General features: G+C 40.3%; 3 protein-coding genes and 1 long non-coding RNA gene across 4 annotated transcripts; 2 read left to right on the forward strand and 2 right to left on the reverse strand.

The window, feature by feature from the left end:
- Positions 1-21,924: 21,924 nt before the first annotated feature.
- Positions 21,925-25,110, reverse strand: LOC124280321. The gene is made up of 3 exons (XR_006899650.1): positions 24,958-25,110; positions 22,747-22,891; positions 21,925-22,098 (listed from the first exon to the last, which is right to left on the reverse strand). It is a non-coding gene; the product is annotated as an uncharacterized LOC124280321 (long non-coding RNA).
- Positions 25,111-25,800: 690 nt separating this feature from the next.
- Positions 25,801-35,399, reverse strand: LOC124280355. Its single transcript, XM_046716262.1, has 2 exons — positions 35,090-35,399; positions 25,801-26,126 (listed from the first exon to the last, which is right to left on the reverse strand). The coding sequence occupies exons 1-2, from the start codon at positions 35,397-35,399 to the stop codon at positions 25,801-25,803; spliced, it is 636 nt and encodes a 211-aa protein (XP_046572218.1).
- A 6,225-nt stretch (positions 35,400-41,624) lies between these two features.
- On the forward strand, positions 41,625-55,103 carry LOC124280317 (perlucin-like protein). Its single transcript, XM_046716216.1, has 6 exons — positions 41,625-41,725; positions 43,599-43,657; positions 49,416-49,700; positions 50,846-51,001; positions 52,534-52,590; positions 54,930-55,103. The coding sequence occupies exons 2-6, from the start codon at positions 43,609-43,611 to the stop codon at positions 55,034-55,036; spliced, it is 654 nt and encodes a 217-aa protein (XP_046572172.1). The 5' UTR covers positions 41,625-41,725; positions 43,599-43,608; the 3' UTR covers positions 55,037-55,103.
- A 2,796-nt stretch (positions 55,104-57,899) lies between these two features.
- LOC124280311 lies at positions 57,900-60,359 on the forward strand. Its single transcript, XM_046716211.1, has 2 exons — positions 57,900-58,423; positions 59,441-60,359. Exons 1-2 carry the CDS (start codon positions 57,900-57,902, stop codon positions 60,357-60,359), a joined length of 1,443 nt encoding a protein of 480 aa, XP_046572167.1.
- The last annotated feature ends 589 nt before the right edge of the window (positions 60,360-60,948 follow it).

Consider the following 60,948-nt stretch of genomic DNA (forward strand, 5'->3'; position numbering starts at 1 on the left):
TCGCGATATCTGTCAAGAAAAAAAGATATCTTTTGTTTTATGATTAAAATATATGCTTACTCATTTTATCTTCATAAGTATACGTTTTCTCGGAAATTCTTGCGTCAAGAACTGTGTCAGACATAGCGCTCGCATGTTATTAGCATTCACAAAGTCCGTGTATAAACCTAATTATCTCGTTTCCGAATGAACATTGAACAATGCTGGCGGAATTTGACGAAATACTTTAAAACTGGTTTTGTTTTGATCTTAAGGTGTTTTATAGTTGGTGTTACAATTAAAGATTTTAGTATCGTGATACGTATCGTATCGCCACTTTATATCGGGATTCGTATCGTATCGTATCGTAGCTCCAGTGCACAATATTTTGGCAATATATCGTCGTAATTAAAATTTTAGTATCGTGATATATCGTATCGCAGGTTGTATGCCAATACCAGCACTAGTAAAAAGTGGACTTCCATCGTTTGTTGTTAGCAGTAAAATCCGATAGGGTTGTTTGTGTATATTTTATTTTTTAAAATCTATCCACTTTAGCAAGAAAAACGGTAACACTTTTTTTCAGGGCATTATCATTTGCAGAAGCCCTCGGTCTATTTAACTGCCTTCCTTCGTCGTGCAGTTAATGAAAGACCCCGGGCTTCTGCAAATGACAATGCCCTGAAATATAGCGTTACCCTTATATTATTACCTACGAGGGCGAAAATATTGGGTTCACCTTTTTCATACGATGCCCTAGAAGGCAAAATATCACTTTGTCATGGTGACGTCATGAACAATGCTATGACGTCACATTTCTATTACGTTGCATTCTACATGCGACGACGGCAGGTAGCCAGCCTACGTTTGAAAGTACATCTGGATTTTCCTCAATTGGACGACTTCGATAATAAAATAGAATTTTATGTTCGCGCCCATATCATACTATGTTTACGACACTCGTGCCTAAATATCGGTATATCCCTCGCTCTCGCTCGGGAAATACCAACATTTAGGTACTCGTGAACATAGTATTATATGGGGACTCCTATAATATCCTCTATGCACGACCTACAGTCCATGATGTAACTAATTTACCCAACTCACCTTATTCTTTCGTGATTTGACTCGTGAAGATCCGGGGTAGAATAGGTCTTCAGCGACCCATGCTTGCCACAAAATGCGACTATGCTTGTCGTAAGAGGCGACTAACGGAATCGGGTGGTCAGGCTCGCTGACTTGGTTGACACATGTCATCAGTTCCCAATTGCGCAGATCGATGCCCATGCTGTTGATCACTGGATTGTCTGGTCCAGACTCGATTATTTACAGACCGCCGCCATATAGCTGGAATATTGCTGAGTGCGGCATAAAACTAAACTCACTCACTTTCGTGATTTATCATGACAGCAGTGTTCTATATCATATTGTGCTGGATAATGTCCTTCTACATAATATCATATGTGCTGATGATTACTTATAGTTACTTTGATCTCTATTTCAAGGCTGTAAAGAGTATGGAAATCAATTTACGGGATACAAAGGATTTAAAACGTCGGAAGTTTCTGGTGTGATGATGGGTGTCTCCGTGTCGGAGTGTTCTCAAGAATGCTTTCAAATGACAGAATTTACCTGCCTAAGTTTCGTACACTGGTCCTTTCTGGACATGTGTCAGACATACAGGAGGGGCTGGCTGGAACTACCACCATACTCACGTGAAACGGCCAACAGGCAATGGACCTTTGCAACTAGAAACTGTGCTTGAAGACTGGTGTCAAAGGTACAGGTACAACTCCACCCTCCCTTCATACATAGCAAATCATTTTGAATCAGATTCCCGTGTGTTTGCTTGAGTACGTGTCAACCTGTGTGTGCCTTCATAAAAATATTCTAAATCTTGTGACATGCAAAATAATGCCTTGATGGATACCCTGATCCTAACTGTAGTGATCAGAATCGGACTTTAAATTGCCCTTATATGTGGTTACTTGATCGAGAAAGATGGATACTACAGTTTTGTTTATTAATAAGGCATTTTGGGCAACTGATTCTAAACGCACTAAATGACCAGTGGCACTTCTGTATTTGCACCCGTAGCCGAGGTCGCTTAGTGATATCGGACCCGTGAAGGTCCAGGTTAGAATGAACCTTCAGTTACCCATGCTTGTCGTAAGAGGCGACTAACGGGATCGGGTGGTCAGGCTTGCTGGCTTGGTTGACACGTCATCGGTTCCCAATTGCGCAGATCGATGCTCATGCTGCTGATCACTGGATTGTCTGGTCCAGATTCGATTATTTACAGACCGCCGCCATATAGCTGGAATATTGCTGAGTGCGGCGTAAAACTAAACTCACTCACTCACTAGTGATATTGGGCCTGGGCCATTGGGCACAAGACCAAAACAATGTCGATGGTTTGATGAATTTATTAATGATGAGTATGGGGTTGTTGCTGAGGTATCTGAAGAGTGAGTGAGTTCACATTTAACGTCACATCGGCAATGTTTCAGCCATACCGCGACGTGAAAGAACAACTAGCTTAACGGAACATGACAGCATCATACACAACTGCTGTGTTTGAAGGTAACCTCACAACGAGACATAAGGCACACACACAGGAAAGACTGATCGGCTACATTTTCATCCCAGAATCGGATAAGAGTGAGTGAGTTTAGTTTTACGCCGCACTCAGCAATATTCCAGCTACACAAAGAAAAACACCTGTTCTCAGCTCAGATATCAAATACAAAGGCATAAGTTCTAATTCACCAAACAAAACGTGCGAGATATGGGCGGATTAGTACAGTGATCTCTTTACCCCACTGGTCAAACCGGAATTCGATGATATATTATTTAATAAAACTAACGCGTATGTCAGTAACATTGCGAACAGGCCATCCAATATAAATCAAGATCCAATTCTAGCAGACGATCACGACATCCACCCATGTGAAATATAGGCCGTAGTAAAGGATTTGAACATCAAAAATCCCCAGGATCAGACTAAGTGACAAATAAACACATAAAAGATGGTGGTACTATCTTGTGTAAACACATGTCGCACTTATTCAACTAGATTGTAAGAAAGTACTACATACCAGAGTGTATGACAACTGGGGCAATTGTTCCATTATACAAAGGAGGACAGATCTGATCCGTCAAGCTACAGAGGTATTAATCTTACGTCATCCAGTGGGAACATCTTTGAGAAAATATACTCATCAGCAAAAACATTAGATAGGCACTGTAATCAAATCATTACAGAAATTGACATAATAAGCGGATCAAAAACATTTTTTGTGTACAATATCCTGACACATAAATGAATAACTCCAAGCACAATTCCAAGACGTTACGTGAACGTTTGCAGTCCATTCAGACTCTTGACTTCAGTATCAAGTGTGACCACCACGAGCGGCAATAACTGCAGCACAGCGTCTATGCTTGGGGTGCACCAATCGATAGATGAAGGCCAGTGGCACCTAGAACCACACTCTGAGAAAGGCCTGGCGCAATAAATCGGCTGTGTTCGGCCTTGGTATGACGTTATTCTGTCTTCTCTGAATTTCAGCCCAAAGATGTTCAATTGGTTTTAAATCAGAACTAAGAGCTGGCCACTGCATAATGTTGACACCGTTCTGCTGTAGGAAGTCCCGTGAAGCTCTGGCAGCATGGGCCCGGGCGTTATCATGCTGGAAAATGTTGTTCCGGTGACGTGCAAAATGTGGTGTGTGACGTGGGGTCTGAGAGCTTGGTCGATGTAGCGCTTCGCTGTAATGCCGCCTTCTCTCCCTGGACCAAGGTTTTGGAACACCCTAGGACCCACTCTCTGGTTCAGGCCTATTCCACACCATACCATGATACTTGCACCTCCCCACTCACTCTTTAAATTCTCATTGGTCTGAGTAACGCTGGCCACGTCGTCGCCATATTCATGTTCTGCCACCTGCAGTTGATGCACAGTACCGACTCTCATCTGTGAACAGAACAGTTCTCCGTTGCCTGCATCGCCAGTTTTGGTGTTGTAGGGAAACTGTAGACGTTCACGCCGATGACGAGGTTTAGTTGTTAAGTTGGGCTTTACGTCACATCGGCATTATTCCAGCCATATAGTGACGAGAACAAGTTTGCATTAATAAGCATTATAAGTGCAGAGTCAAAATGAATTTTATTTCAAAAACATATATTCATTACATTGTCATTTAAAAACAGAAAAAGGCATAGCACTAAATGTAAAGGCAGGCAATTTGTTAGTCACATTACACAGTTACAATTTATGATACAGATCAACTTCCCTCAGGTAGTTCACTATCAGATGAGTGCTCACGCGTGAGAACAGATCTTTCAGATTTGTTGCATCATAATGTGAGTCCCTTGCAGACGATAAGTCCACACAGTCAAGCAGAATATGCTTGATGGTGAAAACCTCATCGCAAGAGACACACATGGGGGGTCCATCCCCATCCGTTTTCAGCAGATAGAGATGAGTAAACCGACTGTGGCCAATACGACCTCATCGTAAAATTACCTCATCACGTCTTAACTGACAACCCAAGTAGGTATAACCAATTGTTGGCTTCAGTTTATACAGTTTATTTCTTCCTACTTGAGTGTCCCACCTTTTTTGCATGAGGTCCCGAGTATAGCTTTTGATAGTGGGTTTGAAATCACTGTACGGGATCAGCAGTGGAGATAAGTGCTTTTCAAGAGCTGCTTTTGCTGCAGCATCGGCTTTTGTGTTACTTGCTATGCCGACGTGACCCGGCAAGAGGGCGATGTCACATTGGCCAGTAGAAAGGTCGTTGTAAAGTTCTAAAATGTCCAGAATGATTGGGATACTTGAAGTAACATTTTGAAGTGCTTGAAGGCAAGATAATGTATCAGTGAAAACGATGAAGTTTTTGGAATGATTCTGCTGTTTAATATAGGTCAAAACTGAAAAGATAGCTTTGGCCTCGGCAGTGAAAATGGATCTGTTGTCGGGAATCCTAGAGGAGACAGTCTTGGATCCAATGACTGTAGCACTGGCAACTTGGCCCTCATCCTTGGATCCGTCTGTGAAAATGGATCTATGGGTGTCATACTTGGAACGTAACTGGTTGTATTCCTGCTGGAACACCAAAGGATTTGTTTCGGACTTTTTGAGTTTAGTGAGGGTAAGATCGACCTGTGGTTTCACCATCTGCCAGGGTGGTGAAGACAGGAGTCGGTAAGGTGCTATGATATTGAGATCAATTTTAGCTGCAGATATGTGTGGTTGAATTCTGATTCCAAGTGGTGGAACCAGGCTTGGCAGTTTAGGAAACAGGTTTTCATAGGGAGGGTTGAAAACACAATTGTATGCTGGATTGGACTGATTTGAACGTAATTTAGTGATATATTGCAGTGAAAGTTTAATGCAGCGTTGTTCTAGGGAAGGTTCGTTAGCATCTGCATATAGACTGTCTACCGGAGAGGTTCTAAAAGCTCCCTGGCAGAGCCTCAGGCCTTGGTGGTGGATAGAATCTAATTTTTCTAAATTGCTTTTGCAGGCTCCACCATAAACAATGAAGCCGTAGTCTAGTTTAGAGCGAACCAAAGATCTGTACAAGGAGGTAGTCTGATCCCCTCCCACTCTGTACTTGAAACGACTTTTAGTAAGTCCAGAGCCTTAAAGCACTTGGTTTTCAAATATTTTATGTGTGGTAAGAATGTCAGGTGACGGTCGAATATGAGTCCCAGGAATTTGGCCTCTTCTACAACCTTGATGGTAGTACCATCTAAAGATAGGTCTGGATCCTTGTGTGGTTTGTATTTACGACAAAATTGAATACAATTTGTTTTGGATTTTGAAAACTTAAAGCCATTTTCATTGGCCCAGTTTTTGGATTTTGTTAAGGCAGAGTTGTAGTTGTCTTTCTATTGCGTGCATGTTCTTACCACGACATGAAATATTGAAATCGTCCACGAAAACAGACAATTTCAAGTACAGGTAGGTTCCCCATTGTCTGATTATTTCCACCAAGATCAGGGCGTCCCTCCAGGCAGCATCCTGTCTGTCACCCTTTTTAGCATAAAAATAACAGCCTCGCTAACGTCTTGAACAGTTGTGTTAAGATCTGGCGACGAGTGATCACCCCCAACATACTGTATGGCTGTGAACTATACTACCTATCAAAAGTTTAGACTCACTAGTATTTATGTAACCGCTTACTTCAGTCAACTGTTCTAAACTACATTGTGCAAAATATTCCATACTGTTTATAGGTACTGTTTACACATGAACTGATGCATTGTAAACTAAATTCATAACGTTGAAAAGATTATTATCATGAGTTCAATAAATGATAAAACTCGGTGAAAATTGGCAAATTCTTAACAAAACTTTACACCAAAACGCAGCTGTTCACATGTACTATATTTGCACATGCTTTTCAGCAATTTGATGCATGGTCCTCGTGCAATTCATCTGTATAAGGTCTGCAGTTGGTTCCCCCAAGTTAGTGGAGAAATTCAACTTCGACTGTTTATACATAACATATAGTGACTGCTTTAAGCGAGTCTGAACTTTTGATAGGTAGCATATATAGTGACTTGAAACCATCGGAAATAAATGAACTGAAAAAAATACAACGATACTTTGCAAGAAGTATTCAGAACTTCCACATCAGAGCTCCAACTGCAGCAACGACGCAGACGCTAGGCCTATGGAGCATGCAAGCTACTATTGACAAGGCTAAGTTACTGTACCTTGGACGACTACGCAGGACCCCATCATCACATGTCGTGAAAAAAATGTTTTACGTGCGAGTTGGACAATATCAGTGCAATAACGTCTCAAGTGAGTGAGTGTGAACCATGACCTTTTGGACACAATGAAGAAGTAGGACCTCTTCGACTATATACAAGCGTATGTAAATGATGGACAGTTCCCCAAGAAAACATCATGGAGACAACTATATAGTTAAAGACATCTAAGTGGTCCAACAGTTAGCTACCACGACCAGACTTATCACGGTTTAATGTCATTCATGGAAATCCTTTACCTCATAGACTATGGAACTTGTGTAACTGGTTTAATATAAGCAAGAGGTCGATATATGCTGTTGTCAAGCTAGGCATTTAACCGATAACATCGGGTTGGCGTCTGCTCAGTGGGGATGACATTGTGCATCATCAGCTGCTTGACTATCGTAAGTTACAGTATGCGAGAAATACGCTCTCTTAGAAACTATTTGATAATCTGCCACTACATTAATATTTACTTCTAGAAGATTGTGCAGATACTTGGTGGCATTACACACATGCATGGACCTTACGACATGGACGACGTTCATTAACATCGTCTCCAGACAACTCATTTCCTGGAACCTACAATCCATACTGTATCTGCAGTATGTACATTCAGTGTGTAAATAATATCCGGGGAAACTCTGGGGTGGCTGTATCTCACCCAGCTAATCTTATGATGTATTATGTTTTTTCAATAACCTCTGAATTGATGTAATGTATACATAGTATTTTTAATGATTGCACTCTTCATAACCAGTGGAGGAATTAAAGATCATTCATTCATAATAAACTTGTTGCAGGAGCAGTCTATAAACGTATTGAAATCACATCGTCAATACAATGTATATATCTTATTACTAATATTTGATTTCAATTAAGTACCTGATTATAGAAGTTAAGATGAAATTAAGGGAGATGGAAAAGGATTTGAAAATGGCCATACCTGAAGAAAGAAAGGACGTGTCCTCCTCAGCAACAGCAATTGGAGTGAGGTGGAAGATAGGTAGGCTAAAGGAAGTAGACAGAAGGACACAATAGCCAATAAGAAGCCTTTGGTGTGACTTATAACTCGAATAGGGCAGGCCCAGAGGATGGGTACTTAGTCTAAAGATAGAACGGAAGTGAAGGGAAATCCTTGTTGACAAGGATCCAGTGATAATTAAGATAGGCAGCGTTCATCGGCAAACACAGACAACATAGAACAAATGGACATTTAACATATACTAGCACTATAAAACCAGCTTTAGTCTGGGCTAGTACAAGCAGCCGCACATACACATACACACGCATGCACGTCGTCATATGAGCGAAATATTTTCAAGCACGACGTTAAACCCAATTTCACCTCACCTCTACGTAATGGGGAGCACGTGAGAGGAGTTCTCTTCACCGATGAGTCGCGTTTTCTTCTTCGCTGACCTGATAGCATGACACATGTCTACATGCACACTGGTAAACGTTACATCAGGAAATGTGCTCTGGAAGGAGGTTGTTTGGATGGGACGTTACAGCCATAGCAGGGACGCCATTGATGTTGTTAACTGGCTTCCCCTAGCCATTGCAGACCTTATCTCCATTGTACTGGACAAACACTTCTTCACACAGTTGTTCATCTATACATCGTTATCCTTCTTTCTTCTCCAGCTTCTAAATGTCTCTCAAAGAAGTTAATGTAAATGCATACCCTGGCCTGCAAGAGCAACTTTGTCTGGGATATAATGGGGCGACGTTCTCAACGTCATCCGAATCCTTCAGGAACGCTGCAAGAACTCCGCCAACCCCTTACTCGGATGCAGAATGATCTTCCCCGTTCATTGACGTTTTATAGCCTCAGTGAGACTAAGGGTTATTGCCCTAAAGCAATGCATAAGGTGGACGCACTCGCTACTGACTGTGTGAACTTCTTGAGTTTTGGTTCATTTGCAAACGACAGATGCACTGTTCATCGTTTCCCTAACATTTGTTGTTTCATTCGCGGAAGTAAACGTTTAACACTGAATCTGTTTGTTGTTTGTGTCTCACAATAACTTTACATTTTAGTAGATGTAAATGATATTAATTGTGTGAGTTACGGATGTCACTAGCATAACAGGACACGCTCACCCTTTTTATGAATACCTGCTTTCATGAATGATTTTCAGTAACCCTTCCATATGATTTTCATCACTATTTTCTGTTTATACACTGTGTAATTGCATTAGTAGTCAAAAATAGTTCATTAACCTATATCAACATATACTCTTAAAACAAAGTAGGGGAACTTCATTTTTAGTATAGGATTGAAAGCATTGGGAGTTTTATCGGAGTTAATCAATGATTTATTTAAGAATTGAATGTCAGTTTGTGTGTTTGCACTGAAAAATGAACGATGTCAAAGCGGTGTTCAAACTCGTGTGAACGAGCGAGTTTACGAGCGAGTTCACGCGAGAGTTTGAACAACGCTTTTTTCAACGTTCATTTTTCAGTGCAAACACACAAACTGACATTCAATTCTTATAATTTCGCACTTTGAAGTTTACACATACGTTTTCCACCCATTTTTAGATGATCATTGTTTAGTGTGTTTTAATACCTGTAAAATGTTGTAATGCCATTCGGTTCATGAACGTACGTATTGCAGCGATGTTTGTATACACAGCGATTTTCTTTACACATGTATCCCAACCCTTGAAGAAATAGTTCTCAAAGTATCCGATCTTTAAAATATAACAACAAATTCGTTATGAGGTTTGAAACTGCTTTAATAAGTATAACATCAATAACAGCACCAAACAGAAACAAATATCAGAAGCAATAACAATAGCATTTTAACCAGCTGGCATGGTCTACTCCCATTTGTACCTTTTTACTTGTAAATACCTAGTTTGACCGCGTAATAATACACTGACCGACTTCGAAGTTGTGCGGCGTGGCGAATAGGAAGCTGATCTTGTTGTATTCTATTTATTTGTGATTGTTTATTGTGAAATTTATTGAGCAGTTGTTAAACAGACCTCGGGCAGAAAACCGCCAGATGAACCCGCAAACTGCGAAACATTAAACTCCTGTGAAAAGGAACAATGTTCGGCAATCCGTTTGGTAGTGACATTGCCAAACTTGGGGTGACTTGAAACAGGTTCGTTCGCGAAATTGGCAATAACCAATTATTTGGGGTCCTTGAAACCGAAGCAAAAACGTTCACACACGTATGAACGGTGTTTACACAAGTATGAACGATTAGAGGGGTTCAAGAGTAATGAACCTTGAAATTTAGATCACATGACCGCTCTCTCAACCAACCAACGTTCGGGAATCTGTGTAAACTTGAAAGCACGAAATTATATGACAATAATGACACTTGCACTTTCTTATGATGATAGTTGTTTGTACAGTAATCACTCTTGAAAGATGACTGGTGTATGACGTCAAAATTGCATGTGCACGATTTTCAGTCGGTAGTATGTGATTCTAAAACGAAGGACCAGACAATCATTCAGACGGCGTGTCATACTGCATGTGAGTCTCGCCTTTGACGTTGACGTACACGTGTCCCTATCATGTCTCAGACGTGTTCAATTGGGGGCAGATCAGGACTCATTGCTGGACACGAGCGTTGTCATCCTGACAGACGAAGTGACGACCGAAATGCTAAGCACATGGGACAACAAAGGGTGTCAGTATGTTGCCCCGGTAGAACTGCCCTGTGACCCTTCCTTGCACAACAAGAAGAGGGTTCGGTCAGTCACAGTGATAACATCCCATACCATAAGTGACCCACCTCCAAATCGATCGTGCGGTCTCACGTGGATGTTAGCGTGACGTTCATCTCTTCGTCGCCAGACCCGACCACGCATGTCAAGGAAGTCCAAAGTGAATCTAGACTCATTCGAAAACGTGATACGTGACCAACGACGATTCTTCCAGTATCAACGTTTCCTTCACCATTCTTGTATTACAGCCATGTGACGACCAGTCAAGGGTGGCAAAACCGGGGCCGTTGAACATGCTGCATGGAGGCATTTCTAATCAGCTGACCCGTAACTCGAACACCAGTAGTCTGATACAGATTTGCTGCCATTTGATTGGCCGTTACAGCTTGATTTGTCAAATCCTGGTTCCAAATGAAACCATCATGTACTCTTCTTGTTGACCTTGGACGACCTGATCGTCAACATTTGTGGTTTGCCTATATCTATTCCAAAGTCTGCTAATGACTGACTTCGAAACATTGAAGATATTGGCCATTTCACGCTGGGTGATGACTGTTTGCAACAATTGTACGTAAACGTTCATAGGCGGATCCAGAAGGGGGGTGCAGGGGTGCGAATTCCCCCCTTTTGTTCTGAAAGTTTATGAAATGACCATTGGAACTCGGGTGAAAATGAAATGTGCACCCTCCCTTTTCTCAATAGTATCCCCCCCACACACACACACCTTTCTAAAAAAGCTGTATCCGCCCCTGACGTTCATCACGTTGCGTATCGTATGCAGCATTACAAATTCAAATAAAGAAGGACGACCAGAAACAAACATGTTGCTAACATTGCTCCCTACCTGTGTCAGGTAGGTTGCTTGGATTGATTAACGCAACAGCGGGAAAACCTTCTACATCACAATACCGTCGACACGACTTATATTCGCAGATTTTAGTCACTTTGGAAATCCATTTGACACAGCGAGTGAGTGAGATAATGAGTTACAATTTAAAGTCAAATCGAAAGTATTTCAGGACCACCAGACCATATACTCTTAAAACAAAGTAGGGGAACTTCATTTTTAGTATAGGATTGAAAGCATTGGGAGTTTTATCGGAGTTAATCAATGATTTATTTAAGAATTGAATGTCAGTTTGTGTGTTTGCACTGAAAAATGAACGATGTCAAAGCGGTGTTCAAACTCGTGTGAACGAGCGAGTTTACGAGCGAGTTCACGCGAGAGTTTGAACAACGCTTTTTCAACGTTCATTTTTCAGTGCAAAACAAACTGACATTCAATTCTTATAATTTCGCACTTTGAAGTTTACACATACGTTTTCCACCCATTTTAGATGATCATTGTTTAGTGTGTTTTAATACCTGTAAAATGTTGTAATGCCATTCGGTTCATGAACGTACGTATTGCAGCGATGTTTGTATACACAGCGATTTTCTTTACACATGTATCCCAACCCTTGAAGAAATAGTTCTCAAAGTATCCGATCTTTAAAATATAACAACAAATTCGTTATGAGGTTTGAAACTGCTTTAATAAGTATAACATCAATAACAGCACCAAACAGAAACAAATATCAGAAGCAATAACAATAGCATTTTAACCAGCTGGCATGGTCTACTCCCATTTGTACCTTTTTACTTGTAAATACCTAGTTTGACCGCGTAATAATACACTGACCGACTTCGAAGTTGTGCGGCGTGGCGAATAGGAAGCTGATCTTGTTGTATTCTATTTATTTGTGATTGTTTATTGTGAAATTTATTGAGCAGTTGTTAAACAGACCTCGGGCAGAAAACCGCCAGATGAACCCGCAAACTGCGAAACATTAAACTCCTGTGAAAAGGAACAATGTTCGGCAATCCGTTTGGTAGTGACATTGCCAAACTTGGGGTGACTTGAAACAGGTTCGTTCGCGAAATTGGCAATAACCAATTATTTGGGGTCCTTGAAACCGAAGCAAAAAACGTTCACACACGTATGAACGGTGTTTACACAAGTATGAACGATTAGAGGGGTTCAAGAGTAATGAACCTTGAAATTTAGATCACATGACCGCTCTCTCAACCAACCAACGTTCGGGAATCTGTGTAAACTTGAAAGCACGAAATTATATGACAATAATGACACTTGCACTTTCTTATGATGATAGTTGTTTGTACAGTAATCACTCTTGAAAGATGACTGGTGTATGACGTCAAAATTGCATGTGCACGATTTTCAGTCGGTAGTATGTGATTCTAAAACGAAGGACCAGACAATCATTCAGACGGCGTGTCATACTGCATGTGAGTCTCGCCTTTGACGTTGACGTACACGTGTCCCTATCATGTCTCAGACGTGTTCAATGGGGGGCAGATCAGGACTCATTGCTGGACACGAGCGTTGTCATCCTGACAGACGAAGTGACGAGCGAAATGCTAAGCACATGGGACAACAAAGGGTGTCAGTATGTTGCCCCGGTAGAACTGCCCTGTGACCCTTCCTTGCACAACAAGAAGAGGGGTTCGGTCAGTCACAGTGATAACATCCCATACCATAAGTGACCCACCTCCAAATCGATCGTGCGGTCTCACGTGGATGTTAGCGTGACGTTCATCTCTTCGTCGCCAGACCCGACCACGCATGTCAAGGAAGTCCAAAGTGAATCTAGACTCATTCGAAAACGTGATACGTGACCAACGACGATTCTTCCAGTATCAACGTTTCCTTCACCATTCTTGTATTACAGCCATGTGACGACCAGTCAAGGGTGGCAAAACCCGGGGCCGTTGAACATGCTGCATGGAGGCATTTCTAATCAGCTGACCCGTAACTCGAACACCAGTAGTCTGATACAGATTTGCTGCCATTTGATTGGCCGTTACAGCTTGATTTGTCAAATCCTGGTTCCAAATGAAACCATCATGTACTCTTCTTGTTGACCTTGGACGACCTGATCGTCAACATTTGTGGTTTGCCTATATCTATTCCAAAGTCTGCTAATGACTGACTTCGAAACATTGAAGATATTGGCCATTTCACGCTGGGTGATGACTGTTTGCAACAATTGTACGTAAACGTTCATAGGCGGATCCAGAAGGGGGGTGCAGGGGTGCGAATTCCCCCCTTTTGTTCTGAAAGTTTATGAAATGACCATTGGAACTCGGGTGAAAATGAAATGTGCACCCTCCCTTTTCTCAATAGTATCCCCCACACACACACACCTTTCTAAAAAAGCTGTATCCGCCCCTGACGTTCATCACGTTGCGTATCGTATGCAGCATTACAAATTCAAATAAAGAAGGACGACCAGAAACAAACATGTTGCTAACATTGCTCCCTACCTGTGTCAGGTAGGTTGCTTGGATTGATTAACGCAACAGCGGGAAAACCTTCTACATCACAATACCGTCGACACGACTTATATTCGCAGATTTTAGTCACTTTGGAAATCCATTTGACACAGCGAGTGAGTGAGATAATGAGTTACAATTTAAAGTCAAATCGAAAGTATTTCAGGACCACCAGACCACAGCATCCAGTGGGACATCGTCAAAACCATAACAACCAACCTCAAAGACTCTTAAACCAGGAAACTCCAAGAAGCTATCTACATCAAAAGACTCTAACCATCAATCACCCATCCAAAGCTATTACATACCTCCTGCATACTACCAACTCTTTAAAGAGACCCATCATTGATAATCCCTTTGGGTATGCTACAAGCTTCACTATTCCATTGTATATACTGCAGGCTTCATTTGCTTGTTAGATCCTACTCCGAAACGTCGCACTCACTGTAAATAAAGAAGTTCTTCAGCCTCATTCTGTCATCCTCTCTTAGTGATCCAACTTCTCAATGCTTCTCAAAGAAGTTATTTCAGGAAAAGTGTGATTATGAAAGCTTTAAATTTCTACAAACAATCTTGAACGATATGAATGCATGTCAACAAAGGGCAATACAATTACTAGAATATCACAGATTTAGATTTAAAATAGTAAGTAGACATATAATGATCTTTTGCAAACGGCAATAGGTCGCCAACAACTGAAGGTAGATCATCATACTAGACACAATGTTTGTCACAGCGAACGGACATGGGAAAATGTTAAAGTAATATGATAAAGCGGGAAAATAAGCATGAGGATGGTCAGTTTGAGGTTTCAGTCATAGTTGCAATGAATGACTCCGTGTATTAATGTCATAATAATAATAATAATAATTGATTTAAAGAGCGCCTATTTCCAAAAGATATTGCTCAGTGGCACTATAGAGAGGAAAGATTGTAGACAAAGTCTATGGAAAAGAGAGTTTGAAAAGATGAGTTTTGAGGGCAGTTTTGAAAGCGTCAGCAGATTCTATTTCTTTTAGGGCGAGTGGTAGAATGTTCCAGAGATAGGCGGCTGCAGCAGAGAACGCTCTTGTTCCCATGGCTGTTAAATATTGATTGATTGATTATTGATGTTCTCAACAACGCCATGTCTTTTAAAACTACACATAATGGAAAACATGCTGACATTAGTGATGGTAACTCCGAGAATGTCGAGAAACTGTTGTTTGTAACCGCAACGCAATGATTGTGAAGAGACAAGTAATACACAAGAGTAAAGTACACATAGCTATCAATATCGATATATAAGACTGGCTGAACTCAATGAATCAATTGTGTACACTGGAAGTTAAAGTGAACTAACAGTAGTGTGCGTTGCACGATCTGTACAGTGGTGGTTTGTCATAGTGCAGCTTGTGCAGGTGTGTGGCATCATGCATCCAAAAGTCGACTTGAGGGGTTCGTTACAGGGGGTGGGGGGGTGTTGAGGATAGTGAAATGTACATGCGTGCGTGGCGGTTTGTCCTATTCCGTACACATGGCTGTGCTAGCTCACTGGGATACGAGTCACACTAAATGGCATTACAGTATATTATAAGCATGAGATTATGGTACTTGCTGCAATAATAGATATACAATTGACATTATTAATTACAGGTGATTGAGAGGTGAGAAGATACAAATTATGAGAGGATTTAATAATATATTTAAGATATGAAGTGATTAATAACGTTGTAAGGTAGAAAGTCAGTAACGAAGGTAATAAACATGAAAGTGGGTCGTTAGAGCTGAGGAGGGCAAGGTGAGGTGACTCATAGCTTAGGTAGGGGAAAAACTGCTACACTATCAAGACGGAGCGGCGTGGCCAGGGACCTTGCTACCAGTTCTTGGTACTATACGAGTCATATATGGTTAGGGGAGAGAGACTCTGAGATTCCTGGAATCCACCTCACGGTCTTGCAAATATGGTAGTGGGGGTACGAAATAGAGGTAGGGGAGAGTAATAGATAGTCAGGTTATGGGTTATTGACCAATAGAAAAAATGGAAAAGGGTGTTGGCTGTGACGTAGGAACCCAGCTTTAAGCTGGAGCAAAGCTCAGAGACGAGAGAGTGGTGCGAGACCTGAAGCCGAGAACGAGCGTGCTCCTAGGAACCCCAAGCCTGGGGTCTAGGGCGCATCAGCTCTCATCTGATTGTCACTAACTTTCGTACTAAGAAACAAACTCAAAGCACCAGCATTTCGACTGAGACTGAAGCTTTCCAGCTGAAGTCTCCTAATTATGTGACAAATAGAGTAGGTTGGACCAGCAACGCAGTGTTAATAAAACTGTGGAACGAAGATCATCGTCTTGTGGTTGCTGGAGGAACTACGGTAAAGGTCCAAAGGGCCCTCGGGTACTGACACGGTACCTCTCGCACATCCCTTATCGTCAGGACCGAAGTACGAGGGTATACCGTAGTTCCGGTAAAGAAACGCCCTCCCAGGTGTGGGATAACTGACAGGTAACACAACTACCTGTCCAGGTAAAAGGGCGGCGAAATTAAGAACCCTTTGGATACAAATGACATACTGTGACGTGATCATGCCACAAGAATCCATAAATAAAGGTTTTCACAAACCACGACATGAACGGAAGAGTTCTATATCAATTGTAGTGTTGCATTGAAGGAAAATACATTAGTTATGGTATTTACATGGATACAGATAGCATCAAAAGTAATTCTACTATGACTTCTACCATTCAACACAAGAGACGTGATGGAAATGTTAAAGGTCACATAAACCCTAGGGGGGTACAAATACATAAATCACTAACTGGCATCGTTATAAATGAAACCCCGTCATTAAAACTACTCATTTCGACCTTTAATTGACTTAAATCGACCTTTTTGACAACAGTGCACAATTCTCACCCGCCCGCGAACGAAATTTCAACCAATCAGAGCGGCGCGTCTCTGTGACGTCATATGAGGAACAGCTTTGAAGGCCGATGCAGAATTCATCTACATTTTAGGGGGTAAATTATCTTGTTTACAGGCTTGTATAAACCTGAAATCGTGACAATTGTTGTGGAAAATGAAAGCTATATGTTCTCACAATCTACTGTCATTTAATTTTGTCTCCTGCTTTGCCTAGTTTCCGAGTTAAAACTTGTTTTCATAGACGATTCTGTCAAAATCGATTGAAGTCGTTAGGCCCTATTTGTATAATGACTGATCCAAATTGATCCCATTTCTGTGTTTTTTTACCTCGATATTTAATCATGTCATGTAAAAATCTGTTTGTATTCTCAAAACAGTGCCGGCCCATAAGTTTTCACATGCAATACAGCAATTAATACTCCCTTGTTGTAACCCGTGTTAGGTGGTATAAACCTACACATGTTATTTGTCATCATTCACTTGATGGTCAGTTAATGAATTTATAACAGGTATAATTAGTGGTAACACACTTAGATTACCCGACAAAGGTTCCCATCTGGCATTTCTTGTGTCTGGAGTAAATATTCAACATTATAAACATCGATCAAAGGATTAACTGATAACACGCTGATTGATTAATTACTTTTATCTTACACAGCGGAATTGTCAAAAGGTAGTGTTTATGTGTGTAGATTTACTAATCTATACTGAATACACTCTGTCGTGTCGGTGTCTGCGTAAAAACAACGTCCATCTTTCAAAGGATTAACCGGCAATACATTGATTGATTGCCCATTATTGGCTAACTTAATTATTGTTTTTAAAGAAAGGCGGACATTATGCAATTAGTTGCCAGGTGTGCTATCTTGGGTGACCAATGAGACTATACACCAATACCTGAAAAGATTTATCTCTTTTTCGTATATTAAACTGTTAAAAGACACATCATTTGGAACAGTTTTGTGGATATTGATGGATACTTTCCTCGAACAAGGTAATGGCCTGATATTGTTCCTATAACTTTAATCTGTTTTAATTTTAATATTTGCATTTTGTTTTTATTCATTTGTCGTAGCACTCAACAGAATCATTGTTTTCGCCGTGAAGTGTAATGAGACAGACAACACTAGGGTGAGTGTGTGAATTATTATTCACATTGGCAAACTATAAAATGTCTAGATATTACAGTTCTGTTATAAATTCACTATAAGTATCAGCAGATCGTCTGCTTTGTATTTAGTTTCAAAATGCATACAAGTATGAGAATAAACTAATTAGGATTATAAGACCAAATATAAAGACGCACATTGACTAGTATCTACATACTGGTGAGTGGACATTAACCATGTGAATGTAGCAAGAAATTTATCGCGCAGTATTGTGACTTCGACCCCCACCTCGCTTCCGTGGAAGAAATCGTTATGTTATAAGTTGTGTCATGCAAAATCCGTTTGGTTATGATTCCAATACATATTTAACTACGAGTAGAAAGTAGTTTTGATTTTCTAACTTGATGAAAACAAACTATAATCTCATTAATTCTAACAGACTTTACGATTTTCAAAAATGGCGGCGCCCTGTCGGGAACATCCGCCAGTCTGAGGATAAATGCTATTTAGGTTTGTTTTCACCGAGTTACAAAATCAAAACTACTTTCTACTGGTAGTAAAATATGTATTTTATTGATGGCCAATGGGATTTTGCATGACATAGCTCATAACATAACAATTTCTCTCCTGGCAGCGAGGTGGGTGTCAATATAATACCACTTACAATATTATTGTTACTTCGACCACAAGCTCACTTCCGAGGAAGAAATCGTTATGTTACAAGTTGTGTCATGGAAAATCTTTATGGTCATCAATCATCTACATATTTTACTACAACTAGTAAGTAGTTTTGATTCTTTAACTTCCGTGAAGCGATCACAAGTAAGATATCGTTTCAGGCTTCCACAACGCTCGCTTCGCACTCACAAACATAACCCATTTAGCACGAACTGCGGGGTCCTGTGGAAATCTGTGCATGGTGACACCATCGCCCGACCCCTAGGAGCAATTGACGACAAAGCAACGATTCGGCATGTCGTCGTTGATGTCGAGAAATCATCAAAATGATGAGCGTGCTACACACTTTCTATACAACTAACTGAAAATCGTTCCTCATATGACGTCACTGCAGTGCTCTGGCGACAGAGTTACGTAACCTGTCTGTGGTTTCGTTTGCGGGCGAGAGTGAAGCAGGCGACTTTTTGGCCACTTTTAATCGCTCGGTATTAATTAACCACAAGTTTTTAAAGAATAAATTTGGTGTTCCGCATAAGACTAACTACAAATCTCTCATATGTAATGGTTAAAAGAGTAACAAAAAAACAAAGTTTAGTGGTTCTTTAATAAAACATTTATCATTTTATCCTCCACAATTATTAGGGAACCTCACTATCACATTACTTTCGATTACATGATTCAAACTCAATTACAATTATGTTCAGCCCCAAACATAACATACACAAACAAATTCTAACTAATTAATAGAATCAAGCTCTTGGGTTTTGGAGTCCACTATTGCATTGAGTAAACAGTAGCTTGTTTTCTTTGGACAGAATAATTTTAATGTTGCTATAGTTAACAAATACAAACAGCACCTACCTTTCCCTTCACAGACGAGTTCAATTCGCCGCTCGTCCCATGCCGGATTACGCTGTGTCTTCCGAGGAACGAAGAAGTGCGATTTTAAATCGATTATGGTACAGTTAGATGAATGTTAGGCCGAATTGATTGTCTCTAAATCTCAGTTGAAAACGATCGCGTACCCTAAATCCATAGTAAACGAATTATTGATGTCCAGCTTTTGATTGCTTAACAAAAGGCCAATTGTTAATGGTCATTGGACTCTGACGGCTGCATAACATGTTGCTGTTTGTTGAATTGGTATGTTTTGTGTAACGCTACTTCTTCTTCTTCTCCTTCTTCTTTTTTCTTCTTCTTCTTGATGATGCTGTTTGTTTTATTTGGGGTTGTTGTTGTTTTGTCATTTTTATGTGTCTGGGTTTTTTTTAATTTGGGTGTGAGGTGGGGGGTTGCAGTTGTTGTTATTATTTATTTTTTGTTGAACATCATGTGTGAAAGAGAAGTACAAAATTGCTGTTGCAAGATGCATTTTATTCCAGTACAGCTATGTAAAATAGGTAACAGTACAGACTGGGTATAAAATCTACAATAGTCAATCACTAATTTGTTCTTGGATGAATAATTTTGACAACGGCTTCAGTATTGCTGCAGACCAGTATCAGCATTTCATAATGTGTTCATCATTTACAAGCATTTATTTTACTTCAATAAGAAAACAAGTTTGCAAAAGAAATTCCATTCCAGTGTGAAATTTCAATTTTACATAGTATGGTTATTAGGTTCGTACCTCAAAAATGCAAACATTATTGAAAACACGGTGATATTCTATTCATTACATTGTTCATGAAATTCAAGAAAACAAGGATGCAAAATTTCAATGCTATCCCAAAGAATATGGGTCACTACGTTCGTACCTCAATAAATACAAACATAATTAAAGTCCGATCCTAAATACATTGACTGTGGCCAATACGACATTGCCTATACATACAAACAAAGCAGGTATAGACAGATTATGTAAACATGTTATTAAATAATGTAATGAGTATCGACATTGTGATTAACACCAAACACAAAACAAAGCAATATTCCAGCTAAATGACGACGGTGTGTGAATAACTGATGCTTAGTTGGGCTTTAGAAACATTATGGCAATAATCACAATGCCAATTATCTGAACAGACGATAAACAAAGTATTTGTTCTTGTACTGTGCAGAAATCAACATGATATATGTTCATATAAGTGAGGGGAGGTGGGGGTAGCCTAGTGGTTAAAGCGTTCGCTCGTCACGCCGAAGACTCGGGTTCGATTCCCCACATGGGTACAATGTGTGAAACCCATTTCTGGTGTCCCCCGCCGTGATATTGCTGGAATATTGCTAAAAGCGGCGTAAAACCAAACTCAGTCAGTCAGTCACTCTAAGCAGACATGGGGTAACTGTTATTTGTAATTGTAATTGAATGTAATTAATTATAAAAATCTATGTAATTGCATGTAATTTGTAATTGAATGTTCAAAATGTAAATTGTAATTTTATCAATTAATATCTCAATGTAATTGAATTTTTCAATTACTTTTTCAATTACATCAAATTACATCTCACTTTTTTATTTTGGTGGTCATCAGGCAACCCTTGCAACTATATTCTGTACAATAGGAGGACAAAGCAGTGTTTTTCAATAAGATGCTTGTTGTCGGTATATACTCTAGCAGGTGTTAAGTTTTGAAAGAGATTTGAATGTCTAAGCCTTTGTAACTATCACCATCTGCACATTTGTGAAACAAAGGGAACCAGTAACGCATGACTGAATGTAGGTTGGTATTTGAGGAAATGGGGGATTAACAGTACTATTAGTCAAGTTCCTATCAAAATGGCCTCTTTGTTTATTTATTGTTCTTCTTCTTCTTCTTAATGGTGTTGGTTAACGCCGCACTCAGCAATATTCCAGCTATAAGGCGGTGATCTGTAAGTAATCGAATCTGGACCAGACAAACCAGTGATCAACACCATTAGCATAAATCTATACAACTAGGATAAGATGACATGTGTCACCTCTCGCGATAAGCATGGTTTGGTGAAGACCAATTCTAAGCCTGATCTGTGAAGCAGGTGCCTCAGTTTAGACACTCAACTTTGACATAATCTGGAAATTCGTGATTACACGTGTACTAAGCCTGAAAACATATTTCCGACGCTGGAAAACTGACATATTTGTATCTACTGCAAACCTAATCCTGTGTGTGTCAATATATTTTATCCAATTATACTCTTTTCTTACAGACTGATTTCACAACAATTTAGTTTCTGGGTTACATCAACAGATACAGTGACAATGCAGAGCTTCAAACCCTAAGAGAGAATACAAATTTGTGATTCAGGATCCAAGGGCGGGTCCTGAAACCTCCCTAAAACCAATACATAATTGCAAATTGCGTTCTCAGAAAAGTCACTGAAAACGATATGTTTATACCTACTTATGAGATTTGTAACGAAATTTTATTTTTATTTTTCATATGAATCCAGTTTGGCTCAAGATGTAGAAGTTTTGTCGTGACAGCCTCACATGAGTTATAAAAGCCTGAGTCACGAGACCAATGCGTCACAGGTGGCAGGTGGGTGACAAGGAACGGTAACTCTTCTTGTTTTTGCAGAATATCTCTCGGATTCTTGACCCTTCATCGCGTGAGAAAACGACGTTGTCATCCATGATATCCCTCCTGTTTCCACAAATCGGCTGACTCTTAGTAATTGCCAAATTCTGTCGGTACAGCCTTTCCTTCAGCGAGCACTGAAACAGACGAGGTACATTTGTTTAATGTAAGACAAGAAATGGATTCTTACAATTACCAGTTTCAACATATTCAGTGTAACTCGCTCCCTTTAGTTCACGGTGAATTAGCAGCTATGAAAGAGACAACTTACCACAGCCTCATGCAAATTGTTTACTACAAACAAAAAGTTTGGGAACACCCTAAAATTTGATAGTCATATATAAACTTAAACATGGTGAGGTTATTTGTACTCTAAGGTAAATGAAACTTTTGTGTGCTTAAGGGTCACATTAAACGACATGTTAGAACATGCAGTGAAGCAACTGATTCAATATTCGTTGAGTTTGAGTGAAATGAAACATTGTCAAACAAGGGTGCTGAAACACACCAGCACCATGCTTAATGCAAACGCCCAAACACAACAGCTTAGTGCATGTTGAAGACAAACTTTCCATACAGCTTGTGGCAACATTGCTGAAGCTCCGCTCGTTCATGGGTAAAATATGTGAAGCTTATGTCTGGTGTCCCCGCCGTGAAATTGCTGGAACATTGGTGAAACGGCGTCAAAATAAACTCGCCGACTCATATTTGTGGCCATACCTGCTTTTGTTAATGTATCACGTAGCGTGTTAACGTGATTAACGCCTTGGTAATACAGTACTCACGGTCGTTGTGGTTGTAGTACAGACGTAGACTCTGGGCTGGACGACAGCCCCCGCACCAACCTCCACACAGCAGATCGATCACAGCGCCCTCTTGGGAGCGAGTCACACTGGTATAAGGCCGCCAATCGAACCCTACCCATTTGGCCTGGGTACAACAATTCAAACTTAATTTCAAACAAACGAATAACAAGATACTAGATGTTCACAAAAAGGTGGTGCGTAGTCCAAAACATTCAAAGTCAATTTAAATCTATCCAACCTTTTTAATCGTAGAATATGTGTCTTATTGATGTATGGCTAGATGTGTCTAAACTGCTAACGGCTGAAGGGATGGCGTAAATCCAGCTAGGCTCCATGCGGGAAGCAAATGTACTGTAAGTCCCCATGGTCCCTAGTATGGTGATCTACCTTCAGTTGTTGGTAGTCTATAGCCTGTTTTTATATTGTATTGTTATTTCTAGTTAACATGTTATAGATTTAATTACTGGTTTTAAATGGATATCTGTGATACACTAGTAGTTTTACTGTTGTTCGTCAACAGGTTTTAATTACTAATTTGATTGATATATGATATAATCATCAATAGTTCTCGTCACGATATGGCTGAAATATTGCCGATGTGACGATAAATATACCCTCTAAGGAGGACAATAATTGTACAGTACTATAACCCCCCTTTGAGGATACAGTCACTAACAATCTGAGTTACTAATTTAAACTTCCAATCATAAAATATATTTATCTATTTACAAATCACTTTAAAATGGATTTCCTTTAAAAATGCTATAACTAAATGAGAACTAATATTACTAAAATGATCCTTCATAGTTCGTGACGTGAAATAGTTATCCCTTGTGATGGAATATTCAATACAGTCAAGCAGGACATGCTTGACCATGATTCTTTCAAGAATACAAAACGGAGCTTCTTCACCTTTTAACAGGTATGCATGAGTATATCTTGTGTGGCCAATGCGACATCGTCGCATGATGACCTCTTCAAATCTGGACTGACAACCCAAGTAGGTGTAACCGATAACTGGTTTAAATGCATGTAATTTATTAATACCTACTTGGGTGTCCCACTTCTTCTGCATCAGATCATGGATGTACGATCTAATGGTAGCTTTGTAGTCGGAGTATGGGGGATCAGAAGTGGTGTCACAGATTTGCTAAGTGCTGCCAATATGTGACCACAGATTCCAACATGGCTGGGTAAGCAACAGAGGGCGATGTGGTATTGGCCAGTAGCACGCTCATTATATAATTCAATTATTTCGATTAAAACTGGATGTTTGCAAGAGAGATTTTTTGTAGCCAGGGGGCAGGAAAGAGAGCCAGAAAAGATGATATATTATTTATGTTTAGGGTTGTCTTTGAGAATATTTTAAGAGCCGTTAATATGGCGTTTGCTTCTGCTGTAAAAATAGAGCTATTATCCGGTATTCTAGACGATATTGTTCTGGAGCCTATGACAGTGGCACAAGCCACTGCGCCACCATCCTTGGAGCCATCTGTACATAAGGATTTATATGTATTATAGTTACTTTTTAATTGATTAAATTCTTGTTTATATTGTAATTCATTAGTTTCTGTTTTTTTAAATGCGGTTAATGTTAGGTCAACTTGTAGCCTAACCAATTGCCAGGGAGTAGAAAGAAGACGAGAAGGAGATACATTTTCCTGCTCAATGCCGGCAGCAGAAATGATTGGTTTAATTCTGAGCCCAAGAGGCGGAACAAGAGAAGATATCCTGTTGTATAAATCCTCATAGAGGGGATTCAAGACACAGGTATATGCAGGATTAGATTCGTTAGAGTATAGCTTTGTAATATATTGTAACGATAATTTTATTCGGCGTTGTGTAAGAGAAGGCTCATCTGCCTCGACATAGATACTGTCAACAGGTGAAGTTCTGAAGGATCCAAGACATAGTCTTAGGCCTTGATGGAGTACAGAATCAAAACTTTTAAGGTTGCTTTTGCAGGCTCCACCATATATGATGGAGCCATAATCAAGTTTGAACGGAGAAAGGTGTTAGAGAAATGGTGTGCGTATCCTGTAAAATCTGGCAGCAAGATCACAAACACTTGCAAAAGAAAGTCAATTGTTTATCAGAAAAACTCATAGCCTACAACTAGATATTGAAGACAACCAGGGACAACCTGGACTCTTGGTCTGGACAATTCATCTATGCTAAACAGAAGCTTACATTTATGTCGACGATCAAGCCAGTTCCACGCGTGTCAACCGTGAATGTTCCCACAGGACCACACGGTGCCGAACCGTAGTAGTTGTTGTAGCAGTCCACGGCTTGAGCGTAAGGATGACGGTTTTCTTCCCAAGTTGCGAAGGTGAAGTCGTCTAGAACCACCGACATCGTCTGGGGAAAGACATAAAAGTAGTTCCCTGTCATCCTACCCCTACAACTTTGAAACCGCCTAGTCCTGATATCTGACAATAGCCTTACAAAATATACTGTCACCGTCAGTGAGTGCTAACCATTGTGGCATCATCGTTTACCATGACATCAGAATCAAATCAGTAATCCCTTTGCCATTGAAGTTGGATAACTTGATTTTACATTCCGGAAAATGGTTATGTAACTTTTACTGAAATGATGGTATGGGATTATACAAGGCACGCGGATGGGATTCCCTATGCACGCCAGTTCAGTGACGTTGATAGCAAAAGCAATGATCAAAGCAGTCAGGGGATCAATATCATTATCAGCCAGATGGTATATTAGGATCACACGTTTATTGACCTGGCACCCGTGAAGGTCCGGGTTAGAATGAACCTTCAGTAACCCATGCTTGTCGTAAAAGGCGAGTAACGGGATCGGGTGGTCAGGCTCGCTGGCTTGGTTGACACATGTCATCGGTTCCCAATTGCGCAGATCGATGCTCATGCTGTTGATCACTGGATTGTCTGGTCCAGACTCGATTATTTACAAACCGCCGCCATATAGCTGGAATATTGCTTAGTGCGGCGTAAAACTAAACTCATTCACTCACTCACTATTGACCTGGCATTGAGATACCTTGAACTTTAATCAACATGTGTGAAAAGTACTGTTAACATTGCTCACCTCTGGTCTTATGCGGATTTTGCTGAATCTTGTTATTCCGGGTCTGCCTGGTCCTGAGACACTATTGCTTTCACCTCTACACCATCGGTTCTGTTTACGTGGGTATACACCGACATTGACATTGGCTAGAGACAGATACTCGGTCGGAGTATTGGTGTCCATGCCATGGCAGTAGACTCTGGCTCTGTTGCCGTACATGGTGGCGGACTTTGGGTATATCCAGTACTCCCCGTCGGAGGTCACGTTCAGCAGAGCCTTAACTTCCGAACACGTAGATGGGTAGTTGACCACTGCAGACGGAATTTAACAAGTAATGATATATAGTCATTTAAGGTAAGACAGGTCACCTCACTCACTCACTCATTTTTTCTTATACACTAACAATCTAAACACATGGGTCAGTTTTAGATTCGTTTCAATGTGTTCAATTAAATGCGCATACTTTATTTAATGTGAGATCACTTTCCACTGTACTGTATTGTCATGGGTGATTTGAATGGTCCCTTACGCTGGCCTTCTAAACATCTTTGAAAGGTCGGTCCACAACGACCTGTGTGGCAGTGATCACTTCCCAACCTTCCTTTTGGTAATAATTCCATCTGACACTCCACCTTCTACAAGATGGAATTTCACAAAGGCAAACTGGTTCACACCTAACGCACATTGAAACTAAATCCTGAATCATTTAGTGGTGTTGCAGATCCCATTTAGGTATTCTATGACCTTTTGAATGAAATATCTGATGAATGTATTCGGAAATCCTCAACAAATCCACAACTATGGCTTAACTCGGATTGTAGGCAAGCTCGGAAGACTAGGAAAAAGCCTGAGAATTATTTCCACCATCGCCCAAATGTCCATAACTTAAATGTTTCATTTTGATTCTGAAAATGGTGAGGATTATAGCAAGGTCTTTTCGATTCATGAGCTGCATACCGCCTTAGGGCAGGCTCATGATGCTGCCACAGGTGCTAATAGTATTCCTTATCAGTAACTTAAACATTTACCCGATTCCTGTTAATAAAAACTCTTTTGAATATACTTTTGATACAGGAGTTTAATTCGTACTCAAGAATATTTCAATCATGTGGCGACGTGCATTCGTGTGCTTGCTCACTGAGATACCATGCCGCAGTTAAGCATGAATACCCCACTCAGACACATTATACTGACTCCGAGACGACCAGTCCTTGTTGTACCCATTAATGCCGAGCGCCAAGCAGGGAACATCAAGTACCATATATTAACGTCTTTTGGTATGACGCGGCCAGAGATTGAACCCGCGACCTTCCACTCTCCGGGTGGACGTTCTAACCACTACACTACCGAGGCGGTCATGGACAACGGGAAATTTCCCTTCCTCATGGCGGAATACTGTTGAAGTTCCGGTTCTGAAACCTGGACGTGATCATAAATTACAGGCAAGTAAAACTATATCACTCACTAGTTGTATTTGTGAAACAATGAAAAGAATGGTAAAAAACGATTAATGTTGTACTTAAAAACAAATTATATTGTTACAAATATTCAATGTGTTTTAGAAAAAATATAAGTACCATAGACCCTATAGATAGATTGGAAACTTTCGTTAAGAATGCTATCATCAATAAACAACCCGCTGAATCCATATGTTTGGATTTAGAAAAAGTGTACGATACGACTTGGCAAAACATGGAATTTTTTAATGACCTTCATGAAATGGGTCTGATAGGCCGTTTCCCTAATTTCATATCACAGTTTTTAACAAGTCGGCATTACAAGGTACGTGAAGGACCCACCTTGCCGGATGTTTACAATCAGGATCAAGGTGTGCTATAGGTAGCATATCAGCGGTAACGTTCTTTATTATACAAGATAATAGCCGAGCTAAAGTTTTAAATGAATCCGTAGATGGCACATTACTTGCAGATGATTTTGGTGCATCATGTCCAGGTAAAAATATACACACATGACACCTGCTACATTAACAATATTGTACCAGGAAAACACAAAGATAATTATTTTCAATTATAAGATGTCAAAGAATTGTTTATAATGCAAAAAGAAAAGTTTACCATTGTACTTTGATTTGTCAATCAGCGCCAGTACCGGCTAAGTTTACGATATAATACACTTAACGTAAGATTTCGTCAACATGGAAATCAATCATTAACTGAGGTATAGTTTCCGGTTGTACCTAAGTTGATTTTAATTTTGGCTAAATTTGACTTCAAACTTTCCGCCAGTGGCTGAAGGGATGATATACCTGTGTCGTCCAGCTGAGGGTCCATGCGATGAGGTAGGTCACGTTGTGACGGAAAGTAATGTAAGTCCCCATGGTCCCTAATTTGGTGATCTACCTTCAGTAGTTGGCGATCTATAACCAAGAAACAGTTTACTGTTTTTATATTGTATTGTCCTTACAGCGTGACGTCATGCAAATATTATTAGTACAAACTCTTCCGCAAACTCTTTATGAAACCGGTTTCGGTTTGAAACCTTAACAAAAATACGCTATTTTGTCAATTTAATGCATGTAAGACTAATAAAATACCACACTCGGTCTTTACATACGCATTATTGTAATTGTATTTGACCTCGCTTTCGCTCGGTCAGATATAGGAAGGACAGTTGTATAATGCGTTAATGAACCTCGTCTAGTTGTTTTACAGTCCTTCGTAGACAGGTTTTTATCATATACATACATTCCATTTCAATGTGAAATATGTTCTCGTCACGATATGGCTGAGATATTGCCGATGTGACGTTAAATATTAACTCACTCACTCACTCCTAAGTTGATTAAAGAGTGAGGAAGGAACGTATTGTATCCACACCCGTGACGTTCTGTCACTTTGTTGTTCAGATGACCGAGAAAGAATACTTTTTACAAGTTTTGAATACATTATTTATACTAGACTCAAAGGAGCTGGGGTGTATTATTTCAGTGTCTCCAGTGTTTTGTAAATTTGAACTCTTTGACATCTGGGAGATTTACATCTATGATTTATGAGACGTCATACTTCCGGGACTTCTACTTACTTTCAACCATTATGTCACCTTTGGAATATTGACCCGAGGGAAAGTTTCCCCTAATCATCTCCATGGATCGTATTTTTCACACCATATTGATCGCGACTATTGCATGCAGTTTGATACCCCGGAGTACTTATCTGATGAGCCGGCTACATTTCCCAGCGGCTGAAGGGATGGTTTAAATAGAGCTAGGGTCCATGCAGGTAGCAAAAGTAATGTAAGTCCCCATGGTTCCTAGTATGGTGATCTACCTTCAGTTGTTGGCGATCTATAGCCCGTGTTTTATACTGTATTGTCCTCTTTATTTGAAATGTTTTAGCTTTGGTCGCTAGTTCTATTCATATCTGTGATTCTCTAGTATTTTTACTGTCCATCGTCGACAGGTTTTAATCTTCAAAACGTTTTCTCTTTATATTGTATAATTTGTTTTCGTCACGATATGGCTGAGATATTGCCGATGTGACGTTAAATATTAACTCACTCACTCACTTATCTGATGAAAACATCCCATCAGCACAACTATTGCATAAAGTATGATGATGTTTTTGTGTGCTACAGTAGCCGACACGTTGAACAACCGAATACATTGCATGTGTTAATAGGGTACTTGTGATCAAAGGCATCATCCTAGAAGAGGACATGTACAACAGTTAGTGATAAATACAAGTCCGTTTGAGGCAAAATCTCCCCAATGAATTGTATTCTTACTCAAAAACAAAGAATCGTAAATGACTCAAACCAAGCCAAAGTAAATAGGGAAAAAACACCAACTCTGCAGAATTTTGTTATGATTTTTGTCAACAAAATAAAAAAGTTGTTTGACAAACCATCATTATTTTCATTCGATATTTTAAGATTTTGAACAAGGGAGTAGCGACAGCTCAGGTAACAGCCAGGTAAGCGAGAGGCACGGGCAAATTTGTCACGTGACTGTTTATCCCACTGATTGAGCAATTGATACATCTCACACAATGAAGTTTACTGCTGATGTTAAAGCTTTAATTTACAAGGTCCACGTTAAACCCAATTCCACCACCACAAGGTCTACGACTTCTTCAAGCCTGAAACTCAACGGGGCAGACTATTTAAGCACTTGATAAATTTCTTAAACGTACAGCTTGTGCTGTTGGGGTTCCAGAGCAGCAATTGAAAACATTATTAAAACAACGACAAACTCTATCTTCAAACAGGAGCGCCCAGGATGGGGCGTTTCAAAGGCATGAAAATTGAAAAACTTGATTCGTTTCAAAAACAACTTGTCAAGAACACAATCCGAAGTTTGTATAGCAAGAATAGATACTTATCCTTACGCATATTGCAAAAAGATGTGGAAACTCAACATTCCCTCTCAATATCTAACTTTGAAAATTTCGGATTTCGGTACACCAAAATTAGTGGGAAAGTGAGGAGTGTTCTTTTGAAAGACCAGATATTGTACGCATGAGAAATAATTATTTACGCACCATATGAACCATATGAATGCGAGCGACTCATTGTGCTTTAGTCGGAAAGTGAGACGTGTTCTTTGTGAAAGATCAGATATTTTAAGTATGAGAAATAATTATTTACGCACCATACGTGAAAAGAGGGAACGTTTGTACACATCGTTCCGCCATACCGTTTGAGTCTGAATGATAACATGCTCTATCCCATGTTTGGATACCAACTGACTGAATTCACTGCTTGTGAATGCTGTGCCGTTGTCTGACACAATGGTAACTGGCAGCCCATGTGTTGCGAAAGTTCGTTCCAGCATATCAATGGTAATCTGGTAAGTCGACGAGTTGCATACATGCACATCTAACCACTTGGAATGTGCGTCGACTATGAGTAGAAACATCTTGTTCTGAAAAGGTCCTGCATAGTCAATGTGAATCCTTGTCCAAGGATTTTGCGGATACGCCCATGGATGCATAGGCACCGAATCTGTGGCTTTGGCATTAACTTGACAGTTCTCACACTCACGCACTTTGGACTCGATTTCAAAGTCCTACTTTGGCCACCACACACAGCTTCTGGAGAGCATTTTCATACGAACAATTCGCGGATGCCCGTCGTGTAGCATGTTGAGTACTTTCTGCTGACCTTGTGGCGGCACAACAACTCGTGCGCCCCTAAAGATGTTTCCTTCATGTACGCTAAGTTCAGTCTGGCTGGTCATATATGGTTGTGACTCTGGTTCCTTGGAATGTGTCCAACCATGTGTAATGAAACGTTCCACTCGGGAGGGTGTAGGATCCATCTTTCGATGTCAGCAGCCGTGACTGGAGTCACGTCGAGGAAGGTTACAGCAGCTATAGTCTCATGAGGTATGCAGATCATGAAACGACGGTAACCTGCTCAAAGCGTCTGCGAGATTCATCTCGTTACCTGGTGTGAATAGTCATATGCTGAGAGTGTCAGCGCCCATCTCTGGATCCGACCGAAGCAGTTGTAGTTACTCCTTCTTCTCGATGAAGAGTGTTTCCAGGGGTTTGTGATCATTGCTGATATGGACATAACGTCCATATGTATATATGAGTGGAATCTTTTGATTCCGAAGATCACGGATAAGGCCTCTTTCTCAATCTGAGAATAGTTACGCTCTGCAGGGTTGAGCGTTCGAGATGCGAAGGAGATCGGTCTGTGTGTACCATCAGATACTTCCATCACATGAAACAGGACTGCTCCTAGGCCGTATTGAGTTCGGCATCAGTTGCTAATATTAAGTCCTTATTAGCATCGTAATGAACAAGCAGCTGTGATGAGTTCAAGAGTTCTTTTGATTCACGAAAAGCTTGCTTTGTTCATGACCCCATGTCCATTTCACATCCTTCCGCAGAAGTTTGTGCAAGGGTGCCAACACACTAGACATATTTGGGAGAAATTTCCCATAATAATTGAGAAGCCCGAGATAGGACTAAAGTTCAGACACATTTGTGGGAGAAGGTGCGTTGGATATAACCTCAACTTTGCTAAGCACTGGGTGGAGTCCCTCTGCACTAATCCGATGATCCAAGTAGGTCACTTCCTTGGCTTGGAAAACACAATTTTCCTTGTTAGCGGGAATTCCTAGACAGTTTTCCTAGAACTGTATCGACGTTCTGCACATGATCAGGGTCATCTTTCCCTGATATGATAATGTCATCCTGGTAACCACATGACATAGGAGGCTTTTAGGAGCACCTTTCAAAAGGTTGTTGACATATCTCTGGAATATGCCAGGTGAAGAAGAGATGTCTGTTATACCGGAATAGTCCAGGTGAGTGTTGATAGTGGTATACTGTTTTGATGTTTCATCTAGCGGAAGCTGAAGGTACACGCTGGCAAGGTCAATCTTTGTGAAAGTCTTACCGCCTGAAAGTTCCGCATAGAGATCTTCGATTTGGATACTGATCCAACATAGAAACTTGGTTGACAGTTGTCTTATAGTCACCACAAATTCTGATTTGTCCATTTCCTTTCAACACGGGTACGATGGGTGTGGCCCACTCCGAGAATTGAACTGGTTCAATTATGCCATCACTCAACAGTCTATCAAGTTCATCATTCACCTTCTTCTTCAGTGAGTAATGTTTCATGTTTGGTTACAATGTCATTCCAATCGAGTTTTAGTTGGTTGAGGAGGTCCCTTCCCAGTAAACTTGGTCTTTTTTGATTAACGATAAGAACAGCTGATGGTACGGATTGGTTATTGTATCTTATATCCACAGCAATGGTACCAACCATCTTCAGCATCTCTCCTGTGATCGAAGGACCCGTGAAGTCTCCTTAATAACTGGATGGTTGGACGACCAAGTCTTCTCATAATTTGACTTAGTGATGAGGGTGAAAGTTGCGCCCGTATCGATCTGCAGCTGTACTGATGCATTATTTATTTCTACATTGATATAATGTGGTGGAACAGATGTGTCGTCCTCATCAACATGATAAAGTTCGTATTCTGCTGTGCACACCAATCTGTCATGAAGCATGTTTTCAGCAACGTAGGTAGCAATCGACTGATCGGAGTGCCTCCTGCACATGTTGAATTTGGAGCATTGTGTTATCGCTGACAGCTTCGGTTCAAAATGGTTTTCCAGCACTTTGATCAAATCATCTAAAGACTTATCTGTTGGTTTTTCAGGTGAAACCAAACTTCTGAGTAGTTCATATGTCTTTGATCTGATTAAACTTATAAGAATAGCCCTCTTCTGGCTAAAGAAGCAAAGAAAGCGTTGACCCACCTGCCCTAATATGTGATAAGTCTGACACTGTGGCTGTCGATGATGAATTTCATTTCATTTGGGGTTGTCCTTACTATAATAGTAGCAGAAATAAATTCATTCGAAAATATTTTCATCGCTATCCTTCACGGGAAAACTACAACTTATGTCTTCAACAAATGTTAATATTTTGAAGGGACTTGCATTGTATTTCAAAGGAAATCTCTATGCAAAATGTGTCCTATATTTTGCAGGAACATGATTCCATGTGTTATATAAAATGAATTATTATTACCATTGTTAGATGTTTTTGTAAGAGAACGGGGAGAAGGACACCCCCACTTGAGAACTTAGCCTGTTCCGGTGAGACGCCATGTATCAAACTGCATGCAATAGTCGCGATCAATATGGTGTGAAAAATACGATCCATGGAAATGATTAGGGGAAACTTTCCCTCGGGTCAACATTCCAAAGGTGACATAATGGTTGAAAGTAAGTAGAAGTCCCGGAAGTATGACGTCTCATAAATCATAGATGTAAATCTCCCAGATGTCAAAGAGTTCAAATTTACAAAACACTGGAGACACTGAAATAATACGCAATTCGTTAGGGAGATTTTGCCTCAAACGGACTTGTACGTCAGTATGTACTTTCAGAAAAATAAATTCGCACCTTAACAAGCACTATCACCTTGATCTCCGCAATTGCATTGCTTTCTTTTACGCTCTTTTACATTTCGTTTACATTCTTGATGAGAAGTTCTTTAAAGCACTGAGGCAAACCTTTACTGTGTTCTTATCTTATCTCTTATCTATTTTATCTTATCTCTAATCTTACCTCTTATAATGTTTATGTTTATAGTAAAAGAAATCAACATAGCTTGTTCATGAAGAAAACATTTTTGCAACATTGGTATCGAAATGGAATGTTGATAATGAATCCTTCAAAAAACTTAAACTTAGCAATAAACGTATCATTATGATGGCTTCGTAGTATTGCGAGCATTTTAAAATACAATTATTTTCCCCCTCAACAAGCAATTGTGTTTAAAAGCGTTTGATTGTGACTTACAAGACACTAACATTTGTTAGAGTGGCATTTTAGAAGTTGAGACGTACAATATAGAACACATTTTTATGGAACTAACAATGTGTCTCACAAGGATTGTGCATGTGTTTGCGCTCATCATAGGGACCATGAGACTCAGTGATGTGCACACGCCTTATGTCATTATCTAGCTTAAAACTGACTGTTACAGGTCAAAGGGGATGTATGATAACTGAATGGCAAAATAATGTATGCCCAGTTTGAATACATGACACTTTTATGGATAACAACTTCTTTTCATTATTAACACGACGTTTCAAAGCTAATTCTTGCTCCTTCATCAGGTCATCCTCGCTAATACAACTAATGAAGGAGCAAGAATTAGCTCTGAAACGTCGTGTAAATAATAAAAAGAAGTTGTTATCCATAAAAGTGTCATGTATTCATGTTCGTCCAACTTCTAAATGCCTTTCAAAGAGCTTTATGCCCAGTTTGTATTGTATGTAATTGAGAGAACTGTTGTTTGATGTAGTTTTGTTCTACTTAACTATCGCTCGACTTTCAAAGATTGTAAAAAATAATCTGTGGATGTGTATTTTGAATAAAAGAACTGGTGTAGCAAATACAGAGGTAAGAAATGAATTTGCAATCACATGGCACCTGTCACATTAGGAATACGTACCGGATACGTACAAATATAATTATGCTCAATTATGAGATGTCAAAGAATTGTGTATAATGAAAAAAAGAAACATTTACAAGTATTCTTTGATTACTTACTATTCGCCAGTACCGTTGCGTTTTATGAAAAAATATACCTAACCTAAGACTTTGTCCAACTGGAAATCAAACCTTAAAAGTGAATTGAAGTATAGTTTCCTGTTGCTAATACGTTACTTCAAGAGTGATGAAGGAAAGTAGTGTATCTACATCTGTGACGTATTGACGATATTTGGAAAGATTTTCACTGATCTGATTAGAATTTTAGCAACGGTTGACAACCATACCTTTGCTTGACAGCGTGAACAGACTGAACCCAGTGGCATCCGTTATGACGTCAGTGCTTTCTCCATCAGGAAGGGCAAATCCATTTGTAATACACGTCCCATTCTCGCGTTCAAAGTACGCGGACAAGCAGAACTGACCATCTAAACAGGTTCTTAAACATTGTAATATGTCCAGGCCTTTCCAAACATGAAGACGCCGGTAGTCTGACAAGGTATCCCTACACTGCAACTGTTCTTTAAATATGTACACCTTGATACTCACAATGGTGCTCAACTCCAGCAACACCACCGCCAAACCTAATACATCCATTTCGTAGCATGGACTACTTGTGTCTGATGATGTGTATCTCATTTAACGGAACGGATACTGTCACTTTGTTTGTTAAGTGGACCGAGAATAAAAACCTTTTACAAGCAATCGAATACATTATTTAAGTCCGGCTCAAAGGAGCTGGGGTATTGCATTTCATTTTGTCCGGTTGCCTGTGTTTTGTAAATTTGAATTCTTTGGCATCTGGGACATGTATATCAATGGTTTACCTGAAGCGTCGTTCTTCTGGGACTTCTGCTTGCCTTCAACAATTCCGACGCATTTGGAATACGACCATCTAGATCTTAATAATTTAAGCAGATTCCCCAGGTACAAAATCAGCATCGTTGGTTTCTATAGGTTTAAACTGTCCATTAGGTGCATGAAATAGATGGGGATGAGATCCCCTTAATCAAGTTCAGCGATCGTGTCTTTCACCCCATATTGATCGTGACTCTTGCATGCAGTTTGATATCCCTGAATACTTGAAAGCATCCCACCAGCATTACTATTGCATAAAGAACACTGTGATGGTTCAATTGCGTGATGTAGTAACCGACACGTCGAACATCCGAATATTTTGTATGTGTCAATATGGTACATGTGGTCAAAGAAATTAACCTAAAAGCGATATATATATGCTACACGTTGAACAACCGAATACATTGCATGTGTTCTTATGGTACTTGTGATCAAAGGCTACATCCTAGAATGTACAACATTTAGTGATACATACGTCAGTATGTACTTTGAGAAATATACTGAAAGGCAAAAGAAACGTCGTAATATTAGAAATGACATTTGGGTATCAATGGAGTATTTGAACCTATTTTTTTAAATATACACCAGAAGTCAGGTTTGAGGAAACATGAATCGTGGTCGTATAGCCTGCATTGCCCAATAAAGAATTGTTTGAGATTGAAGTTAGAAATGTTTTTGTCTTTTGGAGAGGGAAAAGTTCCCACAAACAAAACATTGAAATCGAGATGCACGTGCATCGTAAATACATTCAGGCATAAATTGCCGGCTTGAATGGCAATCGTTCACTTGTTTTCTGAACACAGCAGCTATGACTAGGTTAACGAGAGATCAACCACAACAAGCTATTTGACGTCTGCACGCTGGTCAACATGCTCGAGTTATTGCTAATGACTTCAGTAGCAGCGTACGAACGATAGAACGTCTTAAAGTGCGATACAACGCCACCAGCAGCACTGATGACCGTCCACGTAGTGGTCAACCCCGTGTAACAACACGTCGCCAAGACCGTCATATCGTCCATCAACACGTGCAAGACCTATTCGCAAAGACCATAGGAAACCACCAGCGACCAGTCAGTGACCTACCATTCGGCGACGTCTTCAAGCCAGGAACCTGTTTTGTCGATGTCCTGCCAGGAGACCCATATTCACCCAACGTCACCGCCGGGAACGTATCCAAGTGGACACAACAGCGGCAAAACTGTCGTGGGGGACAATGGAAAGGGCTTATCTTCTCTGATGAAAGTCGGTACTGCATTTAAGTGGCGAATTATTTTTTAAAAAATTACCTTCTCTTTTATCTTATCTCTTATAGTGTTTAGGTTCATGGTAAAAGAAACAAACATACCAATTTCACAAAGAAAACATTTGTGCAACAATGGCAACGAAATTGATTGTTGACAATGAATCCTTCAACAAACTTAAACTTAGCAATAAACGTATCATTATGATGGCTTCGTAGCATTACATTAATTCTAAAAATACAACGTTGAAACAATAAAAGTACACATTTTGTTTTTGGGGGGATTATTCCCCCCCCCAAAAGAAGCAAACAGCGTTTTCATTTAGGTTTACTACACACTAGCATTGTGCCTGGCAAGGGTTGTGCTCATATGTTTGAGCTCATGAAAGGGATCATATGCACACATCTACAAAAAGGAATGTCGGAAATTGACAGTTACTTCGTATCCCTAAAATGTACACAATTGCAAATGGCATATGTCGAAATAACCCATATCGGCCTAAGTGGGCGTTGAGTGGGATGCGTAATAGGATATCCAGAAAAGCATGTTTGCTCGTAAAATCGGGCAAAACTTAGAAAAAGTACGAATAGCTGCTTAAAACAGTAGATCAGACTATAGATGGCAATTAGCTCGCTCAGCCAGGTATGACGACGGACCGTCGCATCACCTGACATGAAATGCATGTGCTGCCTAAAGGCACAAGGAGTCATCTCAAAGATATTTTATGTTTTTACATGTGTATTGAATATGTCTCATCTATTGATTAACATCTTTCGTGACTTTCTTTCATAAACTTTATGTTGAGATATTTAAAAGAGTATCATGCTCATAGAAAGTTTAAATCAGTCATCGTATTATATGTCCCAAAATGTATAGGTGGCATGATCACCCCGAAGATCGACGGGACTGGATATTATTTGTAAATTGTCATGGCATGCCATTTACTTCCCCAGTTTAATTCCCCTAAAGGAATATCTTATCCTAGCTGATATCTCTATCCCCCAGCCCGACCACAACCACCGTCTGCGACACCCTCTCAACATATAACAGATTAGTTATGTTCTAACATGGCCGGTAGTGTTCAGGTGTCATCAACCTCTGAATCACTGGAGTCAGACTCCGATGTGGTCAGAGGTATGACGACGGGTCTGACAAGACCGACGTCGACGCCATCAAGCTGTCGATAGGCTGCCTCGATGGCCAGGACATGGTTCTCTGCCTTTTGCCATACTGCTGGTGTAATTCTCACAAATATGCATGGAAAAGATCTTTGACATCGGACATCCGAAAGGACGTGTTGTCACTGGGTACAATAGCCTTACGGTTAGCCCAGATCAGCTCAATCGGATTCAGCTCACAATGGAGTCCGTAAGACAACGTGGCCATGCTGATGTGCTAACGTGTCTGATCTGTAGACTACAGGTTTCCCATGCTGTCTGATGTTCTCCATGAGCTGTACTTTGGTTTGTACCTGTCTAAAATACACCTTGCAGGAGGTCAGAAATTCTTGCATTTTAGCCTTACGGTAACTCATGGTTGGGGTCAATGTTTACGGTACACTGAGGTTATGATAACTGGTGTTATCCATAACGATGACGCTAGGATTGTCCAGACGGGGTAGGAGCTGATGATCCATCCATTCAAGAAACACCTCACCATCTGGCCTCAAAGACGAGGTCGCACCCGTCAATGAGAGCAGAATCACGTGAACCAGCGTGAAGAACGATGAGGCGTTTACCTTTACCAGATGGAATAGTTGGGACCTTGGTGCACGAACCATCTGGCGGTAGCCACATGTAATCCAGGGAGTGATCCTTGTTCACCCAGGTGTCCTCGAGGTATAAAAAGGCGACTAACGGGATCGGGTGGTCAGGCTCGCTGACTTGGTGGACACATGTCATCGGTTCCCAATTGCGCAGATCGATGCTCATGCTGTTGATCACTGGATTGTCTGGTCCAGACTCGATTATTTACAGACCGCCGCCATATAGCTGGAATATTGCTGAGTGCGGCGTACAACTCATCTCACTCACTCACTCCTCGAGGTATACTATCTGAAAACCCAACTCCCGGTATTCGGCGGTTCTTCTGAGGATAGGTTGACCTGAGGTTGAGGATTAAAAACTGTTCACGTAACACTCCACGATCACGTAACACTCCCCTTACTTTATACCTAAGCCCCATTTCATGGAGACCAGTGATAAAAGTTGCTCCAGATGCATTAATGGTATCATTGATCTCTTCCCTAATGGTACGGAAGGTTGGTGGTATCTTCCTGTCATACAATTTATATACTGCTCTCCTGACCCCCATATCAAAGCTATCCAATTTGTGTTTGTGTCCTGATTTCGCTTTTGAGACGACCCGTCCTACCTGTTTGTTTATGGCAGGCCAAGGCAGCCTTCGAAATTAAATGTCGGTCCTTAGGCCCGAAGCCGACTGAAAACCTTTCGGACCCACAGCTTTGGTTTTCTGCAGATCCTTATGTCCGACAGCCTTTTCGTCCCAAAATACTCGGAGTATGAAGACTAGTAAGTCACTAGAGTTAAATTGAACTCTTTAACTCAGTTTGGTGGTTGTCACCCTTTTTGTTTGCTGGGAATTACTTATCTTGTAGCTAAAATAAAGGGCCTACACATTCTGATCACAACTTCTTGTGGTTTTGGGTCCTTAATATGTACACTTTGATACTCACGATGGTGCTCAACTCCAACAACACAACCACCAAACCTAATACATCCATTTCGTAGCATGGACTACTTGTGTCTGATGATATGTGTCTCATTTAACGTGAACCGATACCGTTACTTTGTTCAGATAACCGAGAAAGACTACCTTTTATAAGTATTGAATACACTATTTACGCAAGGCTCAAAGGACATGGCGTGTTAAATGTCCTTTTTGTCTAATGGCCAGATGTTTTTATAGAATTTGATTTTCCTTCGCATCCGGGACAATTACAGCTATGGTCTACCTGAGATGTCATCCTCCCGGGAATTCTCATCACTTTAAGCCATTGCTCATGTAGATGTAAATAATTTAAACAGATTCTTCAGAACAGGCAGTGTTTTCAGGGTATTACAAATAGGGAAGGCAGGACTGTTCAAGTGTGTCTCGAGATCCTCACCATAGCGAGTCAAATCAGACAAAAGTTTTTAATCATTAGTGTGAAATGTCACAAGATATTTTAGTCAGAATCAATATTACAGCAACGTTCATCATGCAGAATAACAGAATAAACAGAACAACAGAATTTTATTGTATTTCGAAGCCAGGAGGCCTAGAGTACAGTTCAAGATGTAGTTTAAGATGTTAAATACATTTTTAGAGCGCTATAATCATATGATAATACCATATGCACTATAGTACACAATGCTATGAGAATGTGGTCAAATGCAAACACGTTCTATTTGGGACCACGCTCTCCCAGCAAAGCACAGGCTGACGCACCCCTGCCGGGCAGAGTCCCGTCCAGGACCCAGACCCACACCCCCACAACCCGGCACCCACTCGCCAGCACACAGATTCAGCCACCCACTCCCACTCGCTGGCTGGGCGGGCTAGCCGGCCGACCCCGGGCGCCGCCGGTGAACAGGCGCCAGATTCAGCCACCCACTCCCACTCGCTGGCTGGGCGGGCTAGCCGGCCGACCCCAGGCGCCCGACTCCGGGGATGCGGGCCCGAATCCCGGACGGAACCCAACCCAACAAAAGCACGAGAATCCTCACCCCACACAACATGGGTTACACAACAAACACAACATATGTAACTCTATAATCTTGATTTGAATACTTGATACAGGTAGGTGGCTAAGCGGAGCATTAGATTACTGTTTGTTGTTGATAATAAAATGTGCAGTACCTGGATGGCTATAATGATACATAGGTAGATAATGTTCCCGAATGTGTGCGTAATATGGACAAATAAACAGAACATGATATTCATCTTCTTCACCTTCTCCGCAGTAAGAGCATAATAACTCAACGGGGTTACAATTGTGAACATGTTTTAAAAAAAACACTTTAAAACTATTTGAACAGCATCTGACCTTAGTCAAAGCCCTTCTTAATTGTACAGATTTTATATAAGTGAAATATATTTCAGTATTAAGCTAAGATTTAAATGTACAATATGTTGACAGTAAAGTAGAATTACTAACATACATCTTCACTTTGGTAGAAATGTAGTCCATGTCCGTCTGGACTGACATTTATTTCCGATGATATCATGTATGTATATACATATTTATATTTGCGTGCGTGAGTGCATGCGTGCGTGCGTGTGCGCGTAAAGAGTCGAACTGATACATATGTGGTCTGAAAATGGAGATACACTGCTGCCATACAACCTGTAGTTTTGTTCCTATTGTTGGGTTCAGTATCTGTAGCTCCAGGAGTGACTAAAAGATGCCTGGTCGTATGTTTTTTCCAGTCTCTCCTCAACTTGAACTTTGATACATGGGATTTCAACGCTGCCTATAGTTGTTTGAATACAAATAGTCCCGGTCCCCAAAACACTACCCACTGCTTTTCTGTGTGAGTGCTATAACGATGTATGATGTGTAAAAGGAACAATACTTTATATTCTACAAAATATAACATAAGATAATATGAAATACAATTATGTTACATTTGCCTTTCTGTATCTTAAAGTTGAAAAGAAAGCACAAAAATACCTGGACTTTGACCAAGGGTCATGCCACTGTGTTATCTATTGCTTAATAACCACATGTTGGCTACCATGGCCTTGAGGCACTGTAACCTTGTGAGGATTCACAGAGAGTCCCTGGTTTTGTCCCGTTATCAGTGAATGCAGACGGAAGGTAAGTAGAAAACCTCTTGGAATCTAATTTTGATAAATATGAAGTGGAGAAAAATATTTTATGTTCATATTATGCAATATAATCTTCAACGAACTAAATATACATCACCAAATCATGTAAGTGTGGCAACAACGTATCCTTATCTCTTAACATGGAAGCATAACAGCAGTGTAGTTTTGACAATGGTCTGTGTCTACTCCAAGTGTTCGAGTATTTACTGTATAAGTGTGCTTTATGGAATCGTCCCTAGTGTGGTGGTCTTCTTTCGGTTGTTGGCAGTCTATTGCCTGTTTTATATTGTATTGCCATTTATAGTAAAACTATTTTAGATGTAATTACTAGTTTTAAATTTATTTCTGTGATAATCTAGTTGTTTTACTGTCTTTTACAGACAGGTAAATATATTTTCTAACTTTGTTTTTATTCATTTATAAATGTACAACTTTCTTAGTCACGACATGGCTGAAATAATGCCGATGTGACTTTAAATTTTCACTCACTCACCCACTCACACATTATGGATTCCACATTTATGGCATTGGCAAAGTTCATTTGCATTTTCAAACTGGCCTTTTGTGAGTTACGCCTCAAACTGGCGTCCCAGTTCTACATCGGGTGATTCTACATTAATTCTTGATTGTTGAACAAACTCCCAAGATAAGGTGAGACCACATATGTCACGTGTACTCCGCTGTGAGGCAGGACTGAAGTCCAAGAAACTCTCAGGAGTAAAGCTGCCAAACACAGTCCAATCCAAGTGACCAACCTTGCTTAGCTTCACATGATTTGTGACCATCACCACCACCGAACATGATGATGGCTACGAATAACAGTTGGTTTACGAGCATCATACCTGTGATGCATGAGTTCCATTCCCCATATGTACAATGTATGAAGCCCATTTCTGGTGTCCCCCGCCGTGATATTGCTGGAATATGGCTAAGAGCAGCGTTAAACCAATATCACTCACTCACTCACTCACTTTTTCCAACGTGGCAAACATCTACGACCTGTATCACTCTAAGACCTGTTCGTGTCAAAACACATGTAATGTATGCATATTATACTGAGCAAGTCAAAACATCGATTACACAACAGTCTCGTTTCCTGATGACTGGGTTCCGTCCTATTGCGCAACTTAGTACAATAACCAGTTCAGATTTTTTAGACCAATTCATTTAACTGGATACATAAATATTAATCAGTATTATTTGATACTTGTATATTGCAACGCTACGTTCCTTATAATCCTTGCAATCACGACGTGCGGCGTGCTCTGTCGTACAGCGAGCATTGAAACCTCGAAATCGTGGAAATATCAAAACGAGGCTCTGCCGCTAGAAAAGTTTGGCGGTCTGGTACGGACTTGATATTATATCAACTACACTGAATAAGCACACAAAAACACATTACAGGTGTAACCAGTGAGGCAGATGCATTGTGAATCATTTTACGACCTCATCAAACAGGAGCAGTCTGTGACGTCTCATTTAAGGTCATGCTGCCTACACCTCGCCATAAAATATAGAAATACGATGTTATTAACGTTTAAAATTAAAATCCATTGTAAATACCGTTTTGTTATGACACAAGGAATTGGAATTTAGTGTAACCATAGTTGTTTGTGATGTCTATGTTCACTTTCACACGAGACATTCGGATCGGCTGAGAAGTAGGTCATTGTCTGAATAGGTTAATGAGACTCATGTTTCGGTTTGTCATCCTGTTTCCGTCATGCCGAATATCCGGGTTCGATTCCCCACATGGGTACAATGTATGAAGTACATTTCTGGTGTCCCCCGCCGTGATATTGCTGGAATATAGCTAAAAGCGACGTTAAACCATACTCACTCACTCATCCTGTTTCTTTCAGAACTACAGCCATGACCGGTCTCCTTTTGGTCGCTCTCGCCGTCATAGTTGCTGTCAATGGTAATAATAGCTATTGCATACATTAATTATAACCCAAGAGCATCACGTATACATAGGACAGTGAATGTGTCATTCGTGATGTACTCAACAAATTATCTCCCTCCGATCAAATTCACTGTGATAGTTATTGCCGATATTAACTGTATATATATTATTAAAACGTAACATGTTACTAGGTATTGTTGGTAAAACAGATTTAGTAAAGACTAGAGTGAGAATTTGCAACCACATGTCCCCAAACATGTTTCAAACGCTGAAAGTTTGTGCTCTCAAAAACAAGTTTATCGATGTCCTAGATACCAATTATCATATTCCTATATTTTCAAAAGTTTAGGATCAAATCATTATTCACATAGCTTGTCGCCCTCCCAAAAAGTGCGGGGTAGATCCCCAATAAATCCCCCCAAAAGATAATGTCTTTTAATAATATTGTACAATGGAACTGCAGAGGGCTAAGAAATAATTTGAATGATTTGCAGCTATTAGTCCAGGACTTCACACCATCAGCCATTTGTCTCCAGGAGACATATTTAAAACAGACGGATACATTTGAATTACGTAATTTCAATGCATACCACCCCTTTTCACCTCCAGGTGATCGGGCCACTGGAGGATCTTCGATCCTTATCAAACAAAGTGTTATCCACAGCCCTGTTATACTTAATACTGGTCTCCAGGCGGTTGCAGTACGACTGACGTTACATGTTGCGTTCACATTATGCTCTTTGTACATCTCACCATCTTCAACTCTTCAGAAGACTGACCTTCAAAATTTATATGACCAACTCCCGAAACCTTGTATCATTATGGGAGATTTAAATGGCCACAACCCGCTCTGGGGTGGTACATTAACTAATGCTAAAGGTAAACTATTAGAAGACTTTTGTTCAAATAATGATGTATGCATATATAATGACGGTTCTAGCACATATTTACATCCTGGCACAGAAACTTATTCAGCCCTTGATTTATCAATTACAGACTCAGACTTATTGAATGAATTTGAGTGGTCAGTCCACGACGACCTGTGTGGAAGTGACCATTTCCCAACAATTCTCAAACCCGTGAATCCATCTGATGTCCCTCCATCATCAAGATGGAACTTTAAGAAGGCTAACTGGCCTTTATATGAAACTTTCTGTGCTGACAAACTCAAACCTGAACTTTTTCATGATCTTCCTGATGCCATCAAATGTTTTTCAGATGAGCTCAGACACATAGCTGACAAGTGTATCCCCAAATCCTCTGCAGTTCCTCATGTACGTAAACCATGGTTTAACGCTGAATGCAAACAAGCTCGCAAGGCACGGAAGAAAGCTGAACATTATTTCCGTCGCCATCCTATGGTCCACAATTTAAACAAATTTAGAATTTTAAACGCCAAAGCACGGCGTACTTTTAAACAAAATAAACGCCAATCTTGGCGAAACTATGTCTCAAACATCAATTCGCGCACGCCAATATCAAAGGTGTGGAACATGATTCAGAAAATAAAAGGTAAGGGCTCTAAATCTAGCATTAAGCATCTAACAAATGGAGATGAATTATTAACTGATAAATCGGACATAGCAAATAAACTTGGAGAAACTTTGGCCAAACATTCTTCCTCATCAAACTATGTACCTGAATTCCAGAAATATCAAAGACAGCAGGAAAAGAAATCTATTAATTTCAATTCAGACAATGGGGAAGACTACAATGAGACCTTTTCGATACATGAGCTTCATACTGCTCTTGACCAAGCTCACGATACTGCTTCAGGAGCTGATGGTATACATTATCAACTCCTGAAACACTTACCTGAATCATGTTTAGAGACGCTCTTATCTATTTTTGATGACATTTGGACATCTGGACAATTTCCTTCGTCGTGGCGTGATGCTATAATTGTGCCCATCCCTAAACCTGGACGTGATCATACTGATCCTTCCAATTATAGGCCAATTTCATTAACTAGCTGTGTTTGCAAGACCATGGAACGCATGATAAATAATCGACTTGTTTGGTACTTGGAAACCAATAACCTTATAACTAATATACAATGTGGTTTCCGTAAAAACCGTAGTACCATCGATCATTTAGTGCGCTTAGAATCTTTTGTGAAAAATGCCATAATTAATAAACAGAATGCAATGACGATCTTTTTCGATTTAGAAAAAGCATGCGACACAACATGGAAACATGGGATTTTAAAAGATTTACATGACTTTGGATTACGAGGCCGTTTGCCTCACTTTATATCCAACTTTTTAAATGACAGGCAATTTCAAGTCCGAGTGGGTTCAACCCTGTCTGACCATTACAACAGGATCAGGGATCATTTTGTCTGTAACATTGGTATCAAGATTAACAGTTTATCACAGGTTTTAAAATGATTCAATTGATGGATCACTTTTTGTGGATGATTTTAATATTTCTTGTCGCGGTAAGAATATGCATACTATTGAACGGCAAATGCAGCTGTGTTTAAATAAAATACATAAATGGTGTCTTGAAAACGGCTTTAAATTTTCTAAATCCAAAACTAATTGTATACATTTTTGTAGAAAATCAGGATCAGGGAGTCCCGCAAGGCAGTATTTTGTCTGTAACATTGTTTAGTATCAAGATTAACAGTTTATCACAGGTTTTAAATGATTCAATTGATGGATCACTTTTTGTGGATGATTTTAATATTTCTTGTCGCGGTAAGAATATGCATACTATTGAACGGCAAATGCAGCTGTGTTTAAATAAAATACATAAATGGTGTCTTGAAAACGGCTTTAAATTTTCTAAATCCAAAACTAATTGTATACATTTTTGTAGAAAATATAAACCGCATAAAGACCCTGAACTGTTCCTCAATGGCACTCCCATCAAAGTTGTAAAGGAGACCAAGTTCTTGGGTTTAATTTTTGACTCGCATCTAACTTTTCTTCACCATATCAAGTCCCTAAAAACTAAATGCTTGAAGGCACTTGACTTGCTGAAAGTCGTTTCCAATTCTAAGTGGGGAAGGGATCAAGCTACCCTCCTACAATTATATCGATCATTGGTACGTTCCAAACTTGATTATGGCTCCATCGTTTATGGTGGAGCCTGCAACAGTAATCTAAAACTTTTAGATTCTGTCCACCACCAAGGTCTAAGACTATGTCTTGGTTCCTTTAGAACTTCACCTGTTGACAGCCTCTACGTCGAGGCTGATGAGCCATCTCTTACACAACGCCGTATAAAATTAACTTTACAGTATATTACAAAACTTTATTCCAATGAGTCAAACCCTGCATATAACTGTGTCTTTAATCCACTATATGAAGATCTGTATAACAAGAAGCCTTCTCTTGTTCCGCCTCTTGGTATAAGAGTGAAACCTTTCCTTTCTGCTGCTGGCATTGAGCTAGAACATATAGCTCCTTCCCGTTTTCTTTCTTCTCCGCCTTGGCAATTTGTTTGGCCACAAGTTGACCTAACATTAACTACCTTTAAAAAATCAGAAACAAATGAATTACAGTATAAACAAGAATTTAGTCAATTAAGAAATAAATATAATACATACAAATCCTTATTTACAGATGGGTCCAAGGATGGTGGCGCAGTGGCATGTGCCACTGTCATTGGATCCCGAACAATATCTTCTAGAATACCTGATAACAGCTCTATTTACAGCAGAAGCAAACGCCATCTTAACAGCTCTTAACTATATTAATAAACACCGTAAATATAAACAATATATCATCTTTTCAGATTCTCTTTCGTGTCTTCAGGCTATTAAAAATCTTTCTTGCAAACATCCACTTTTATTAGAAATTATTGAATTGTACAATGAACTTGCTACTGGCCAATGCGACATCGTCTTTGTTGGTTACCCAGCCACGTTGGCATTTCTGGGAACACGATGGTTGATATTGCTGCTAAGGCAGCCCTCAACAAATCTGTGACACCACTTCTTATCCCATACTCTGATTATAAAGCCAGCATTAGAACATACATCCGCGATCTAATGCAAAAGAAGTGGGACACCCAAGTAGGTATTAATAAATTACATGAAATAAAACCCTACATTGGTTACACCTACTTGGGTTGTCAGTCCAGATTTGAAGAGGTCATTATGCGACGATGTCGCATTGGCCATACCAGATATACTCATGAATATTTATTGAAGGGCGAAGATCCTCCGTTTTGTATCCCTTGTGATGAAAGGATCACAGTCAAGCATGTCTTGCTTGACTGCATTGAATATTCCATCACAAGGGATAACTATTTCAAAGTAAACACTATGAAGGATCTTTTTAATAATGTTAGTTCTCATTTAATTATTGCATTTTTAAAAGAATTAGATCTGTTAAGTGATTTGTAAATAGATATATATTTTATTATTGGAAGTTTGAATTAGTAACACAGATTGTTAGTGGCTGTATCCTCGAGGGGGCTTAAAGTACTGTAAAATTATTGTCCTCCTGCGAGGGTACGTAAGTCCCAAAACATTCAAAGTAAATTTCAACTTTCCGTTTTTTTAATCGTAGAATATGTGTAATTTTAATGTATGGTTAGATATATCTCAATTGCTAACAGCTGAGGGGATGATGTAAATCCAGCTAGGGTCCATGCAGGAAGCAAATGTACTGTAAGTCCCCATGGTCCCTAGTACGGTGATCTACCTTCAGTTGTTAGCGATCTATAGCCCATTTTTATATTGTGTTGTCCCCTATAGTTAAAATGTTTAAGATTCAATTACTAGTTTTACATATATATCTGTGATACTCTAGTTGCTTTACTGTCCTTTGTCGGCAGGTTTTATAATCTCTATATATATCCTATTTCAATGTCAAGTGTTCTCGTCACGATATGGCTGAAATATTGCCGATGTGACGTTAAATAATAACTCACTCACTCACTCACTCAAATCATTATTTTTATACTGTAGCCGTGTAGAAATGTACTAGAATGCTGACTAAGCGCAAGGATAGTTCATATTTGGATATAATATCGCTAACGTAAGATATCAACAGTTGAAAAGCAGGCATACCGTACCATCAAGTGAGAAGTATTGTTTCGTTTGCCCCTCAGTTCAGCCTACATCGAATATGATAGGCTACATATGACAATTGCAATGGACATTCAATGGTATAGAATGATTAAATTGATGTAAAACGAAAACGGACAACGACAAGGTTGAAAGTGACAATCAATAGAATATGTTGGACGTGAGCAAAGACGAGGTGTTACGTGACAATCAATAGAACATATTAGAGGTGCACAAAGACGAGATGTAACGTGACAATCAATAGAACATTTTGGAGGTGCACAAAGACGAGATGTAACGTGACAATCAATAGAACATATTAAAGGTGCACAAAGACGAGATGTAACGTGACAATCAATAGAACATTTTGGAGGTGTACAAAGACGAGGTGTAACGTGACAATCAATAGAACATTTTGGAGGTGCACAAAGACGAGGTGTAACGTGACAATCAATAGAACATATTAGAGGTGTACAAAGACGAGATGTAACGTGATAATCAGTAGAACATTTTGGAGGTCCACAAAGACGAGGTGTAACGTGACAATCAATAGAACATATTAGAGGTGTACAAAGACGAGATGTAATGTGACAATCAATAGAACATTTTGGAGGTGCACAAAGACGAGGTGTAACATGACAATCAATAGGACATATTAGAGGTGTACAAAGACAAGGTGTAACGTGACAATCAACAGAACTAATGATGACCAATTATCAGATAGTTGATAACACATTTATTCCCTTCAAGGTCAGAACGGAAACGACTTGAGCCGCTGCCCTACCAATCTGAAACGCAACCGGTACCTCTACAGCCATGGCGAATACTGTTACGAATTTGCGGTCTTCGAACACCGGTACTGGAAAGGCGCCAGAGACTACTGCGTGGCCGACGGCGGCCATCTTGTGAAGATTGATAACATGGACAAAGAGTTATTCATCGTCAGCACCCTCACTCACCTGGGCTACCATGAAAAGGGCATATGGATAGGCCTCAACGATATACAGCAAGAGGGCATATACAGATGGGCGAATGGTAAGATTATAGTCTGTGAAGTTCGAAAGCGGACCGATGAATTGCAATCTAACTTAAACATTAATATACCTGTAATACTCAATGAAATGCTAATCATAATCAAACATCAGACCAACTCTGTGAAATCTTTGCAGAATGTATATGCTAAAAGTAAAAAAGTTGTTTAACAGACTATCAATAAAATTTTGACACAGTTCCCTATTTATTACGAGGGAGGAGTGCAAAGAGAGGAACAGCCAGGTGCCAACAAAGTTATTGTTTCATGTCCCTGTGCCGTATCCATCCTTTCGCGGACAGCTGGCTGTTCCTCTCTTTGCACTCCACCCTCGTTACAAATAGTGAGCTGTGTAAATATTTCAATGATAAGGTATTTTTAAGACATAAATTCTGCAAAAAAATCACAGAGTTGGTTTGATGTTTTGATTATGAGCAGCGTTTCATTGAGTATTATATGTTTATTAGTTTTCGAGCTAGATTGCAAATCATCGGTTCCCTTTTGAGCCAAACGGACTGTAGTAATGACATTTGGTTCTGAACTTTAGGCGTAGTGGTGGTGTGTTGCCCTGTGCATAGAGGCCAGGGGATTCTTTCACGAAGCAATTTTTACTAACTTTAACCTCAACTCCCATTCTTTCACATTGTACAAAGATTACTAATGACTTACGATCACCATAGTGCTTCGTGAAATAAGGGCCCATGTCACAAATCAGTTGAAGTTAAGCAAAGTTGGTCACGGAGAGTCCTTGGATGGGTGTTTGGCAACTTGACTCCTGAGAGTTTTTAGGACCCATATTTATCGAGAAGAAAAGTTGAATTTGTCGACATGTTATCTGTGGTGTCTTTGAGACTTATAACGAATATACATGTCTCAGTTCACCGGACAGTGAATGGGTACCCGGTAGGGTGAGTTTAAAATGTAAAGGTTGTACGACAAATTGGGTCGTATATTCCCCAGGGGGAGATACTGAAGTAGAAGCATCAGCTTGACGAATGGAAAGTCGCTCCTTATTATTCCATGCCATGTTATTGAATGTTGATAGTGACAATGGGGGTAGAAGGAACGGGTGTGACAATCTAATGTACATGTGCCTTTTGGCGATAGTGAATTCAGTTGAAATGAGCTAGTACTGTTCACATATGTCCAGGTGAGCCGGCAACGTTTACGTACTGGGGACCTGGGGAGCCGAGTTTTTTCCACAACGTTGAGGACTGTGTGGCTCTAAAGGTGTCGAATTCAGGGCACTGGGCTGACTTTCCCTGCGAGCTGATTTCCGATGCTTTTGGATCTATCTGTCAATACGGTTAGTACGTTCTGCCAACTGTTAAATAAAGACATGAACCCAGAGGCCACCTTTTACAACCAACAACCCACTTCCAATGACATATCCTGTCATCTGACAACCTACCACCTACATCCCATGACATATCCTGTCATCTGACAACCCAAATTCCATGACATATCCTGCCATCTGACAACCGACAATCCACTTCCAATGACATATCCTGTCATCTGACAACCTACCACCTACATCCCATGACATATCCTGTCATCTGACAACCGACAAATTCCATGACATATCCTGCCATCTGACAACCGACAACCCACTTCCAATGACATATCCTGTCATCTGACAACCTACCACCTACATCCCATGACATATCCTGTCATCTGACAACCCAAATTCCATGACATATCCTGCCATCTGACAACCGACAACCCACTTCCAATGACATATCCTGTCATCTGACAACCGACAACTCCATCCCATGACATATCCTGTCATCTGACAACCCGAATTCCATGACAAATCCTGCCATCTGACAACCGACAACCCACTTCCAATGACATATCCTGTCATCTGACAACCGACAACCAAAATCTATGACATATCCTGCCATCTGACAACCGACAATCCACTTCCAATGACATATCCTGTCATCTGACAACCGACCACCTACATCCCATGACATATCCTGTCATCTGACAACCCAAATTCCATGACATATCCTGCCATCTGACAACCGACAATCCACTTCCAATGACATATCCTGTCATCTGACAACCGACAACTCCATCCCATGACATATCCTGCCATCTGACAACCGACAACCCACTTCCAATGACATATCCTGTCATCTGACAATCGACAACTCCATCCCATGACATATCCTGCCATCTGACAACCGACAACCCACTTCCAATGGCATATCCTGTCATCTGACAACCCAAATTCAAAGACATACGCTGTCATCTGACAACCGACAACCAACATCCCATGACATATCCTGCCATTTGACAACTTACAACCCAAATCCCATGACATATCTTGTCATCTGACAACCGACAACTCCATCCCATGACATATCCTGCCATCTGACAATCGACAACCCACATCCCATGACATATCCTGCCAACTGATAACCTACATCCCATGACATATCCCACCTCATTCAACCAACATCCCACCTCATACAAAGTATATCCCATATTATAAAACCCACATCTGATCCCTACGACCCAGATCTCACTCCGACAACCCACATCCGTCCTCCTACAACCCACATCCGTCCTCATACAACCCACATCCGTCCTCATACAACCCACATCCCACTTTCAACATTCCACTGGCACCATCATGCCTGAATCCACATTGAGGATGATTGGTGGTGAACATGGTTTAAGTGTGGAGGAGAGGATCGAAATTTCATCATGTGGCCTGATTCTCCTACGACAACAAAGAAAAAGTGTCTGTCCGAGCTAAAATTGATTTGTTAACCTGAAATCTAAGTATCTCCGAAGCAAAATGCTGCATTTTGTTTCCCTCTTTCACAGACATGCTTCCCAAACCTACCGATGACCCAGGACTGATCCTAGGTGCGGCAACAACTGGTAAGGACCTGCGTTTCGTATTTACCATCACAATATTTCTTTATGATGTGAACGTCCCTGATCGGAATGTTTACACAAAGATCTAGCACTACATCGCATGTGTCCAGCTGAAGTGTGCTACATACTAACAACACCGAACCACTGTCCCTGATCCGCAGATATGTTTCCCAAACCTACCGATGACTGCAAGGTCCACAGTGTGGTGGCCTACCTTTGGGTGCTGGCGATCTATAGCCCATTTTAAATGTACAGTTATTAGTGGTAATAGTTTAAATGTTAGATACTAGTTTTAAATTTTATATCTGTGATACTTTTTTCAGGTTTTATATTGTCTGAAATTGTGCTTTTAATGAGCACTAATAGTACAGTTACAATATGGCTGAAATATTGCCAACGTGACTTTAAATTTTAACCCACTCGTTCACTCACTTCCGATTACTGTGGACTGCTCATAGGTGATCATCAGCCCTCATCCAATAACCTTACACTGAACTCAAACTAGTTTTAATCCAATTGTGATATTCTAGTCGTTATACTGTCCTTCGCTGGCAGGTTTTTAAATTAGTATACATATGTTTATTCTTAGTACATAACTTTTTGTCGTCACAATATGGCTGAAATATTGCCGATGTGACGTTAAATATTAACTCACTCACTCACTCACTCATCCAATAACCCCAATCACGGGGATGACAAGACTTTATGGATGATCAACTTCTTTATTTTGACAATGGCGACGTTTCGGTGTAGATTCTTAAACCGTTTTCAAGCATATGGGGGAATGAAGGGGTACACCAGTCTATATACAAGAGATAACAATAACGTGGTGGGGATACAAAGCATCAAAGAAAGTTCCATGATGAGCTACAATAGCATGGTGATGAGCTAAGATAACATAATCACCTCAGTGCAACCAATAGCAACACACATATTTGGAAATATAGGCAACTCATATCAACAGCCAATGAAAGCGGCCTCTACTGTACGATTCTGATTGCATGATGATGATGATGATGATTTGGAGATTCAATGTACGCTTTCCGACACACTGCTTATTTCGCACACGGGCCCATCAGGCCATTTAGTGATTGATCGTGAAGGGGGCGTTAGTGTTGCATAATTAAATTTGTATGAATCTTGAATTTGCAAATTTGCCAGATGATTCTGACTGCAGCTTTAACGTAGGCTTATAAATTCACTATCAAGCTTTTATCAACCCTGGTGTCATCCGCCACAAAGACATTCAAGCCAAGCGTTTGACTGAGCAAACACGGAAACACACCGTGTTGGTCCAAATAGGGAAATACATAATTTCGGTCACCGATCTGATGAATAAGTTCACGTCCTCCAAACATCTACCGTTACTACAATTGGAAAGCTATTTATTTGCTTTTTGAAATCTTTGAAGAAATTGCATGTTGGATTGTAAGTCAAGTGTTTTGAAATGGCCCGATCCGCTGGACAATTGTTCAACGTAAAGCGAAAGCTGATTATTGGAAGTCTTTTCTCTTGTCATCCAGTCTTGTAAATATTATGTGTCAATCTGAATCTATATGCAGAAACAGACGAGGCGGTTTCGCGGTTCTCTTGTATTTAAGGTTTATTTATGCTACCAGTTCAATTACTATTTGACCGGTATTAAACGATATCTAAGTCCCAATCCACAAAATATTCGCAACGTCATCCGTAAGCTTATGGTAAACTATAGAGTTACGACAGGTCGTAACGTTACGAACGCTTTGTGGATCGGGACCCTAGGTCAATATTATTCCTGTAGATTACGTTCAACTGCTCTGACATATTTCCGTGTTTTACTTTTGCCAACCTGAACAGAATTCCTATTCACGTGCAGAAACAAATCATCAAACAGCATGAGAATGCTTAATTCTTGCCTAAAGCACATAGCTCATTTCCGTGCGGATGTTTGTGTGCAACATCAAACCCTATGCCTATTAGAGCCTTGTTTTGTTTGTTTGTTGTTTAACGCCGCACTCAGCAATATTCCAGCTATATGGCAGCGGCCTGTAAATATCGACTCTGTACCACACGTACAGGGTCGCGTTTTCACAAAAGAGACACTCAGTACTACAGGCACAACGCGTGGTTCACTACAGTTGAAATGGGCAGATGCGTCAGATTAATACTGGCCAGCATGGTGTTCGTCCATATTAACTACCTTGTATCACCCATTTTCCAAATACTTCATTAAGTTAAATGTTTTGTTCAGTATAACTGGAATATTGCTGAGCGCGGCTTTAAACAACCAACAAACAGACATTTTCTTTACTTTCCATTGATGTTCCATCTGCGTAACGTTTATTTTTGGTTCATGTTCCCAGATAGGACTCCGGTAACACATGCTAGCGCCGGACCTATTACGGACTTTATACAAACAACTGTTGCACCGGCCGTCAACGAAACAAGTAATCAAGCCGTAGTCGGTTGACCATACATCGCCCTCTTACACATTCAAGCTTGTGCGTCATTGAAAAATTAAACAAATCTTGATATTCTTTTCTCCTGGAGATGTGTTTGTTGTGTGTTTTAGTAGGTACATTCGTATGGTGATGAGAGTTATTTTAACAAAACTATGGTAACGTTTTAGTGTAAATGCAGCTAGGAGAGTAAAATAGGCACACGCACGTCGACTCGAGGGACTCGAACGACGGCAAGATTTGTTCTGTCTTGTAAATAAACAAGTAAATAGTGCAGAGCCTTAACCGCGCACGTCTCACTACCTTGAAAGGCCCAACAACCGTTCGCTGCATTTAGGCTGTGTACCGTAGTAATTCTAATTGAGGTTCCTGGGATTGCCAGTGAGTGAATATGATCTTAAGCTGTTATTTGCTGTATTGAAGCCATACCACAAAGAGGGGCAATAAGAACGAACTTCACATAATCGAGCAAACGCTTTAAGCGGTAGAGCCCAAATAAACTCGACGACCAAAACGCATTAACAACTGAGCTTCCACCAGTATTAAAAAGCGAACACGGATGGTAAGCGAACATTTCAACAAGAGAGAAGGTGCATGTAGGCTTCAGTGGCTTCTGACTATTATCTGGAAACAAGTTACGGAAATATCAGTCCTCATTCGTTGGTGGAATGTGTTGGAATGATTGACAACTTTTAGCAATATTCAATCGATATGGCAGACAGGAGACACAACAAAATGCTTCACACATTGTATCCATGTAAATATTTGAGTGAGTGAGTGAGTTTAGTTATGCGCCGCACTCAACAATATTCCAGCTATATGGCGGCGGTCTGTAAATAATAGAGTCTGGACCAGACAATCCAGTGATCAACAGTTTGTAAATACATGTACTTGAACCTTGACTACATCGTAACGAGTGGACGCTATTGACGCCACCTCCATATAGCCTCCCGAGCTTCCCTTACCAGATTTCAAGGGGCATGTGCGTGAAGAACCCGGACATGTTCCAGGGGATATACGGTACTGCTGGAAGTTAAAATGGGACATCAGTAAACAAAACATAATTCGGAATATTTCCAGCTCATCAGTTGTTTCGTTCGGTTGCTTCCTGAATCAGGTGAGATACGCAATACTTTCAATAAGCAGCAACACGTCTATTTCATACTATATACGTAGGCATTGTATAACCGCGGACTGGAAAGTGTGTAGAGATAGGACTTCCGCATGGGTTTCCTAATTGTCCATACAAACTAGAAGCGCTAAGCGTATTCACTCTACCGAACATCTGAACGCACACTCACCTGGTACGAAAACACATACAACTTTCTCAATTAACTCATATCACTATATTCTAATTTACAGCAGAATTATTTTACGTTCTCTAGACTGTTTGTTGAATTCGGCAATACATGATTCACAGACGAAAAGGCATATCGATGAGCTTTTTCATATTTGAGATGAGGCACGGGATTTAGGAAGTCTTTTTTCGGATTTTTTTCAGAAATGATGTGACTTGAGGTTTAGCAGCACAGCGTTATTTGATGGCAATGCTTAATGTATTTGGGAAATGTGTTTCACAGACAAGCAGTGTATGGCTTGTAGCAAGTGCAGACGAATAAATACCAGATGACACGACAATAGATAATGGGTTGTTTTCCTTTTCAATAACTGTTCAAATAATCTGTAATGAATTCAAAATATTGAAAACCGTTGAAAAGGTTTGCGAGAGTGGCTATCTAAAAATACCGTTGGTTACGTATCCGAAGGGTTCCGTTAGTATTGATCCTTGGAATTGCGTGTGGTGTAGAACATAAAGATAGACCATTATCAACGGTTTAGTTTCCTGAAAAGAAAACAATATCTATTCCCCTTAAAACCTAAATATAAAGAACATATCCAGTGAACGAGATACCTTTTGGTGTAAAATCGGAGAAAGTATGCTATTATTCCACATTTTCAGTATTCCATATGTTGTTATTCAGTGACATGCATACACAACCCCTAGTCCCTATTCCGATGAAAACTTTAACTTTAGATGTAATTTCCAAACGTTTCCGGTTACATTTTAAACTTTAAACTTTAAATTTCAAAGGAATTAAAAGGTTGACCTTGGCCGCATACTTCTTTTAAGCATCACATTAATAATTTTATGGAATATATTTAACTCTTTGAAATATTTTGTACCATAAACACTTTTGAGATATTGTCCCGTCTTAACAAAACCTTGAAATACATTTGTCTGTCCTCTAGTGACACCTTTTGCGATATTTTAATTTCCTAAAGTGAATCGTTTTGAAATATTATTCTGATTTAACGTGAAACCTTGGGAACTTAAAGTAGTACGTTTAGAAGTATTGTTCCCGTCTGAAATTAAATCATATTAAGATATTTCAATTGAGATATTTTCTGCTTAAAGTTAATGTTTCAATTAAGATATCATTTTTTCACTTTACTTTAACCGAATCCTTCAGAGATATCAGGCCGTCTTAACGTGAATTCATTTGAGATTCTGTCTTAATATGCATGAATCCTGTTAGATAACTTCCCATCATCAATCTGAGTGCAAGCAGTATTGTTCTGTTCCTTTTCGACCCGTGAAGATCCGGGTTAGAATTGGTCTTCAGTAACCCATGCTTGTCGTTAGAGGCGACTAACGAGATCGGGTGGTCAGACTCGCTGACTATTGTTGACGCATGTGATCGTATCCCAATTGCATAGATCGATGCTCATGATTTTGATCACTGGATTGTCTGGTCCAGACTCGATTATTTACAGACCGCCGCCGTACAGCTGGAATATTTCTGAGCTAAACAACCAAACCAATCGTTTCCTTTCAGACTGATGATTCGCTAAGTTTGAGTGGCCCTCTGGAGTATGAATCATGGTCCGTACACTCCGAGTCTGCTATTTCTTCCTGAACATGCTCATTCTCATGTCCCTGGTAATGATCATAATACTGATGGAGACAGACATAGTCCCACCCCACTTCTCCACACGATACTACATCTCCAGCCGGAAGCGTCAAGTGGACATACAGCCATTCTGTTTCCATCACGCTATGACGTTCACGACGCCGCTGCAGATGACGGTTCAAGTGGAAGCAGGACACAAACGACGTTTATCTACCAGAGTGACAACGACACGTTCCTGCCGTACGTGTCTCCTGCAATGAGGAGTCAGTATGGTGGCTTCCAGAGAGTCGGGGGCATGCAGGAAGTGTTTGTGTATTCAGCGACCTTTGACCGCCGTGTTACGCCACCTGAGGTAAAAGCAGTGGTTATCTCCCCTGGCAGATTGCTGAACCTGACGTTTCACTGTGTTTTCGGGTCGACAACGTCCGGTGCGTTCCATGTCCATGGGGATTTCAAGTTTATTCCTGAACCAAAATGGAATTACACGTATGTAATGCATAAGAATGAATGAGTGAGTATGGTTTTACGCCGCTTTTAGCAATATTCAAGCAATGTCATGACGGGGACTCCAGAAATGGGCTTCGCACATTGTACCAATGTGGGGAATCGAACCCGGGTCTTCGACGTGACGAGCAAACGCTTTGACCACTGGTCTACCTCTAGGACAGAGTGAATCGGGACAGTATTTAGGTTATATGACAGTGTGTCAGTTTGAAGCGTGAGTAAAGTCAGAAGCGGAGCACGTCTGAGTGAAAGAGTGAGTGAGTTTAGTTTTACGCCGCTTTTAGCTATATTCCAGCAATATCACGACGGGGGACACCAGAAATGGGCTTAACACATTGTACCCACGTGGGGAATCGAACCCAGGTCTTCGGCGTGACGAGCGAACGCTTTAACCACTAGACTACCCCACCGCCCCCTGAGTGAAAGAAATGAGTACAGATGTCTGAAAATATTAGAAACATCATCAGGGCGAACCGTAATTCCAACCCATGATAATCAGTAGTACGCCTAAGGGAGTCCTGCATTCTCAGTTCATTCACTTCTTATGTTATTAGGGAAGATTTGTATTTAGTACTGGATCTAATTGAAGGATAGACTGAAAGAGTAATTTACCAACGGCAATAATACATGTATGATTATTCTTTATGCGACAAAGTATGATATGTATTACCGGTACTTTAAATAGTTTAGTAGGATATTGAAGATTACTGGTATACTAGTAGTAGTAGTAGTAGTAGTAGTAGTAGTAGTAGTAGTAGTAGTAGTAGTAGTAGTAGTAGTAGTAGTAGTAGTAACAGCGGTAATAGTGGTAGCAGATGCAGTGGCAGCTGCGGTAGTACTAGTTGTTGTTGTTGATGATGATGATGATGATAATGATATGATGATGATGATGATGTTATTGTAGTGATAGAAGTGGTGTTGCCGGTAGTAGTGTTGGTAGTAGTAGGACACAGACAGATGTAACTGGCAACATTTAAATCACTTTTTCCATGTGTTCAGTTACAGATCCGGTGTAGTTACCTGCCCTCTACCACACCACGGGGTTCGACCCAAGACTTTATCCCTGGTCGCACCTGGTGTCCACGAAGCTCTTAATGTGCTACCCATCCGGTACCCGCCACACCCGACATACAACCTGACTCGCTGCTACCCAGCCTTTCACAGCACATTCAATGAAGTGTCAACCTTGATCTCAAACATAGAAATCAGCCGAGTGTTGGGTGTGGAGAGATTTATTTTCTATAACTATGATATGAACGACACAGTCAGTAAGGTCTTGCGACAATATCAACAAGAAGGCATTGTGGAGGTGCGCAACTGGTACCTGCCCATACCCCACGAGTCTATACACTACTGGGGCCAACTGGCAGTCATACATGACTGTCTCTTCAGTCAAACTGGTCTGTCCAGATTTGTCATCTTTGCAGATGTAGATGAGTTTGTTATACCAAGAAAGGTTACATCCATCGTCCGTCTTGCCGAGTCCCTTCTCTTTGACAATAGCTTCACGGGTAAATTCTTCGGTGCTCTGGCTTTTAGGAACGTATTTTTTCCAGCAATTCTTCCTGAAACAAACCAGATTTTTCCCCAGAGATCTGCAGCAAAGGCGTTCAACATCGTCCCCCTACTCCATCTGACCCATGCACAAGTCCACCGGGCGTATGATCGCTCCAAGGTCCTGGTGATTCCTGAAGCTATTGAGTTGCTCTGGATCCACTCAGTGGAGAAGTTCAAGGAGAACTGGATCCCCAGGGTGGTTGACGGGGACGTTGCGCTGCTCCATCACTACCGCTACGTCCCCTTCCCCGACATGAAACATCCTTGGTATGACGATCAACTTCTTCTCCGCTACAGTTCCCTTATTGTGTCAGCTGTACGGAGGAGATACTCCAGGTTAAGACAATTGGGCATGTTGTAATATCATATTAATAATAATATCATATTGATATTAAGTTATGATATTAGAGCAATCTACAAAATAAAGATTGAGTTTTTGTTTCAAATCATTGATAAATCCTTAAAACTGAAGGATGGTGAGTCGTTAGCCTTGCAATAACATGGTCCTGGTATTTAATCGAATCTGGACCAGACAAACCGGTGATGGTCAGGATTAGTAAAGGTACACGTCGTATGAGCTGCTACTTGCTCATACATAAACAATTTATCATCATATCCGATTATCTGGTGTATTTAAATATATCCATGCCTCGTTCGCTTACACAGTTCTGTTGTAACCCCATGCGTATGACACATCATTTTAAACAGCGGTCCAATGAAACTACTCAAAATAGCGAAAACTATTCTGTGCTACGAAAGCGATGGGGTGCTAATGTTACTTTCTTAACGAAGTTATGATATTGGTTTTGTTCTTGTTTGTTTGTTGTTCAACGTCGCCCTCAGCAGTAGTCGAACTATATGACGGCAGTCTATTAAGTAATCGAGTCTGGACCAATGACTGACAGCATGAGCATCGACCTCCGCAGTTGCATTGGGATACGACGACATGC

This window comes from Haliotis rubra, unplaced genomic scaffold, assembly GCF_003918875.1.
Source record: "Haliotis rubra isolate DU_JTF1 unplaced genomic scaffold, ASM391887v1 Scf265, whole genome shotgun sequence".
NCBI classification, from domain to species: Eukaryota; Metazoa; Mollusca; class Gastropoda; order Lepetellida; family Haliotidae; genus Haliotis; species Haliotis rubra.

What these genes read in the sequence shown, in the direction of transcription:
- LOC124280311 (XM_046716211.1), top strand. Translation starts at nt 57,900, where the DNA reads ATGAATCATGGTCCGTACACTCCGAGTCTGCTATTTCTTCCTGAACAT. An exon ending in GAACCAAAATGGAATTACAC is followed by an intron (nt 58,424 to 59,440) that starts GTATGTAATGCA and finishes CCATGTGTTCAG; the next exon opens with TTACAGATCCGGTGTAGTTA.
- LOC124280317 (XM_046716216.1), top strand. Translation starts at nt 43,609, where the DNA reads ATGACCGGTCTCCTTTTGGTCGCTCTCGCCGTCATAGTTGCTGTCAAT. An exon ending in CATATACAGATGGGCGAATG is followed by an intron (nt 49,701 to 50,845) that starts GTAAGATTATAG and finishes ACATATGTCCAG; the next exon opens with GTGAGCCGGCAACGTTTACG. An exon ending in TGGATCTATCTGTCAATACG is followed by an intron (nt 51,002 to 52,533) that starts GTTAGTACGTTC and finishes CCTCTTTCACAG; the next exon opens with ACATGCTTCCCAAACCTACC.
- LOC124280355 (XM_046716262.1), bottom strand. Translation starts at nt 35,399, where the DNA reads ATGGATGTATTAGGTTTGGCGGTGGTGTTGCTGGAGTTGAGCACCATT. An exon ending in GTTCACGCTGTCAAGCAAAG is followed by an intron (nt 26,127 to 35,089) that starts GTATGGTTGTCA and finishes TTCCGTCTGCAG; the next exon opens with TGGTCAACTACCCATCTACG.